This window comes from Carex rostrata, chromosome 3 (assembly GCF_964058835.1).
Source record: "Carex rostrata chromosome 3, lpCarRost1.2, whole genome shotgun sequence".
In the NCBI taxonomy this organism is placed as follows: Eukaryota; Viridiplantae; Streptophyta; class Magnoliopsida; order Poales; family Cyperaceae; genus Carex; species Carex rostrata.
In genome coordinates, this window is record NC_135920.1 from 10,091,173 (window position 1) to 10,150,849 (window position 59,677).

At 33.5% G+C, this 59,677-nt stretch overlaps 5 protein-coding genes across 6 annotated transcripts in view; 3 read left to right on the forward strand and 2 right to left on the reverse strand.

The window, feature by feature from the left end:
• LOC144551395 (uncharacterized) overlaps positions 1-267 on the forward strand; it is a 2,683-nt gene extending 2,416 nt beyond the window's left edge. Inside the window, exons 6-7 of the mRNA XM_078299338.1 lie at positions 1-41; positions 90-267. The exon at positions 1-41 is cut by the window's left edge and continues 106 nt beyond it. The gene's annotated coding sequence lies outside the window, so the exon portion shown is untranslated. The remainder of the gene's footprint in view (positions 42-89) is intronic.
• Positions 268-827: 560 nt separating this feature from the next.
• PSI-P (photosystem I P subunit) lies at positions 828-4,446 on the forward strand. The gene is made up of 6 exons (XM_078299337.1): positions 828-1,122; positions 1,899-2,002; positions 2,580-2,666; positions 3,786-3,848; positions 3,935-3,972; positions 4,139-4,446. Exons 1-6 carry the CDS (start codon positions 960-962, stop codon positions 4,188-4,190), a joined length of 507 nt encoding a protein of 168 aa, XP_078155463.1. The 5' UTR covers positions 828-959; the 3' UTR covers positions 4,191-4,446.
• A 17,116-nt stretch (positions 4,447-21,562) lies between these two features.
• Positions 21,563-35,943, forward strand: DCL1 (dicer-like 1). 2 transcript variants are annotated; one of them, XR_013510815.1, is made up of 21 exons: positions 21,563-22,924; positions 23,034-23,147; positions 23,322-23,532; positions 24,455-24,852; positions 25,256-25,478; positions 25,834-26,006; positions 26,242-26,364; positions 26,659-26,819; positions 27,116-27,349; positions 27,790-27,940; positions 28,430-28,612; positions 28,759-28,917; positions 30,121-30,216; positions 30,492-30,786; positions 31,361-31,688; positions 31,982-32,082; positions 32,261-32,460; positions 32,969-33,877; positions 34,339-34,503; positions 34,880-35,536; positions 35,664-35,943. XR_013510815.1 is itself a non-coding variant. In XM_078299335.1 (20 exons), exons 1-20 carry the CDS (start codon positions 22,043-22,045, stop codon positions 35,456-35,458), a joined length of 5,685 nt encoding a protein of 1,894 aa, XP_078155461.1. In that variant the 5' UTR covers positions 21,563-22,042; the 3' UTR covers positions 35,459-35,642. The 2 variants fall into 2 exon arrangements, 1 of the variants encoding a protein (XP_078155461.1); XM_078299335.1 differs by lacking the exon at positions 35,664-35,943 and having other exon boundaries at positions 34,880-35,642.
• Positions 35,944-36,800: 857 nt separating this feature from the next.
• On the reverse strand, positions 36,801-38,690 carry LOC144551389 (nascent polypeptide-associated complex subunit alpha-like protein 1). Its single transcript, XM_078299332.1, has 3 exons — positions 38,522-38,690; positions 37,814-37,947; positions 36,801-37,415 (listed from the first exon to the last, which is right to left on the reverse strand). The coding sequence occupies exons 1-3, from the start codon at positions 38,688-38,690 to the stop codon at positions 37,077-37,079; spliced, it is 642 nt and encodes a 213-aa protein (XP_078155458.1). The 3' UTR covers positions 36,801-37,076.
• Positions 38,691-48,745: 10,055 nt separating this feature from the next.
• Positions 48,746-50,437, reverse strand: LOC144551393 (peroxidase 5-like). The gene is made up of 4 exons (XM_078299336.1): positions 50,145-50,437; positions 49,721-49,912; positions 49,423-49,588; positions 48,746-49,251 (listed from the first exon to the last, which is right to left on the reverse strand). Exons 1-4 carry the CDS (start codon positions 50,352-50,354, stop codon positions 48,842-48,844), a joined length of 978 nt encoding a protein of 325 aa, XP_078155462.1. The 5' UTR covers positions 50,355-50,437; the 3' UTR covers positions 48,746-48,841.
• Between the last annotated feature and the right edge of the window lie 9,240 nt (positions 50,438-59,677).

Genomic DNA, 59,677 nt, shown 5'->3' on the forward strand with positions numbered 1-59,677 from the left:
TTCTGTGCTTTGCTAGTGCTTTTTATGAGGTTACAAACTTCATCTCATTTAGCAAGAGGAGGTGGTAGTCATTGGCAATTTGACATGGGATTGTACGCATATTTTTTTTTTTCCAGTTGTATGTGGTATAGTGCAACTCTCCTTTTTTTTTTTTCCTCTATTCTTCAAATTTTTTGTTTGCTTAGTTTTCAAGTCATATTTTGAGAATTTATAGATTATTTTCTGTCAAATTTGTTTGGCAAGGTTCTCCCTAAGACGATAATTGTTCTGCTTTGTTGTTATCTGAAGTCCCTTATAGCTAGCCGCTAAAATTTTCTGGTAGAATTTATTTGTGTGAAAGGTACTTTTAGATTGCAAATTTCGTTCTATGCATAAATTTTAACACAAACTATATTCGGTAAATTAAAGTATTGCTTTTGATGCTTAATAACAGCCTCAATAATCTGTTTTTAAAAGCTAGAAATATTTTTTTATGCTGTGGTCCGATTCCTCTAATTTTTGTTTAGGATGCTATATTTCCACGGGACTCAATTGTTGTACTTTGTATCGTACTTCTCTCAAATTATCATAGCCTCTATGTAGCAACAAGCAACAAACCTCAAGTTACTAGTGACTATATAGTACACTCAAGAGAGAATCAAACCACACACGGGACTCAATTGTTGTACTTTGTATCGTACTTCTCTCAAATTATCACAGCCTCTATGTAACAAGTAACAAACCTCAAGTTACTAGTGACTATATAGTACACACTCAAGAGAGAATCAAACCACACAGTGGGCACCCAGCTTATCCCAACCCAATCTTATCAAGCCCAATAACAAGTCGCCACACATCCAACGAGTGGTGGCCAGTGCCCTTCTCTCACGTCTATTAAACACCCAAAACGCATATATTATTGGTGTAAATATAGCAACGGTGCGTGCCACTAGTAAACGAGTATATAGTTAAGTAAAGCAATGGCTTCAACCACGACTAGCGCCACTAGCGGCCTCATCTCGCCGGTTGTGGCTGATACCAAGACAGCGCTGCGTGCTCATGCGACAAATTCCGTCGGGCTTCCGGCTCTGCCACACTCTTCTAATGTTGCTTCTATCGGTCAACTCCCCAATGCGTCCTACTGTAAGATTACATTGCGCATTAATGTATTTATTTGGAATAGATAACTGTGTTGAGATCGTCCATTTTATATCAAATTTCTGAAGTCCAACTGGCTTGTTGCATTGGTTAATATACCAAACTTAATTCAAAGTGTTAGGAATTTTAACTTGCGAGGGAGTTGAGTTCGGCATTTTCTCAAACATCTCTTATGCATTCTATACCATCCAAGATACCGCTTGATTATTCCATGATTCTTAGACCAACAACGACAAGAAACCCGCAATCAACAATCAACAACATGCAATGTATTGACCAAAAAATTAGAGAGAAAAACTTAAAAAATTGATTTTGATTGTGGGATAAATTGAACCAAGAGAAAAACACATGAGAGCAACTACACCAATTTCAAATGTTTCAGTCAAGGAGATGCAAGATTTTGTGTACGGTTGCTAAAACCTCCTGTGGCTGTATTTTTTGTGCCGAATTAGGCCTGTAAACCCAACAAAAGGTCAAGGACTTGGGGCTACCTGTGTCATCTGCACTACTCCAGTGTATGCAGACAACACTGATCTTATGTTTACAGAGACCATTGTGCATTGGTCAATGCTCAAATCATCTGCACAGCGTGGCACTGTTCAGTATAGGGTTTGCGCATTGGTCTTAGGCTCTTAGGATTACACTGTGTATCTGTCAAAGAGCATTAGGTCTCTCGAATGTTGGCCAATGGACAATTTCTTTTCATGCGTTGTTGTTTGTTTGATCAAATTTGATCTACATGACACCGTGTACAAATACAGGTCGTAGAATGGCGAGAAATGTGATTGCTATGGCCACCGGAGATGCAACGGCTGAGCTTACAGCAACTGAACTTCCTGAAATCGTGAAAAAAGTGCAAGAAGCAGTTAGTTTTCCACTCATTTTAATTTAATTGATAACAAAAAAAAGGGGCTTGCCTTGATTAGCAAAAGAAAAGAGAAATGATACACTGAAGATAAGATGATCAGTTCATTTTTTTTTGGGCGAAAGAACATGCTTTTGAATTGTGTACTTTAATTCTTTGATTTAGCATTAGCATGTTGGTCAGAAATTACTAGATCTAGTCGTACTAATAATCTAGATATGAATCTATCTAACTAGTGTGGTATCTGATTAGTGTTTATTGTTGGAACTTGAACATGATATCTAATGCCAGCCTCAGTTGAACTCCTTTCTTACCCTGAACAAACAAAAATAAATAGGAACAGAATCGGAAATCTATATCAGGTACCTTTTTACAATAACTTCCATCTTTTGTATAAATATTACCTTGTTTCATACTTGCCCTTTTCAAAAAGAATATCAGTATGTTACCTTTAGTATTGTTATTATCTAACAAAAGTCACCTCATTGACTTTCATAGTTGCAAAGAAAATAAAAAATCGTTTAATGATTACTGCATATGTTTTGAATTTTCATCCATCAAATGTTTTTTTCAACAGTGGGACAAAATTGACGACAAATATGCCGCCACTTCCTTAGGAGTTGCTGCTTTTATTGCATTGTGGAGCACTACGGGAATGATATCAGTACTATTTCTTATATTTAATTTAATATATATATATATATATAGAGTTAGGCTGGGGTGCTATGGATAGCATAGTGGCCTCTATGCTACGGCTCAATATTCGAGTTTTCAAAATCCAAACGGTCGATCCGAACCGTTCATCTTATTCTCCATATTAATATTTGCTTGGAGACCAAATTTTACATTTTTCTGATTTTTTTAACTATTTATTAAGTATTTTACAAAATTGTTGATCCAACGGTGACTGCACAAAACAGTAAAACCGTTGGATTAGCGATTTTCAAAGTGGCTTAATAAATAGTAAAAAAATTCAGAAAATTATAAAATTTGGTCTCCAAGCAGATATTAATATGGAGAATAAGATGAACGGTTCGGATCGACCGTTTGGATTTTGAAAACTCGAATATTGAGCCGTAGCATAGAGGCCACTATGCTATCCATAGCACCCCAGCCTAACTCTATATATATATATATATATAGAGTACGGCTAACGCGCTTCCTCTAGCATATGGGCCGAAATGCTTCCGGTGGAAATTTGAAATTTCAAAATCCAAAAAGTCGATCTGAACCGTTCATCTTCTTCTTCATATTAATATCTACTTGGAGACCAAATTTTACATTTTTCTGAAATTTTTTACTATTTATTAAGCCACTTTGAAAATCGCTGATCCAACGGTAGCTTAACAAAACAGTAAAACCATTGGATCAGCGATTTTCAAAGTGGCTTAATAAATAGTAAAAAATTTCAGAAAAATGTAAAATTTGGTCTCCAAGCAGATATTAATATGGAGAAGAAGATGAACGGTTCAGATCGACTTTTTGGATTTTCAAATTTCAAATTTCCACCGGAAGCATTTCGGCCCATATGCTAGAGGAAGCGCGTTAGCCGTACTCTATATATATATATATATATATAAATGAAGTTTTCATAATTTGTTAAGTTGACACTTAAATAAATGAGAACTTCAGCTATAATGGCCAAATTCTGAAATAAATTCCTAACCACCCCCCTTTCTCAGAATAGTCTGTTTTCAGTAATACTCACAGTATCAAAGTGACCTCCAAAACTAGAACTCTCATTTTGCAGGAAAAACTAAACATGCTTATTGTTGTTGTTTAGGCAATTGATAGACTCCCAGTTGTGCCTGGAGTTATGGAGATTGTCGGCATTGGTTACACTGGGGTAATATAAACTTTCATTTTTGTTTAAAAATATTTGTTTTTTAGTTCTGGCAAAATACTAACTCTTTATTTTCTTGTTTTAAATAGTGGTTTGCTTATAAGAACTTGATCTTCAAACCTGACAGGTAATTTTGTCAATTCCATATAGTATTGTTTAAATTTTCAACGAACTTTACACCGACTAAATTTTTTGTTCTGCTCAACTTAAGACTTCCCGTGCGGGGAATTATTTGACTTCAGTTATTTATTTGATTCATAATTATGTCCTCGTTGTAAATTTTTTTTTTGCAGACAAGCTTTCGTAGCAAAGCTCAAAGGCCTCTACAATGAGATACTCGGCTAACATGTTAGCATGCATCATCTATATATATGTAAATCTCACCAGGAAGAGCTTCATCACAGGAGAGAAATATATACGTAATCTTCAATGCTTTTTATTAAATTTTCTTATCCTAACCTTAGACAAGCATGACCAGTAATAAAGTTCAATCAGAATATAATATCACTGCCAATCTCATTTGTAATTTGGAACTCTTGTGCCATAATGTGCATGTACGATTTTTCTATCATAATATATTACATGTAAAAGTTACGTTGTACTTTAGCAAAGAAGAATTACTTTGCTTAATTACTCTCCAAAACCCTTGTTGCATAGGAATATTACAAATTTAAATTCGCGATTGTATATCAGTATATGTATGGTTAATTTTCAAAGAAAATAAATGATGTGCATTTTGTTATGTCCACGGAACATGTTACGCGAGTCATGAAATTCTGCATGTGGGCAGCAGGACTGGTACAATTTATGTACCAGGTAAATTAGAGAGATGCGCACATTCAAGTTCTTCCACAGTAAGGAATCATGTACTTTGGCAATCTAATCAAACGCATCATCCATTTTATTTACAATTTGTTTTGCTTAGCAAAACTGTTTGTGCCTCTACAGTCTACACAATAATATGTACACTTGCTATTGTAAAAAAAAATATTCAAGGATTTTATAAAATAATAATTTGTCAAATGAATAATGTGACTGTAATCCATTGCAATTTATTATTTATACTATTGCTTGAAAAATGTTGTTGTTGTTGTTATTATTATTATTATTATTATGATGATGATGATGTTATAAACTTTATTTATTTTGTTTGTTGGATTACTTTTATTTGCATTTTTTAAAATTATTAATATTAATTGGTTAATTGTTTTATATCTATTTATTTTCATGAAACAAGATGGGGTTGAATGATAGTTATTTGTAGATTAAAAACGTCGTGACCTACCTAATAGATATAGATGAGATTGAAAATGCAGATAAATCTTATCAACCTGACACTTGTATGCACTCCTTAAAAAAATTAATTATTCGGGTAATTTGTGATCCTAAACCCAAAAGTTTTATGTTGCTGATGAAATTTATTTTATATGTGAAGATATTTAATATTTATATTCACATTAAATTAGATAAACATTTTTTTTATGGCATAAAGAACAAAATTAAACAACAATATATAAACGGAACATAACTTAAAAAACAGAACTAAAAACATGTGAGGAACTAGAAAATTTGAATAGGAGAAGCTAAACTATAAAATACATAATATGTGGAAAGTCAAAAATAATGTGGTCACTAGAAATTGAACTAAAAAACTGAAAAACATCAAATGAAACTCTAACAACTAGCCTACAAGTACACATTTGTTATTTTATAAAGGAGACTAAATTATATACAAACTACAAAAAATAAAAAATAAATTAAATTTTAATATATATAATGAATATTTTAAAAATTATGAGGTAACTTAGCACCTCTATATGCACATAAATCTTCGTGAGGCTCCTGACGAAGGATAACTTAAATGGAAAAAATGGATGAGGTATGAATTTCATTCTGAATTATGGAGTCAGATTGGGAATTATATTATAAATTGTTAAATTGTGAAACGACTAACTGCATAATTCAAATCGTTCGATTTCACGTACAAATAAAATATTGAAAAAATATTAATACGAGATCCATGCATAACGAGCAGTATAAATGATACCCATTCTAATGTGCTATCCAAAATAATGTGATATCACTGATTCACTAATCAATGCCACAACACAACACAATCAATATTATTATTTACGAAACTTGTCAAATTTTCTTCATTCCTAATTTGAAATTCCCGATTTTTTTATTTATATCCAAAAAAAATATAAATTTAAAAAACTAACCAAACTTCTTGTCAATTTCGAAAATTACCCAAACCGGAAAAAAATTTTCCGGTTTCAACACCAATTTCCGGAAAAAAAATTTCCGGTAAATGGATATTAAACCCGGAATAATTTTTTCTGATTTTAGAAATTTTTTTTAAAACTGGAATAATTTTTTCCTGTTTTAGAATTTTTATTTTTAGGACAAATTTTTTTCCGAAATTTTTTTTTTTAGGGAATTTTTTTTTCGGATTCTTTATTTTTTTCATTTTTTATTTTTTATAATTTATTTATTTTTTGTATTGAAGTATTACAAATATTTAATATATTTTTTTTAAAATAGTTGGAATACTATATAATTTGATTTATTCGAAAGACTACTACAAAAAATCCGGCTCAATATTTTTCATGCCAGATTTGAAAATACCGATCGTTGAATGTTTACCGTTAAACGAAAACTTAAACTGAATTTTTGAGGCACTAAACAAAGTTTTTTTGAAATTCTGATGCCTCATTTTTTTCATACCTCATCATACCTCATATTTTATATTTTCGTTTTCAAAGTCCAAATTGTCGATCCGAACCATTCAACAAAATATTTATACTAAAATATGCATGGAGAAGAAATTTTATATTTTTTGGAATTTTTTTGCTATTTTTTAAGATGGGTACAAAATCACTGTTTTTGAACCGTTCAAAAAACAGTGATTTTCTACCCATCTTAAAAAATAGTAAAATTTTTTCAAAAATTATAAAATTTCATCCCTAACCATATTTTAGTATGGATATCATGTTGAACGGTTCAGATCGACAATTTAGACTTTGAATATGAAGAAAATGAAGATATAAAATATGAGGTATGATGAGATATAAAAAAAATGAGGCATTGGAATCCTCGTTTAGTGCCTCAAAATTCAGTTTAAGTTTTCGTTCAACGGTAGGCATTCAATGATCGGTATGTTCAAAGTTTTCAAAGTCCAAACAGTCGATCCAAACTGTTCAACATGATGGATATTTTAAAATGTGCTTGCAGATCAAATTTTACATTTTTCTAAATTTTTACTATTTATTAAGATGGGTACAAAAATTCAATGGTCTGAATATAGCGATTTTGTTAAATACTTAATAAATAGTAAAAAAATTCAAAAAAAATATAAAATTTGATATGCAAGCACATTTTAACATATATATTATATTATATATACATATATATACATATATTATATTATATATACATATATATACATATATTATATTATATATACATATATATACATATATTATATTATATTATATATACATATATATACATATATTATATTATATATACATATATATACATATATTATATTATATATACATATATTATATTATATATACATATACATATATTATATTATATTATAGTATATTACATATACATATATTATATTATATTAATTTTTTTTACGGCCGTAAAAAATCCGGCATAGAAAATGTTGATCCGGATTATTTGTAGCAGTCTTTCGAATAAATCAAATTATATAGTATTCCATCTATTTTAAAAAAAAAATATTAAATATTTGTAATACTTCAATACAAAAAATAAATAAATTATAAAAACTGAAAAATGAAAAAAAAGAATCCGAAAAAAAAAATTCCTAAAAAAAAAATTTCGGAAAAAATTTTTTCCTAAAAAAAAAAAATTCTAAAACCGGAAAAAATTATTCCGGTTGTAATATCCATTTACCGGAATTTTTTTTTCCGGAAATTGGTGTTGAAATCGAAATTTTTTTTTCCGGTTTGAGTAGTTTTCGAAATTGACGAGAGGTTTGATTAGTTTTTTAAATTTATATTTTTTTGGATATAAATAAAAAAAATCTGTTGAAATTCACTGTGCCTAAAAACATCTCTATCTAAAAGAATAGGGTTTGAAATATTTCATTATTTTTGTATCTCAATTATACATTCCATTCTTATTTCTATTTTTAAAATTCAACTAACCAATCCGAACTAATCAATATGGTCTCTTTGTTAAAATGGGTTTGGATATCAAATTTTATATTTTTTTTATAACTTTGTAAATATTTTTTAGATAGATACAAAATTATTGATTTTGGTTGGTCCAGAACCATATGAAATATAATGATTTGTCTCTATCTTAAAACGTAATATACATATATTTTTTAGAGTGAGTCTATGGTACTATGCATATCACGGGTTGGTCTGTAATACGGTTCAATATTTAATTTTTCAAAACCCTAATGGTCGATCCGAACCGTTCATCTTGTTCTCCATATTAATATGTGTTTGGAGACCAAATTTTACATTTTTTGAAATTTTTTTTACTATTTTTTTAGATATTTAGAAAATCACTTGATCTGAAAATTCTGGACCATCCAAAAATAGTGATTTTCAATAAATCTAAAAAAATAGTAAAAAAATTTCAAAAAATGTAAAATTTGGTCTCCAAACACATATTAATATGGAGAACAAGATGAACGGTTCGGATCGACCATTAGGATTTTGAAAAGTCGAATATTGAGCCGTATTACGGGCCAAATCGTAATATGCATAGTACCATAGACTCACTCTATTTTTTAAATGAAAATTTTGATCTCAAGCACATTTTAATATGAAGATCATATTGAGCAGTTCAAATTAACTATTTAGATTTTGAAAATGGAGATAAGAATGTGATTGATGATTAAAGCAAAAAAAAAACATTGTAACCCAACTCTTGTGTAAAATGTAGATGGATACTTTTCTATTAAGCGATATTTTTTTTTCAAAATAGAAATAATATTTACAGTTAAGCGGGAAATTTTTCAAATTGAATCGTCGTAATTATATATGTTCCAAAAATTTAACTACACAACATATAAATTATCATACGCCACCTGGGACTGACCTCCAAAACTTGTAAAACCCTAAATTGCACAAGGTTGCTTTATTATTTTGTAAGGTACAACGCCTGGTGGATTCGCGTATCCAACGCATATTGCGATATTTACACTGAAAAGTGAGAAAAAATTCCGTATGCCAGGAGAGTAAATGGGCACCAGAAAAATTAATTAAAGGGAGATGCCCTGCTGGCCGATTTTTTTTTAATATTCAGCATTAAATAAAAATATCAAATATACTAAGTTTAGTTGGATCTTTATAAAAATGTCCAGACCGACTAAAAAATAGCCGGTTCTATTTTTTATTCCAACCGGTCAAAAAATAAAACGTTTATATAATTCTGGAGTGGGATTCAAATTTTTTCAAAAATCCATTCCAACAAATTTCACACTCTCTCCTCAATGTATTTATTTCTCCCGTGTTTGTTGATTTTAGCGGTGATGCCGTTCCGATGATATATTTGCCACTGCTGGAGGACCTTTTCAGCCCGCCGAGGTACAACTGAGGTGGGGTTGTCCTAGTCCACCTGTACTAGAACATGTACCATGCTTCTAAGGTAAGTCTCTATCTCTTTTCTTATTTAATTATTTTCTCAATCAATTTAAAGACCTTGACGGCTAACATTTTTGAAAATGCAGAAGGGGGCGAAGCAAATGTATGGGCCGGCTCTTTTGTTGCAGCATTGGTCACGGCTATCAATGGGCCGACATATATTGAATGAGCCCAAACGAGATTGGGGATAGTCAGATATTCATAGATGCCCTGCATATGGCAAGAAATGGCACGATACTCACACCTATAGGGATCAGGGCCACGGTCGTCCCTTGGATATTAGGCCAGTCCGAGGACAGTTGCAGATTCTAGTTGCAGAGCAGGTTGTTTAGACTCTGTATGATGGGTTGTACAAGAGTCAGAGGTTGCCGGAAGTTACATTAGTTCAGTGAAACAGCTAGTGGTACAAGGATTCGCTAGTCTTCTTCCGGATAGTGGAGCACCACTATCCATATTAGGTACTCCATCAGTTCGGGGAGGTGCCATTGATTCTCGTAGATTCGGATTTGCCGAGGTCTAAGATCAAAAGGCTACACCAGTAAGTCATATATTCTATTATTCATTATCACTATATTACTTATTACATTTGTATTGCAACTAACATGTTTCTTACAAGACTAGTCACCACTCACCAGGCACGGGGCAGAGACTAGAGTGAACATTGGGCGGAGTATTATGAAAAAGGCAGATCATCTAGGAGTTGCCGAGATGTGGTAGATGCCAGCTGAGGTTACACAGATCCCAGGACATTCGAGATTGAGATATCAATCTTGGTTCTTGCGGGTTGGATGACATCAGTGTATTTACAGGGCGACTACAGTGCCTACCTCCACGATCAGATAGCGGATGACACATAGGGTTGCACCCTTAACGCTCGTCTTCGGACTCGCGCGATGATGTACTTAAAATCACACATTTTTTATCAACTGAGGTTCTCAGATGCCATCCCCCCAGAGAGGCACCACAAAGGGACTGATATTGTTGGGTATTGTCCAATGTTGACTGACATGTCTACTATGACGCGCAGGGACGTCCAGTGCAGCCTCTGATATGTCATATTTTAAGTTGCATAGCATTTTCATTTTAGTAATAAAATTTGTAAATGTTGATGTGTTATTTGTAGTTTAATTGGAATAATATGAAATCTTTGTTAATGTAGTAATATTATTAAATTGATAATTTATCAAATAGTATGAGTATATTTAATCATGTACTTTAAATATGACTAAGGTCATGTTTATTTGTGGAGTAAAAGGTGTAGTAAATTCCATACTTTATACTTAAGTAGCTAAATGAGAAGTAAAAGAAGATGAGCTAGTAAGGTGGAATAATAGTAAGTTAATTAGGAGTAAGTTTTTTTTTTTTTAAACTATGTAGAAACTTAATTGAGAATAAGTTTTCACCTCTTTAGATAATAACTTATTTTATATTTACTCTACTCATAGGATCCATTTTTATAGATAGAGGCTCATCTTTCAACACCTTACATTTCTAGACAGATTAATTTAAGCCATTAAGTCATGAGTTAAACTATCAAACGAAAGGTAAAATATATAGAATAAAATAAAGTAAATCATTTAATTCTCATTAACTTTACTCTACAATCAAACATGACCCTTATATTTTTATCATTTCAAACATGATTTGAGTGAACTTTAAATTGGTGTAACTACCTAAATGCACTTTGATTCTATCTTAATATGTAATTGTTCGGCACCGCTATTTAAATTTCATTTACTTCTTAGTCATGTTAATCCTTGGGAATAATCCTACTTAGTCAGGATCAAAACAACTTAAAATGTCATCTGCTATTTGCTTAATCTAGCCACTTCTTGTCTTAACAAATAAACCTCGTGAGATTATGACAAAATTGATGAACCTTTGGACTGTTGGAGAGTTTTATAAACTTAAATACTCAATATGAAGATCATATTTTTTTTAATAAAATTTAACTGAAGTATAAAATTAAACAAATAAAATATATTTGAAATTAGAAAAATGTTCGAACAGGCGTACTGTTGCCATACAACTCAAGACAACTCTGTTGAAGTTCACTAAAAAAATCATTTATAACTAAACAAATTAACCTAAAACAATTAACTAAATATACATATCTCAAAATAAATAAAGATTTCCCACAATTAATTCCATGATAGAAACGAACACTCATTTTCTCATATTTCCATAATTAATTCCATACATTCTGTACCCGTGGGTTCTCATATTTTCAAAAGTGGATTCCTATTCTCATTCCGTAATCCCGTGACATCCGAACACGCCCTAAATATATAAATTGTTGAAAAACAAAACTGAATAAAGACTTAAACAAGGTCATGTTCGGTAACATCTTGATCCATGAGGATTGACAGGAATTTCTTCCTGTTGGAAATTTTTAGTGGATTCTTTTTATATCGTAAAGGATTCGCTCCATGCACCTTTTTTTTCTGTAAAATTTGGGAAATTATTTCTGTTTATTCCCGCAATTGGACCATTTTTCACGAGTAAAGATATTATACTTCGTTTTTTTTCTTCACGAACAACGTAACACAACTTTGCTTCTTTCGTAAGAATTATTAGATCTTAACGTGAGATTAGAGCTAAAACTAATTGGCAGCTAATTTATTTCATATATTGTATTTAGATGCACTAAGTCATTGTACTATCGAAATTGAAATAGTTGTTTATGGCTATCATTTTACTTTGCCTAATTCATTTACAAAGTGTAACCTAATTTTTCAACGAAAACTACAATTTTTTTATTAAAAGATAATTTTGTAGAATACAACACCCATAGTAAATATAAAATAAAAATAAAACATAATACTTTATACTGAAATTAGTAATTAATGTTTTACCTTTGTAAGTTTCACCTTTTTATAATCTTCATTCTTATATTAAGCACGTAGATGTCTTGATCCGTCAGTGAATTAGATTAAAAGATGAAATTTCAAATTGAATATCAGCTCTCAAATCAACTTTTTTTTTTTTAATTTTGATTATATGCATCTTTTTTATGTTGTCTTAATTTATGTGTTGGCTTAACTTAATTTTTTATAACTAAAACTTAAATTTGAGGGATATTTTTGTTAGTTACTATTCTATTAGCTAAAAAAAATAAACATGATGTCTCATGAATGTGTAACAAAAATATAGTTTATTGAGAGGTCTTGAGCGAGGAATAAGATATGAACCATATTAAATTATCATTTCTAATTATGTTATATGTTTTTAATTGTAGCAATTATTCATTTGCTTCCTCTTTGACAGATAAAAGGTGTATAATATAGTTATTAATATGATATCTTCAATCTGTACTAAGTCGACGCTATTTCTCATTGGACTTTGTTATACTAATTGACTTTTTATTTATAATTTAGATTTAGAACAAATCTATTTTAATATTATTCATTGTTATTGTAATTATTTTTCATTAGTCTATTTTTGTATGAAAATATGTCATTTTCTATTTTTTTTTTGTTATATTATAATATGTTCTATGCAATGAACATGCACAATACTAGTTTAAAATTCAGAATTTTATATCTATTTAAACTATTTTTATGAACTTTATATATTTTTGTAATTGTGATTCTAGTAAAATCAACTTTAATATATATAAGGAAAATTAGAATAGATATACATATTTTGAAAACAAATGAGTATTTTTCACAATTATTCTCACGATACAACAAAATATTCATTTCATCACATTCTCATAACATTTTTCATAAATACATATAAGCATGAGTAATCACAAATTACTTTATAAATTTCTATACCCGTAAAATCTCATTTCACATAATTATGTGATAATCAAACAAAACTTGAAACTAACATAAATCCAACCTAAAATTTCATCGTTTGTTTATGATAAAACGTTCCAGATATATCATCCTACTCCTCTACTTTGTGGAATTGAAATCTTCTGAAATCCATCATTTGTGTACAGTGTTCCTGAAATTCCGATTCTAGTTGTTCAACTTTTTCTATGTTCGCATCTCGAAATAGCTGATTTTTCTGTGCACGCATCTCAAAACAGTTTGACGGTTGGATTTAAAAAAGCAAGAATTTCAGAAAAACACAGTTCATGAATGAGAATTTTAGTAGATTCATTTCCCTTCTTTGTAACTATTATATTTCTCTAATTGAATTTATTCCGATTTTTTTATAAATATCCAAAAAAAATAATTAAATTTCAAAAAATAATCATAATTGGGCAGGTTTTCGAAATCTATCCAAACCGAAATTTTTTTTTTCCGGTAATTCAGTCTAAAATAAAAAAAAATTCCGGATTTAGAATTCCAAAACCAGCTTCTAAAAAAAAAGAAATCAAATTTTTTTTTCTGGTTTCAATATTTTTTTCCTTTTTCCAGATTTTTTTTATTTAAATAGAAATATTTATAATTTATTTATTTTTTGTATTGAAATATTAGAAATATTTAATATATTTCTTTGAAAATAGATGGAATATTAAATAATTTGATCTATTAGAAAGACTGCTACAAATAACCCGGATCAAGATTTTTCATGCCGGATTTTTTGCGGCTGTAAAAAAAAATTAATGTATTTCTTTATGAGTTATTGAAAAAAAATAAAAATGCTTGGATTCTGAGTTATTGATTCCGGTTTAAAAGTCACTTCTAGGTAATACAAAAAATATTGTCATCCTTCCAGTACATTTAATTTAGAAAAAGTTGTATCTATTTTGAGAATTCTTTAAATAACTTAAAATTTTTGTTTTTTTTTCAAAAATAGATACCACTTTTTAGAAATTAAATGTACTAGAAAGATGACAATATTTTCTGTATTTACTTGGAAGTGACTTTTGAACCGAGATCAATAACTGAGAATCTAAACATTTTTTTTTCCAATAACACAGAAATAAATATATTAATGTTTCTTACAGCCGCAAAAAATTCGGCATAAAAAATGTTGATCCAGGTTATTTGTAGCAGTCTTTCTAATAAATCAAATTATATAGTATTCCATCTATTTTCAAAGGAATATATTAAATATTTATAATATTTCAATACAAAAAATAAATAAATTAAAATATTTCTATTTAAATAAACAAAAAATCTGAAGAAAGAAAAAAATATTGAAACCGGAAATTTGTTTACGATTTCTCTGTTTTTTTTTAGCTGTTGGTTTTGGAATTCTAAAATCAGGAATTTTTTTTCTAGTTTTAGACTGAATTATTGGAATTTTTTTTTTTGATTTGGGTAGATTTCGAAATCCTGCCTAACTTTGATTATTTTTTAAAATTTAATTATTTTTTTAGATATTTATAAAAAAATCAGGAATTTATATATCACCTATTCACTCCAAAATATCATATTAGATTGCGAGAAACAAACTCAAATTTACTTTAAATCATTAAAAAATAGGGAAATTTTTTTTTGGGATCGACTAACTATCTCCCAATCAATTTCCCCCATTCATTCCCCAGTCAATAACTACTTGTGGGGACCATTAACTAACTGAACTTCATTAATTATATGGGGGATCACCTAATATTTGATAGATTTTATAACTGACGCATGCATATATGGATATCTATGCGAGCAAGTATTAATATATAATATATTAAGTATTCATACCTAAGATACCAAGTATTTTAAAAAAAAACTGGACGCATCACACACATTTTTACAGTGGGTTTTTTTCTCCGTTCAATCTTTTCAATAATTCTGACGATCTGTGAGGAAATTTGCAAATCTAAAACCATGGACGTCTTCTACGTATTTTTCTCTTTCAAATGAGATCCATGATGATGTACATAGTGATCTGATCTGATAGCTACCTACCTTGAAACTGATCAAGATCAAGAAAAGATTAAGTTTGCAAGGATGACACACACCTACCTTGAAACTGATCTGATAGCTATGAGACGAAAGAATTGACACAAGTAAAATAGTTTACTGGATCGTGATATTGTACAGTACAGCATCATCTGTGTAATTGGATGGTCATAGTGCATTCTGCCAGGTGCCTCCTATGATTATAGAAGTTAAAACAGTTTTAATTCTATTTACCAACATAACACAGATCCTATTGGGTCACACCGGAGAATCTTGTTGATTAATTATAAATTGATTATGATTAATAATAAGATGATTATAATTAATTATACGTGTTATAATTAAATTATAAATGTCATATAAGATGACAAGCAAAAATAAATGTTAATTTATAAACGTACACGTTACGTTGTATAAAAGTTACAAAAACAACAAACCGCAAGAAATATAATTGTTCAGAATAATTATATGGATGTTAATTAAATTCGGGCCAAGGGCATTTTGGTCTTTTTATGCAAATAACCCCTCAGAATCATCCAGTGCGGATGGTTTCATCCGCAGTGCGGGTCCGGTCACCCGCACTCGGGATTTTGGAAAATGAAAATTAACACAAAAAAATCGCTCAGTGCGGACGCACTCATCCGCAGTGCGGGTCACTCACCCGCACTCGGGACTTAGACAAGAGTTCAGAAAAAAGTCCGAGCCTAATGCAGATGCCTTCCACCCGCAGTGCGGGTCCATCTATCCGCATTCAGTACTTGAAAGAATTTAACACAGAATTGCATGAGTGCGGACGCACCCACCCGTAGTGCGGGTCAATCCCATCCGCACTCAGCCTATAAAGTTTCAAAATCTCGAAATTTCAACGCGGTTTCAATTCACACTTAATTTACTTACTTAGATGAACCTTAATTAAGGTTTTAAACTCCTATTTTGTTAGCACGATTTTCGATTCTTGCTTTTAATTCATTTGAAATTAATTATAAAAATTTCGGAACGTAACAAAGATCTACCTTAAGTACTTGATCAAATTGCAAGAAATATCAAGGTCAAAATATTAGAAGAGATGTAAAAAACATTCAACAATAGACAACAAGATTCAATCAAACAATCTCAATCAAGCAATGGAAGAATAATACTCAATCAAATGAACACAAGAACAACTCAAATTCAAATTCAATGCATTACAAACAAAGTTTTAGATTACATCAACCCTAGAAACAAGATAGATCTACTCAAGCATCATACAGAAAGAGATAAGAGAAGAAATCATGATAAAACCGAATGAAGAAATTGATCTAGCAAGAATCTTCACTCCTCAGCTCCTTCTCTTTCTTGAACGATACTCCAAAGGTCTTGAGGTTTCAAATCTTGAATTTCTGAACTCCCTCTCCAGTGGCAGAGGGTGGTCTATTTATAGCTTTCCCCAAACGAGTACTTCAAATTTGGGCCTTTACTGGGCTTCATTGGGCCTCCGCTGTCTGCTCTGGGAACTCTTGACGCGAGTCGCGTCACCAGTGTTGCGACCCGCGTTGGAACTCGTCTGATGCGCCTTGCATGAGATGGCATTGCGACTTGGATGGGTTGACAGTGTGACTCAGAGGACTGGATGCGCCTCGCGTCAACCATGATGCGGGTCACATCAAAGTCTCTGAACTTAAGAAATTCCCTTGATTTCACCAATTTTCCTGCGAAGTAAGAATGAAAGCGCAGCAGTACCACATTCTATATATATTCATTATAGTAGACGTTATTTGATGGCTTAAAATACATGTTTTGGTACGAAAATTGGTCAAAATAATAGATTAGATATAGCAATATCAAATGCATATGTACGCAAGTATTAATATATAATATATCAAGTAATCATACCTAAGATATCAAATATTTCTAAAAAAAATATTAATATATAGAATTTTAAGTATTCATACTTACATATTAAAGTGTAAATTTTTATGTTGTAAAGCAACTTAAATTAATTAATATGTTTGGTACTTGTACGTATTGATAGGTAATGAAAAAAGTATTGATACTTATATATGAAGTATGAACTGTTACGTTGTAAAGTATGTTAGTTTAACATTTTTTTACAGATGATTCTGCATAAAAAAATCATAAAATAAAAAACAAATAAACCCATGCATCAACAACAGTATTTATTCCCAAAACCTTTATTTACAGCAGGACCTTTATTTAGAACATACAAAAAACTTCAAAAAAAGAGAGATACATAATCTCTCGTTTATTCATGGTAAACTAAAAAAAAAGACAGAAAAACAGGAGGAACCTACCACGGAATGACAAGATGGCCTTTGAATATACTTTGCTGCTTGATTATCTACAAAAGTAATAGAGCACAGAAGTTTGGATTCAATTCAACAAGATAAAATACTAAATACAAAATAGCAAGATAAAGCCAAGCCACTTGGGTATGAGCTCAGTTCGGTACAAGTCAATTAGTGTTTTTAGTTAGGCTAGAAGCTGATGCTCAATCAAAAGTATAACATAATTTTGACTGACCATCCCGTTACATAAATTGAATATTAGTCTTAGTGCAAACATAGTAAAATAATGGTGCTGGTAGATCGAAACAAGAGGTATGATATTACTGGTTTTAAGATTGTTCCAGTCTCTGACTTTAATCTGTCCTTCTTTGCCAGAATCAAACTGGAAAGTAAAAAAAATTAGTTAATTTAAGCTTAATAACAATAACACTCTTCTAACATGTAGAACAGTTTCTTCAAAATTATAGGATTCCATTGCATTCCCATTAAATAACTAATGTAATGCACAGATCGGACCTCCAAATCCTTGCCAATTCCATATTGACTTTATAAACCCTAAAATGATAAGATCGCCGTAAAACTTCTCCAAATCTAGATATTTTACTTCTCGCTTCTGTCTTAGAAGACGAAGAGAGTCCTATTGCTCAAACGGTGCGGGGCTTAGTTGTCCAAGCCGAGAAAGAAGCGAAATCTTGTCTTGGCTGGGGACTGTCCGGTCAATCGACGCTAGGCCTCACTCCTTTCTCCCTTCAGATCCGGCCAATAAAAGAGGGAAATCGTGAGGGAAAAGATCGAAGAAGGAACCATTTGGGCGAAGTGGCAAGTTAGGCGTAGTTGAGGTAATTTGGGCCTAGAAGAAGAGAACAAGAGAGAGAGAGAGAGGTGGGCTGTTGGAGAAAAAGAAAGAGGCGGTGGATTGGGAAAGAAGCCAATAATGACAGTTTAAGTCGTTAATGACTTTTAGCAGTTTGTTAGTGCACTAATCAGTTAACGGGGGAAGAATGGGAGATAACGACCGGGGGAAATAAATCTTTTCCCTTTTTTTATGTCACTTCAAAACATGAAAATTAGGAAATTGCCATCCCAAAATATGAAATTAGTTATTTGCCACTCTAAAATCATTAAATTTATCAAATTGCCACAATTATACATCTAATCTACATATTTGATTAAAATTATTCAGAAAATACAATAAATTTGCATACTGACTAAAATACCCTCACTCTCCCCTCCCCTTCTTTTCAGGTAAGCAAACAACAGTAATAAGCGCAATTGAGGCGATGAAGGTCGGACTTGAACTCAGCATGACATGTATTGCATGTCCAGCGCGACGTAGAGGGTTCCTTTCCTTTTGTCCCCATTTGATTAGAATCGCCTCTTCCTGTTTCTTCCGAGGCAATCAGGGTATCCTCGAAAATGGTAGGGAGAGAAGGAGATGGAATCAAAGGATATGTTGAGCAGCCATTACCATTGGAGAAGAGAAGACAACTGGAATCGAAGAAATCTGAAGAGAGGTCGAATGGCGAGAGGGGCTTCTTCTCCTGTGCCGTCATTGGAGACTCAGAAAAGGAAGTGGGAAGGGCAAGAAAAAAGAGTAATAAGTGTCGTAGCCCGTAGGAGAGGTGACAACTAGTCTACAACTTTATGCTCCTCTTCCTCTATGGCTCTATTTGGGGATCCGTATCCTCCTAGGTACCTAACTCAACACAATTGTTGTATTACTGTTGTTTGTTTACCTGAGAAGAAGGGGAGGGGAGAGTGAGGGGTATTTTAGTTAGTATGTAAATTTATTTTCAGAATAATTTTAATCAAATATGTAGATTAGATGTATAATTGTGGCAATTTGATAAATTTAATGACTTTAGAGTGGCAAATAACTAATTTCATATTTTGAGATGACAATTTCTTTTGGAGTAGCATAGATTTTTTTTTTCCCTAAAATATATATATTCGACTCATCTAATTATGATTCTATCATAACCCCTATATTACATGATAAGTTAATATCGGACTCGGATCAGAAATTAGAAATATAACAAGGTCCAAATCTCATCTCAAGTTCGAAGACAGGAACAACTCAAGAAACTGCCAAATTTAACTAAAAATCTGTCTCTCGTCTTCCTCACTAAATTCGCTTAAATAAGAATTATTTTAACTGTATCTTCTCCTTATTTTGCTTGTTAGTGTTGTTTGAACCTATGCATTGTAGAACAATTTTCAAACAATGAACTACGAATTTAATCCAATTATTTATCTTCTTATTTACCTTAATATTAATCTTTAATTTTTATTTTCTTTCTTATCCAAAAATTATAAAAAAAATCTGTTCTCCACCAACCTAATATCCAGCAGCAAAATCACCTCTTTTCCGTCTATTTCACCACAAAAAACAGTTCTAAATATATTTATTCCTCACACTGAACACTACAAAATTCCGACGAAAATGCCTTCCAAATATCCTCTTATTTTTCCTTGCTGGAAGTAAAGATGTTGCTTTATGTAATAAACTAATAACTAGTAGAATTGGAGCATCAAAGAAAGGTCCGGAACCGGAAGGGTTGGCAACTTGCCTACAATCTCTACAATCAAATTGAGGAAATTAAAATGGAAGTGTCTCTATTGGATAAAGTCTGAAAGAAACTGTAATGTAGCCACTGATGTTCCAGACTTCCAGCCTCCAGGTATTTGATGCTCTTTTGAAATTAACGTTTCCTTGGTACATTCTTAGAACAATGCCCGAAAAATAATTATATTTTTTTTCCTAAAATATATTATTAGTTTTGTGCTCCAATCATGCTTCATATCTTTATCTTTATTTTCGAAGTCTGAATAGTTAATTTAAACTGCCTGATCTTTGTATTAAATTATGCCTGGACATTAATTTTTTTTTTTAAGATAAGTACAAAATCATTGTTTAAAAGATTTTGGACTATCTAAAATAGTGATTTTGTATCTATCTAAAAAAATAGTAAAAAAGTTCCAAAAAAAGTAAAATTATCTCCAAACACATTTTAATATAAAGATAATGTTGAACAGTTTGAATTAGTTGTTTAAACTTTGAAAAAAAAATGTAAAATATGATTGGAGCACAACATAAATAATACATTTTAACCCTACTCTTTTCTAAAATATAATGTGCTGAAGGATAATAATATATTTTTACATATTTTACAAAATTAATCTGTAAAATTATTTATCAATTTACTTTCAAAAAAGAATTTATTAAATTAAGCAAAATGTAAATTATAACTAATTATGAAATTCTAACTCTAGTTGGTAAATCATATTACACCTAAAATTATATTTGGTATTTTTGGTGGATTTTTTTTTTTTTTTATAGTTGACAGCAATTACCGACAATAAATATATTGATTAAAAAAAATTATAAAGTGAACAAAATGAATACAATATCTTTCTAACTATCTATACATAGAAGTAGACCCTAAAATAATCCCCAAAGCGCACACCGCTATAATTTAAAACCCGCAATACCTCCCTAAATATTATTTATCCATCTCTCAATTTCTAGTGCGGTCTCATTTATGAGACGATGAATCACTCTCGGTTTATTAGAAAACATTAACCAAAAATTTGGTGGAGGTTTTAATCATCAAATAAGAGACCTTAATCAAACATTAACCAAACAGCATCCTGACGTTCAGCAGGAAGAAGAATAGGTATGATTTTGTTGTTGGGCACGCATACAAAAAGAAAACAATCCAAGGGCAAACGAGTAAAAAAAGAAATGAAATCTGCTGGAATCCTCAAGGATTTCAGGGTCCCTGAAATTCAAAATCCAACCATTTAAGTTTTTCTATACACGAATCTCAAAGAAGACATAATTTTATGCACAAATCACGAAATATATAGATGGTTGGATTGAGAATTTTAGGTCCCTGAAATCCCCATGAATTCCAGCAGATTTGAACTCGTAAAAAAATGGGCTCAAACCTAAAAGCAGAATATAATCTCTCTCCCCATCTCCGTCGCCCCTTTCTCCATTCTCTGCTTCTGCTTGGCACGGCTATCAAGTCAGGTCAGGTAGTAGAAGCAGAATCTCTCCCTTTTTCCCTCTCCGCAATAAACCATTCCACCAAACATTCAACTACTCTCGCGCCTCGTCTAATTTCTCAAGAGCCGCGAGCCCATAGAAAAAAATAAAAAGAGAGAAAGAGATAGAGACAGAGAGAGAGTAGCGTTGATAAACCGTCGAATCCCTACTTTTTTTTTCTTTTGTTCTAAGAGAATCAAATCGGAATTTTCTCTTTCACCTCCCCTCAATTCTTGCGTGATTCGTACGGAAATCATCGCCTCTCTCTCTCTCCCTCCCTCCCCTCTCTCTCTACGCAGGCAGCATATCAAATCAGACAAGAAAAGAAGGAAGCCTTTTTATTGTCTCTTTCCCACTGCTACTACCTTTTTGTACTTATTTTCTACTTCTGTTTGTTTCTTCTCACTGAAAAACCTTGCACCAGATGGGGGGCAATGGCGCTGACCCGACTTCCTACTGGTTCGATGCATGTGACGATGCATGTGACGACGTTAATGCTCTTTCCTGCATCGACTTTGCTTCGGGTACTGAATTGGACCCATCATCGCTCCCCAATTTTGATCGGGTAGCTGATGAAGGGTTTGTGGCTGAGATCGACCGTATTCTTGAGAGCATCAATTCTGAGCCAAACACTCTACACCATGAGAAGAAAGAAGAGCCCAAAGTACAACCCATGGAACAAACTTATGAACAGCCAAAGCCAATGGATGTAGATGTTAATAATGTTGCCAGAACCAGAGAGGTAAAACGGCAGAGGAGCTCATTTAATGGTGACTATAGAGATGGGAAAAGGCCACGTGATGGATGGGGCGGAGAGAGGGGGCGAGGCGGTTTTCGTCGGGGCCACTGTCACAGGGGATCACCACGGGGCACTTTTGACCGCAGATGGGGCAGGAGGAGGGAAAGAGATGGTATTGGTACCGATTCGCGAGATGGCCGGGGTTACTGGGAGAGGGACAAATCAGGTAAAATGATGTACCATAACGGATCATGGGAATCTGAGACGGAGCGGGAGGCGAAACGGGCGAAAAAGGACGGCCCTGGGGAAAATGTGTCTGGACCTGATAACAAAATGGAGGAAGTAGGGAGGAAGGAGAAGATTATAGTTGAAGAACATGCGAGGCAGTACCAGCTCGAAGTCTTAGAACATGCTAAGAAGAGGAATACAATTGCCTTTTTGGAAACTGGTGCTGGTAAGACTCTTATAGCAGTGCTTTTAATGAAGAGTGTTTGCACGGAGATGATGAAGAAGAATAAGAAGATGCTTGCTGTTTTCTTGGTTCCCAAGGTTCCACTTGTTTATCAGGTCTGAAATTGTTGATGTGTTGAAAATTGGAGTATTTTCTGTTAGTTTTTTCTTGAATATATATATACCTCTTTGATCTGATGCTTCTACTATTGTTTGCATGGTCTAGCAAGCTGAGGTGATTCGAGAGAGGACAGGATTTCGTGTTGGACATTATTGTGGTGAGATGGGCCAGGATTTTTGGGATTTAAAGAGGTGGCAGCGTGAATTTGAATCCAAGCAGGTATTTTCTCAAAAAACCTTTTCTCATTAATTTTTGGTTTTGATAATCTTTTGTGGTATTATTTGTTTCCTGCCATTGTGAACAATTGAACTTAACGTGATTGACAAGATAGTCTCTAATGGGCTGAGGTTGAGTTTGCATTTCATTGGTACTGAAATGATATGCTTTGTGCAGGTGCTAGTCATGACAGCTCAAATTTTGTTGAACATACTCCGGCACAGCATAATCAAAATGGATGCGATTAATTTGTTAATTTTGGACGAGTGCCATCATGCTGTGAAAAAACACCCATATTCACTGGTCATGTCTGAGTTTTACCACACTACGCCTAAGGAGAATAGGCCGACAGTTTTTGGCATGACTGCTTCTCCTGTCAACTTAAAAGGTATGTTGTTTTGTATATAAGGGTGAAGACAGACCAGATGTTGTGGCTAATAATGGTAAAGCCCCGTATCCGCATTTCATTGAGCAGATATTTGTACAGAAATTTTATGAATGTTAAAATTTAAAACCAATCTGCACGGATACGGACATAAATTGGATTATTGATGGTAAAAATTCGGATAATATATTGAGAATAACATTAACAACAAATATTGAAAATAAAAATGTAAGCATTTCAAAACAATAACATAACACTTTAAAATTACAAAACTGATGAAAAACTTGTATGTAATATATATATATTTTTTTTGATAAAAGTTGGGGTAATTCCCACTGGTTTCATTGAAGAAATCAATCAAAGACTTGTATGTAATATTTAATATTCTTAATGGATAACACGTGTGCAAAATATGAGAGTTTCAACAAAAAAAAAGGAAAAGAAACTAGGGTTTTGTATTTTCTTTTCAGAGACTATATTATCTGTATCCACATCAGATTTACCATAGCGAATAATTAACCGTAAAGGATATCAAGATGGATAGTTGCATATATGGACAGAGATATACAAATAATATATTCTCTGTTTTCAGCCCTATTGTACAATATCCCTCTCTATTACCCCCTTTCATTTTCTCCAACAAGTTTTAACTTTCTGCTGAAGTCCTTGCTTAAGCATACTTGGTATTAATGTTGCAGTCTTTCAGGTGTTTTGTAATTTAATCTTTATATATTGCAATCTGGCCCTTACAGATTAAAATAAATAAATAAATCAAACTATATCTTTTTAGTTGTACATGTTCAGAAAACAAAAGCAAAGATTATTAGATAAATTCTAACCATTCTAAAGCCTCTGCAAAAAATGCATTGATCCTGGTATTCTCCACATTGAGTTTCACGAGTACTGAGATTTTCTACCTCCACAGGGGTTTCTAGTCAGGAAGACTGTGCCATAAAAATAAGAAACCTCGAGACCAAGCTGGATTCAATAGTCTTCACTGTAAAGGACCGGAAGGAGCTTGAGAAGCATGTGCCAATGCCTCTTGAAACAGTGGTGCCCTATGACAAGGCGGCGAGATTTGACTCGTTGCATGATCAGATCGTAAATATGGAGGCTGAGATTGAGGCTGCAATGCACCCAAGCTCGAGGAGGAGCAAGTGGCAGTTCATGGGTGCTAGAGATGCTGGGTCAAATAGAGAGGAGCTGCGTCTGGTGTATGGTGTGTCGGAGAGGACTGAGAGTGATGGTGCTGCAAACTTGATACAGAAGTTACGTGCTATTAATTATGCTCTTGGTGAATTGGGCCAGTGGTGTGCTTTCAAGGTAACCTATTTTGGGACTTCTACAATAAAGTGCTGTAGGATATTTTCATTGGGAAGTTTTGTAGACATCGTATGCTTCAAAACACTTTGATTTTTTTCTTTATACTGATTTTACTGGCAAGAAAAACTTGTTTTGAGTTTTCTATTCTCAAGAGTTCGAACTGATTGTTTGGAACTTTTGGGAGCTTATTAAGAAAATTGTTCTTCAAATCTAATTACTTTTTAGGAAAAAAGAGGGGGTTCTGCAGGACTTCAGACTGTATTTCTATGGCAATATGTTGTGGGAACATCCCCTTCCCCTTGATCACAATTAATTTATTTTTTTGGGTGTAAAGTGGAAGTTTTGAACTAGGGCTGTCTTGATGCTGAACTGATCTTATATATCTATTCTTTCTTAAGGACAGGTTGCGCATTCATTCTTGACAGCATTGCAGAATGATGAAAGGGCAAATTACCAGCTTGATGTCAAGTTTCAAGAGTCATACTTGAAAAGAGTGTCTGCACTGTTACTGTGCCAGCTTTCGGAGGGAGCTGTCACCAATGGTGATTTGAGCCATGGTGAGGCACACAATGGTGACAGTCCAAGTACCAATGAGCTTGAGGAGGGAGAGCTTCCAGACAGTCATGGTTTTATTACCTTTACATTTCTTAAATCATATTTTTTACATATTATCATGAGTATTCCAAATATCACTCAGTGCATCAGAGCACAAAGGAGGGTGTGATGGAACTGTTGATGATTATTTTTTTTAGAGTGTGGCATTCCTTTATTCTGCCTTTTGACCATGAAATTCCGGTGTTATTGGGCCCAATCGGTGCTGTAACAAAAAAAATCAATTACACAAACAGGGTTTCTATGTTATTTTTATCTGCCTAATTATCCATTAGTATCCAAAATGCCCCATAAATAAGTACAAGAAATGTAAATTGGAGAGCCGTAACAGTTCTTTCTTTTGATTTGGGATTTATGTTTTCCTTTCAGATGTTTCGGGAGGAGAGCACATGGATGCTATTGCAGGAGCTGCTGTGGCAAATGGCAAGGTCACTCCAAAGGTGCAGTCGCTAATTAAAATCCTTCTCAAGTACCAACACACCGAGGACTTCCGTGCCATTATCTTCGTTGAAAGGGTTGTGACGGCATTAGTATTGCCCAAGGTTAGTGTTTTACCTCATGTTTCTATATACCAACCATGAATTTTCTACTGTGCCATTCCAATTAAAGCACTTAATCTTTTAGGCCTCAATTAATTCCCCTTTTATTTACTTAAACAAGCTAAGATCCAGCCAGATTACTCTGGGTTGGCAACTCTATTTTGCGGTAATTGACCATAGCTTACAGGGGCAGATGGTACTGGATTAGTTGAATGAATAAAGTATGTGTTTGAAACAGGTCTTTTCGGAGCTTCCTTCATTGGGTTTCGTTAAATGTGCAAGCCTCATAGGAAATAATAATAACCAGGAGATGCGTGCTTCTCAGACCCAGGATACTATTGCTAAATTTCGTGATGGAAGGGTACAATTTTTTAAGCATTTACAATAATTTTCTATACTGATGGTATGATTCTTGATTATGAAATTTGCCACAATTAGTAAATCCAGGAAGGTTTTTAAAAGCATCATTTGGGCAAAACAGAAATAACAACAAACTATAATTGTCACTATACCAATATATCATTGGAAGGCTTTGATATCAGGTACTGCTGATACTACTGATTAACCTAGCCGTGAATGGTTAGTACAAGATCCAAATACCTGAATCTCTAGTTTCATGAGTATCTTGTTTAGTGTTTTTTTGCTATGTTTGTAGATTACCTTATTAGTTGCCACAAGTGTTGCGGAGGAAGGGCTCGATATTAGGCAGTGCAATGTCGTAATCCGCTTTGACCTTGCAAAAACAGTCTTGGCTTACATCCAATCCAGAGGTCGTGCAAGGAAGCCTGGATCTGACTACATTTTGATGATTGAAAAGTACTTTGAGATAATATCAATAAAGCTTTCTTTTTATTACCTAGGTTATTATGAGGATTTTGGTACCTTACCAGTCTTGCTTCGTACCAATTTGGCTAACAGTTTGACCGCCTTTTTGTTTAGTACTGTGTTAAATTGAACAATTGAGGGTAGGCTGGGTCTAAATTGGGTAAAGATGAACTTCAGCTTTGTCACATAACTGAGGGTAATTGCAGTACACATGGATTAAATTGAGGTTTAATGTTTTAACTTTAGGTAATGTGACTATTGAACTGAATATTTTGATGAAATGTCAGGGATAACATCGCACATGAAACTTTTTTGAAGAATGCACGGAACAGTGAAGAAACACTGAGGAAAGAGGCTATTGAAAGAACAGATCTGAGTCATCTCAAAGGCAACCCGAAACTGGCTGCAGCTGACATGGATCCGAATGCACTATACCAGGTTGAATCGACAGGTGCTATTGTTAGCTTGAATTCTGCTGTTCAGCTCATCCATCTGTACTGTTCTCAGTTACCAAGTGACAGGTGCTTATTATCTTTTTTTTTTAGATTTTTTTGTTTGTTTATTTTAGTTTTCTTATTGCGTAGTAAAACATGAGGGAAGTTAAAAGAAAGGTACAGGGAAACAAGAAACATATTGGGATCCAAGCAATATGTCATTCCAGTGTTTTGCTAACAGAAACCATATTGTAGTATTAATTATGGTTAAGTTTCACTTTTATATGTTTTTCCTCTGAAGTATGAATAGTCAAGGCTTTGCACAAGAAGATTACTGCAAAACCAAACGTTAACTGCAGTCTGAAATCACATGGCACTAAACCTGTACTGACCTTGAACATTTAAATGTATTTTCAGTACTGATACCAGTTACAAGGTTGGGCAATTGTTGCAGATGATTTCTTATTTCTTCTATGCAAGAATTTTTGCTGTTTAGTGATTGTTTAATGGATTTTCATTTGACTTAGATATTCTCTTCTCCGACCTGAGTTCATAATGGAGAAGCACGAGAAACCAGGTGGTGCCACTGAATACTCGTGCAGTCTCCAGCTACCATGCAATGCTCCATTCGAGAAGCTTGAAGGTCCTGTTTGCAGTTCAATGCGCCTCGCTCAGCAAGTAACTTGGCTGCTTTTCTTGTTTATTTTTACTGGCTTGTAGTACTTAAAGATGTTTGTAGAAAACACTTTTTATTACGATCTAGCTGTTACTAAATGAAAAATATTACTGCTAAAGTGACGCTCAGTTAAACTATAACGGTTTCCAAACCCTGATTAATGAGGCGCTCAATGTTTTTAACTATATGAAGTTTGACAGGATCTTTTATGATCATCCTTGAGGGGAAGTTATTTCAAATAATTAGACATTTTTAATTTAATAATGATCGACTAATATTGACATTATCTTGTGTAAAAAAACTGATTTTATGAGATATGTTTAATTTCTCATCATGTAGCATGTTTTTTGACAATACTTGAGAACAACATGTTCCTTTTTTATAGAATTGCTACTTTTGTTTATATAATTGTCAGTTAATACTTGCTGTGCACAAATGTTTATTGGAACAAGTGAAGGGATTGGATGATTCAATTTGCATTATATGCACAGGCTGTTTGTTTAGCTGCGTGTAAGAAGCTGCATGAGATGGGTGCCTTCACTGATATGCTTTTGCCAGACAGAGGGGCCAGGGAAGAAGGGGAAAAAGTGGAACAGTCTGATGAAGGGGACCCGCTTCCAGGTACAGCGCGCCATAGGGAGTTCTATCCGGAAGGCGTGGCAGAAGTACTTCGTGTAAGTATCTACTGAGAACTTATTAGCATCAAATTGCTTATGTAGCCAACCCATTTTGCTCATTCCAATTTGGACCAAACAGCTTCTAATTTTTAACTATAATGTAGTTCTTTTAATTAATTAATTATTTATTTATTTAAATTCAGGGCGAGTGGATTTTGTCGGGGAGAGATTGTTCTCCCAGTTACCAGTTCAAGTTGCATATGTATTTTGTGAACAGTACTAACGTGGGGCCTTCCAAGGACCCTTTCCTTGATCAAGTTTCTGAGTTTTCTGTTCTCTTTGGTGCTGAGTTGGATGCAGAGGTAATTAACTGTTATAAGAGTGTTGGAAATACCTTTGTAAAATTTTAAACATCACAAAAATCTCATTTGTGCCCATGAAATGTTGAAAAATCTGCTTATTTTATAGGTGATCGAGTCACACTGAGTTAGTTCATCCAATTTTGAGAAAATTAATTAAAGGGGCACACACACACACATATATATATAGAGAGAGAGAGAGAGAGAAGAGAGAGAGATGGTATGGTGAGTTGCGAAGTAAGAATCTTTTTTACTTCACGCTCATATCTATGCTTTCAAAATTCAAACAACCGATTTGAACTGCTCAATGTGATCTTCACATCGAAATGTGCTAGGAGACCAAATTTCACATTTTTTTGGATTTCTTTTACTATTTTTTTAGATGGGTAGAAAATCGTTGTTTTTGGATGGATTATGGACCATAAAAAACAGTGATTTAAATTTTTTTTAAACAAATAGTAACAAATTTTCAAAAAATGTAAAATTTGGTCTCCTAGCACATCTCAATATGTAGATCATGTTGAACGGTTCGGTTTGGATGAACTTACTTTTTGAACTTCTAATAGTAGAAAATATGAACGCGAAGTAAAACAAGGCTCTTACTTCGCAACTCACCATAGCCCATCTCTCTCTCTCTCTCTCTATATATATATATATATATATATGTATGTATGTATGTATGTATATATATATATATATATACAGAGAGAGAGAGAGAGAGAGAGAGATCTTGTTTTACTTCACACTCATATCTCCGTTTAGTCTCCAAACACATTTAAATATGGATATCATGTTGAGCGGTTCGGATCGATTGTTTGGTCTTTGAAAACGGAGACATAAGCGTGAAGTAAAACAAGATCCTTACTTTGCAACTCACCGTATCCCATCTCTCTCTCTCTCTCTCTCTATATATATATATATATATATATATTTCTTGCATTGATAGGGGCACTTATGGCTCTTATAATATAAGAGAAATATCTGAAGTTCCAAACCATCCTTGCGTTTTTTCTAGTGATGATAAAGTCACACTGAGTTCATCCAAGAAAATTAATTGAAGGGGCACATATATATATTTCTTGCATTGATATGGGCACTTATGGCTTTTCTCATTTAGTGTTGGTGGGCATTTTTTTTTTTTTTAGAATTTACCTTCCGTAATCATCTCCATTCTCACTGCCAAGGAGCTTTTCTTCGTGTTTGTAGGTTTTATCGATGACGATGGATCTCTTTGTTGCTAGAAGCATGATAACAAAGGCATCTCTCGTTGACCGTGGACAAATTGAGATATCTGGTTCTCAGGTCAGTCTCTTGTTTTCTAAATCATGTTTTTTTTTGTTGTATTGGGCTACTAGGTTTGTTTTTTTAAAGTTTTTACTGAAAGTATTGTAGAGGAGAACCAATAGCCATCTTGTTTGTATTAGTAGTGGTTCATATTGGTTCCAGTCTAGCTCCCATGCTGTTACAATTTTCCTTGTTTCTTAATTTAATGACCAATTCTGCATTGCTTGTTTATGTTAGTGGTTGGTGCATGCTAAATTTGCTAATTTCTCACTGTGTATTTTGTGTCTTTGCAGCTGGTTATGCTGAAGAGCTTTCATGTCAGACTGATGAGCATAGTGCTTGATGTGGATGTTGATCCTTCCTCAACCCCATGGGACCCTGCAAAAGCGTATCTCTTCATCCCTGTCATATCCAACAATTCATTCAACCCAATTAAGGATATTGACTGGGACTTGGTTGAGGCCATAGTCAAAACTGATGCATGGAAGAACCCTCTCCATCGTGCCCGCCCTGACATGTTCCTTGGGACTAATGAAAGAACTCTTGGTGGGGATAAAAGGGAATATGGCTTTGGGAAGCTTCGCCATGGTACTGTTAAACAATGAGTTGCTCTAAAGCTTGTCTGATATAGAATTGAGGTTTCATTATTGGCTAAATTGCAAAAAGCCCCCATTGAAAATTTTCTTGTCATACTCCAATCCTTTAGGCTCCTAAAATATGCATAAATTATCCTCCAGATATGTTCAGTATGTCACATAATCCTTCCATCATGAGATTGTCAAAGGGATATTACTTTTGCGTGGTTTTTTTTAATCTTACTTTTTTTTTCCTCATTTTGTTATCTTCTTACAGTATCTTGGTCCAACATTTTAACATTCTCAAAGCAACTCAACAAAACTGTTGTGTATATTTAAAAAGTTGGACCAAAAATGCCTAAAGCTGAAAGTTGAGGGCTCTTTCTCTAATTTAGTCAGTACTGTTTCATACTCATAGGCCCATCACAGGTGGTATTCTCTACACAGACTATGCAACAATATTGAGGAGCTGAATAATTTGACATCCTGAAGTCAAAACTTAAATCTGAATTTGTTGCTCTGAATCATGCTAATCATCCAACACATGCAAGTTAAAACTGGGGGTTTATCTTTTGATACTATTGCAGGTTCCACCACGGCCTTCGGCCAGAAAGTGCACCCCACTTATGGCATCAGAGGGGCAGTTGCTGAATTTGATGTGGTGAAAGCGTCGGGCTTGTTTCCAAACCGTGGCGTGAGATCAAAAGAGTGCCCTCAAGATAAGCTTTTTTTGGCTGATTCTTGCATGGATGTGGAGTTGCTAGTCGGGAGAATAGTGACCGCTGCTCATTCAGGCAAAAGGTTTTATGTTGACTCGGTTTGCCACAACATGAATGCTGAGAATTCTTTTCCCAGGAAGGAGGGGTATCTGGGTCCTCTGGAGTACAGCTCCTATGCTGATTATTATAGACAGAAGTAAGTGGAACTTTTAACTTCGTATCTAGGAATACTACTTTTTTTTTTTTTCGTCTTTGGTAGTTTTATACATGAAACAGCAGATTACAATACTGGCTATACTGAGATATATTGATCAGCATTAGCAGATTCTCAATTGTTTGTGGGGGTGGGGGATAATAGAATCTGAAAGATAGGGAAGAATGGTCGAAAGGGTGGACTGGCTATAATATTTTTGTGGGATTGGCGTAAGACTCGAAACCTATTGCCTTAATTCTTTCTTATTGTTCTATTTAAATTTTGTGCAATTTGAGGTATGGCGTGGAATTAATATATAAGAAGCAACCTCTCATACGTGGACGTGGTGTGTCGTATTGCAAGAACCTCCTTTCTCCAAGATTCGAGAATTCTGAAGGTACTTCTTTGATGTTCTTTATGTTTGTGTCAAACACTACGACTTTACAATCTAGCAGATTAATTAATTGCTATCTGATTTTCTAAAACATAGAATTCTTGTATTTTAGATTCAGCACTATCTTGTTTTCCTTTTTGTTTAGGCTTTCCTAATTAATATTTTTTCCAAACTTTTATAGAACGAGAAGGTGAATCCGAGGAGAATCTTGACAAGACATATTATGTGTATTTACCTCCTGAGCTGTGCCTTGTTCATCCTCTCCCTGGGACACTTGTGCGTGGTGCTCAGAGGTTACCATCTATAATGAGGCGTGTTGAGAGCATGCTTCTTGCGGTTCAGCTAAAGAACATGATCAATTTCCCTGTTCCTGCTTTCAATGTACTTTCACTTCCTCCATTGTTTACCATTTCTGGGATTCTCAGAAAACTAAGCACATGTTCTACCAAATTGTCAAATGTTATCAATTATCATAATTTTATGCAACTCCGTACTGTAAGATTGGTGTCAAAGGAAAATTAACTCAATTGATATTTTATATGACTAAATTGAACAAAGTTAGAACCAAGAAGTTTTTATTTTACCGTTTTCAGATTTGTATGAACATGTTGGGAGGTCTCTTAAATATTTTATTGGAGTTCTGTATAGAAAGTTAATATATTTTGTTGTTGAAGTGTGGACTGGCTGCAACAACCCGCACAATATTTAGTTATTTGATATGAAAGGTGAATACTGCAGATAATTGGCAAGTGATCTTATTTATTGTGCTCAAGAAACGGCAAGGGTGCATCCAATATTTGTAGAATAGAAATTGACTCAAATTTACATCTTTATTTTCCTTTTGGTCGAATTTTTTATATGTTTTTGGTTATTTCTATTACTGTGGCAGATAATGGAGGCGCTGACTGCTGCATCATGTCAGGAAGCCTTCTGCTATGAACGAGCAGAACTACTGGGTGATGCCTACCTCAAGTGGGTTGTCAGTAAATTTCTCTTTCTAAAACACCCACAGAAGCATGAGGGGCAACTGACCCGCATGAGACAACAAATGGTGAGCAACATGGCACTTTACCGATACGCCTTAAAGAAGGGCCTCCAATCCTACATCCAGGCCGACCGTTTTGCCCCTTCGCGGTGGGCTGCCCCAGGGGTGCTGCCAGTCTTTGACGAGGATTCAAAGGAATTGGACGAGGAATCCACTACCCCTTTGACTGGGCCTGAGGTCAAAGAACCTAGTTTTTTTGATGACTGTGCAGAAAATATCAGAGAAGAGGGTGAGTTAGAGGGTGATTTGGGTTCCTATCGGGTGTTGTCAAGCAAAACTCTAGCTGATGTAGTAGAAGCATTAATTGGAGTGTACTATGTAGCGGGTGGGAAGGTGGCCGCAAACCATTTCATGAACTGGGTTGGAGTTCATGTTGATCTCGAGCCAAATGACATCCCACCCATCAAGTCATATAACATACCTGAGGTTGTCTTGAGGAGCATAGATTTTGATACATTAGAAGGTTCTTTAAACAAAAAATTTAACAATAAAGGTCTTTTGGTTGAGGCTATTACGCATGCCTCAAGGCCGTCATCAGGGGTGTCGTGTTATCAGAGACTTGAGTTCATGGGAGATGCAGTTCTGGATCACCTTATCACACGCTTTCTGTTTTTCACATACACAAATTTGCCTCCTGGACGGCTAACAGATTTAAGAGCTGCTGCTGTAAATAATGAGAATTTTGCCAGGGTCGCAGTAAAACACAAGTTGCATGTCCACCTCCGACATGGATCTAGTGCACTGGATTCACAGGTTTGCTTTTCTTTCATTTTTGGAATTGCCTTGTGTGTGCCTGAGAAGTATGAGATATCGAGTCTTCTTGTGCAAGGAGATAATATCATGTCTCTCTAAAACAGTCTAAACATCATCCGTACCCTACCTATCGCAATGTTTTGAGAGTACCAAAATTATCCTTCTTTAGTTGTTTGTTTATGAAGAGATGAACACTGAGTGAGGGAAAAGTTGTTTGGGCATCTTTCAAAGAAAATGAGAACACGAAGAGATTTGAAGGATAATATTTGTGTCATGGAAAACTTAATACTTCTGATGCTTTGTATGGGTTATTCTTTTGTACGGTATAGGTGAAATTTATCCCTGTTCTTTCATTTTTTTGAAAGTTTTGCCAACTTTCAGAACCTTAAATATATTAAGCCAAAGCATGAGTACAGTAACATACTTATATTTAACTTCTTATCTTTGGTTGTTACGTTTAGATACGGGAATTTGTAAAGAATGTGGAAGAGGAGCTATCAAAGCCGGGTTTTAACTCTTTTGGTCTTAGTGATTGCAAGGCTCCCAAGGTGCTTGGAGACATTGTAGAATCTATTGCAGGTGCCATCTTCTTGGATAGTAGTCTTGAAACTTCAGATGTGTGGAGGGTAACTTTCTTCCTTTACATTTAGAATTCTTTTTGCTTCTGTTACATCAAGCAAAAGTTATTTTGAGAAAGAAAGGATACGTTTATTCTTCTTGAATCTTTTTGTACCCTGCAACTTTTGAGCTGTGTATAGGCTTTTTGTATTTTTCAAGGTCAGTGCCCGTCTCTAGAACTTATCAAAAGATTATAAATGCCTTACACGCCTGAATAGGTACTGCCCTTTAGCCTTACTGATAGTTAGTTATGAGGTTAATTTTTTTTGTTTTTTAATAGAGAGGGTATTATACTATAACTGCAGTCACTATTGAACAATGGTTGTTGAATCAACTTTGGTTTCAACAAAAATATTATGAAGATGATTATTCCATCTCTTTCAGGTTTTTCAACCTTTGTTAGATCCGATGGTGACCCCAGAGACTCTTCCTATGCATCCGGTGCGTGAACTCCAGGAGCGCTGTCAACAGCAAGCTGACGGACTAGAGTACAAGGCAACTCGCTCTGGCAATGTTGCCATTGTTGAGGTCTATGTAGACGGCATACAAATAGGTGTTGCTCAGAATCCTCAGAAGAAAATGGCCCAAAAGCTCGCAGCTAGAAATGCACTGGTGGTCTTAAGGGAAAAGGACAAGAGCAAGGAGGAGGCCATGAAAGAGGCTGAGAAAAATGGAGAGAAGAATAATGGCTTGCAAGTGTTCACGAGACAGACACTGAATGATATTTGCCTCAGAAGGCAGTGGCCGATGCCCCAGTACAGATGTGTCAACGAAGGTGGCCCAGCACATGCAAAGAGGTTCGTGTATGCTGTCCGTGTCAACACATCTGATCGTGGGTGGACAGACGAATGCATTGGGGAGCCAATGCCAAGTGTGAAGAAGGCTAAGGACTCTGCAGCGATACTTTTGCTTGATCTCCTTAATAAGTCATACCCAGATCTTTGTAGTAATAAGAAAGGCTAACGAGAAAGGTTCTTCTAAGTGCATCTAATTCTTGCCAGCATGTTGTTGGATTTGTTGTGGGACCACTCTTTGTTTGAGGTAATTTGATAGTATATGCTGGATTAGATTTTCCAAAGTAAAATGATAAACCTGCTGCTTCAGCTCTAAGAGTGCAAGTTATTTATAATTCATGTTCTGATCAAAAGGCATTCTTTTTTTTGTCTAGGGACTAGTAGCTTCTACATGGGCACTTTTACAATCGACGAAGACATAACTATTAAGCTAGAGGTTTGAATCTAGTGCCTTTATCGTGATGATGGTACTTTATTCTTATTTGATATGGGATTTTTGTTTATTTGATTTAAGCTAACCTGGTTAGTTTATAGTATTGCGGGGAATTGTTCAAGGTGTACTCAAGAAATTTGACTGGGTGGGGGGCAGTGGCCCAACCCCAGTAAAACATTCATAATTTTAAAATAATATATGTGACTGGGTGCCTCTCTTCACTTTTTATCAAAACTGTTTATACTTCGAAAGTTATAACTCTAGCTATTTATATTGATTGTGAAACCAATTTACACTTACCATTATAAATAAACGAAGTATATACCACAATGGATTTTTCTCCAAACATGGATGGAAACTTGGGAAAGCAGGGAATGAACAGAAACTCAGGTATTACTAAATTAGTACGAAAATACAAACTTCGTGGCTATATATAAACTGTAAATAAAAAATAAGTTGGTGTTATATGCATAGTAACAATAATGATCATTTGTGTCAAGTACATTATTTTGAGTGCGTTTACCGATCACCACACTCATTTGAAAGTGCCACGGCGCGCTTGATATGTAATGTGTGCGCTTGATATGTAATGTGTCCGCGTGATGTGCTAGCTCCTCGTGAATACTTTTTATTGGAGGCATTTGAACCCTCTTATATCAAACATGTCTATTTATATTAAGAACATTTAATATTATATAGAATGTGGCGACATTTTTTTTTTTAAGATGTTTATATGAATCTTATTTTGTTTATCGTGGATAAACAATTGCTTGACCCCACCATTAGCTTGTTTATATGAATTTATTTTGTTTAGCGGTAACAGAAATGATTAATCGTGTTCCAGTAATTTATGTTAATTCTGAACTACGTAAAAGAAAGAAAAAAATTAAATAACAAATCACTGTTAATGCCAATAGTTGGTTTACATTTGTTAAATACATCATGTTCAAAAGCAAAATAGCTATTTGTTTACAATGCCAGCGGTTGATGCTAATTAAACGATTCAGAAATATACTATTGGTGGGAGTGCAGCACGAAAGTGCTCTTGGCAATTTTTAAAGGCCTCTAATAAAAATATCAAGCAATAATACGCAGAAAATTGATTTTACCTTTTCACTTAGACGAAGAGAACTTTAAGTTTTTATTAACGAAGTTCAACACAGTGCACAACTAAAACTCAATACTTTAAAATAATGTCAAAACTGCAGAAATGCACTACTTTAAACCCTGAAGCAAACAACTAGGAATTGAAGTAGGAAGTAACAATTCCTACTGAGATTTCAAAAAAAAAAAAAAAATGACATAGCCAATAAAGACTCGAAAAGGACAACACATTCTCAATTATATGCTCATATTAAGTTGTCAGCTCCATGATTGCACTAACAATATCTCCATCATGAGCCTTGAGAGCCTTGACGGCCTTTGCTCGGGACACACCTGCCTGTGTCATGACAAGATCAATGTCACGGGGCTCCACATCCGACTCATCGATCTCCTCCTCCTCTTCACCTGTCAGTGCAGCAGAAGTTTCCGGTTTAGCCATGACCTTGCTCAAATCCTGCATGCGGAATTGCTGCGCTGCCTGGGCTTGCAGCTGCGAGCTCAAGTCCTCTATCTTGGCCTCCCCAAATATAACGTATGTTTCGGAGTTCGGGCTCTTGAATACATCAGGCTTTGATATGACAAAAAGGATCTGCAATAGGCAACAATGTGTATAATTAATTAAACTGCCCTAACCAGATCTAATGAATGAATTGCATAGTAAATCTGATTATGTTGTCCGATTGTGTCAATCATTTGAGGAAATTGTTACCTGATTATCCTGCTTGACCAAAATTATAATTTAGTATTATGGTTTTACCATTTGTCTTCCTTTCTTCGCTTTTGTGAATTTAAGCTGATAAAGGTAAGGCTGAATTATTGGACTTTATACTTGCTGGTCAGGTACTAGTCATGGGTTCTATGATCTTTCACAATCCTCACAGCTACATACTAAACAGATTTGAGGATTTTGAGCCGCAAATTTGGTTGATCAATTCTCAGTGAAATCTTTAATACTAACAAAATTTATATGAGATCTTATGGATTTACATTTTTTGCACGCTTGATGGTAATCCTGCTAACTCCGGTAACAGGCTTCATACCAAGCTTCAACATTGCCTTGCGGCTTTTCTTCTCACTCCTACTTTGCTTAGTGGCCTCATTGCCACCACTACCTGGTTCCCCTGGTATTAAATTCGCATATGAGCAATTTAAAATCATACATATACAGATAACAATTCAATATGTGAATCTACTGGATCCTCTTGGAATCAAAATGTGATTTCATCCTAATTTGCAAAAGTAACAGTTCTTAATCTTTTTGTTGTCTAAAGGTTGCTAGGCAAAATCCTTCCCGACATAAGCTTCACAAAGAATGTAAAAAGCAAATTTCGAAGTTGTATTAAACACAACAGCGGAGTTACTTTCCAAATATTAAAATGTACAAAGTTTAATTTATGGTTCGGCCACTTAACCTCATATAAATTGGGTTTTAACTTTAAGTGATACAATTGATAGAATGGGAAAACAATATCCAGAAGATTTTAGCAATTTCTGTGCACGAGTATTGAGTACTCCTCTCCTTAGTATAAATTTTAGCAGTTGGTTATTTGCAGACAGCCCAGTGAAAATTTCTGATGCTATTTGCATATAAGAAATCCCAAGAATTATTTTCAACACCAAGACACAAAACATTTGTAAATAAAAAAAGAAGTAGATTGAAATCCCTTCTCATTAACTATTGAGCTTATTAATTACCTTGGGCATCAGCATCGTCATCATCGTCATCATCATCTTCATAATCATCATCCTCGTCATCCTTAACATCTTCAACCACAGGGGCATCATTAATGTCAGCCTTTGGTTTCTCCATTTCACGTTCTGGTTTCTCTAGTAGCTCCTCTTCTCTTACCTCAGGCTCTGGCATTTTCTCTTCAATTTCACTCTTTTTCAAAGTTTCTCCTAGCAGTAGTAGTAGCGGAGGGAGTTGCTTTTGTTGGTTGGCTTCTGCTTTTATTGCTACCACACAACAAAGGGAAGCGCTCTATCTCTTTATCAGTTATCTCGAGAAACCAGATAAACTGAAAGTATAACCATTATGGGTCATAGCACAGGCTTGGGATAGATAGGATATGGGCCGAGCTAAACAAACGTTTAATGAATATAGGCTTACTTGCTTTAGTCTGTATTGGGTTCTTGCATTCCAAGAGGATATTAGTTAATCCGAAATTGAGCAATTATCCGCCGGTCATGCTAGCCTTGATTTTATGAAGTATTAAACTTAATTTATTTCGGTTAAATAATGAAGTGCGTTTAAATTGATGTACTTGTGTTTTTGATGGGTCAATGGTACTATGAATATCACGGGTTGTTACTGTGCTACGGCTCTATATTCGAGTTTTCAAATTCTAACTATCGATCCGAACCGTTCATCTTGTTCTCCATATTAATGTGTTTGGAGACCAAATTTTATATTTTTTGAAATTTTTTTACTATTTTTTAGATATTTAGAAAATCACTTGATCTGAAAATTCCGGACCATCCAAAAACAGTGATTTTCAATAAATCTAAAAAAATAGTAAACAAATTTCAAAAAATGTAAAATTTGGTCTCCAAACACATATTAATATGGAGAACAAGATGAATGGTTCGGATCGACCGTTAGGATTTGAAAACTCGAATATAGAGCCGTAGCACGGTGCCAAATCGTAATATGCATAGTACCATAGACTCACTCTATTTATAGTTCTAATTGTTTACTCTATAATCGATTCACAAGCGCATGAACCTATCTTATAGTATAGATCGGGGTGTCGATCCACATGGATAGTGTATTAAGTGATCTAATCACTAATTAAGTCTAGGTTTTTAGTTCTTTTAGGTTGTTTGGTTGGGTTTGATTGAGTTTTTTGGTTGTAATGTTAAGTTACAACAATGCAATAGATGTTTTGTGTTTAGAAAATAGACTTTTAGGGATAAGGCAATCTATCATTCTTACTCGTTTAATCTAGTTTCTGGTAAATCATGAATTCTCCACGCGGTGTGATTTGCTAACTGCCCTTCAATATTCTAACAAGTAAAAGAAAGTTTATTATGGATCGTGACTTGTTTTGTATTACAGTTTTGATATCAGTGGTTTTTACAGAAACTCAGTTGCATGTTTTTGGGTATGTGGATATTCTGGTTTTAATGGTTTTAGTTGGTGTATATATTTGTAACTCTTAGTGAGGCATATTGAGGGGTTCTAATTCTATGTGTCAATCGAACGTGTCAATTTATATAATTCAGATTCAATTCTAGAGTAATTTGTATAGTGTAAAATCATTGTTCCATGAAACAAGTAAATGTTTAAAGTGAATGGACCAGTTCGTTTCAAGGGTAAATTTAATTAGTTGTATCAAGCTCTTTTTCTACTTTAACATTATTATTGTTCTTTGTTGTTGTTATATACATTGACAATCTAAATAGATTGAAAAGTGTTAATAAAAAAAAATAAAATAAAGAAATTGAAAAGATAATCACAGTTAAATAACTAAATAAATGGGCCAGTATGTAACAATATGTACTCCTAAAAGATTAAATAATGTACCAGTATGTAACTTTTTAGATTGGAACAAACATACTAATACATGCAGAAGGAATTAAAAGCTAAAATATTAAGCACACCTTTTTTTTATTGCCAAATTAGATGTCTTTGTTAGAAATGTACTAAAAAGCCAGAATATTTTAGGCCTTAATTAATAGTTAATTCAGTATGAATTAAGTCTTTTTGGGCTGCATCAAAATATGGACCCGAAATATCTGTTTTTTCTGATATGATATGATCTAATTAGATAAACATATCTGAATATCTGTTTTTTCTGATATGATATGATCTAATTAGATAAACATATCTGAATAGGTGCGAATTGAATGGATGCAATCTGAATGGGTGCAATGTATTATATATACATGAACTGTTCAGTTTTGGATTAGTGACAAAAAACTGAAAATAGGAGATATTTTTGGATAAGAAAAGAAAGAGAAATAAATACATAAAAATAGAAGAACAATATTTTCGGTTTTATTGGATGAAACTAAAAATCTGATCTGTCTTAATTCGTACTAAATCAAAAATCGAGAGAGAAAAGTAAAAAGACAAGAAGGGGACTGTGAGTTGGCGCTAGCACTTCTACTTGCAGTTGTTTGTCAACCTATTCGTGTGGATACCGATAGAGACGTGGCTGTGGTTGCTGTTATGTGGATCCGACACGAGGTGTACGAAGTGAAGAAAGTTACTACTAGGGTTTGAAGTTTCTGCTGTGCGTTTAGTGATAAATTCTATTTGAATCTTGGAATTAGTTTTATACATGAATTCTGATTTTCGGGTAGTGAACAAATCTTTAATTGATTCGAATTGTTTCACTTTAACCTACCCAAAATCTCACAGTGGTATCAGAGCCAGGTTGTGTAGAATTAATTATGGATTAATGATTGTTAATTAGATTAATGTCTGATTTAATCATTTGGATTGGTTAAATTATACAAATTAATATGACAATTTTTATATGGGTTATGTAATATGTATCAATTGGATTGTTCTGACATAATTGAATCAATTGGATTGGTTCGAATTTTAGGTTAATTGGATTAATCTGAAAATACTGTTTTAAGGAAATCCATTTGTATCGTTTTATACATGAGCCCATATTTAGAATTGGATTCTATGTCTAACTTTGTTTTGCAGTTATCGAATATGAGAATAGTATGATCCCGTTGCCTTATGTATATGTTGTAATGAATGAATGATTGATATGTGTAAATACGGCTTAAGGTGCCCCGTGAAGTAATTTATTATATAATTAAAGATGACTTGCATGTCACTTATTATGTATCATTTATGTGGTCTGCGAGCCGTTATCCTTAGGACATGTATGTATTTTCTTTATTGCCATTAGAATAGTTATATGATTAGTATAAAGAAGATTACATGAAGGATGGATGGTGGCTATTGTCAAGTGGAGTCTTACAATGGAGAGTATCATGCCATGGATCATACTATTTCACTCATGCATTGGGCTCATGTTATTAATTTAATTGTTTATTACTTAGTGTGTTTTCTAATAAACAACAAAGTCTCTTAAAGAAAAATTAAGTTTCATGTCTTTCCAAAATCTCTAACCTATCAAGATTTCGATCACTAATTGATGGGCTTACCAAGCAATATATCGTTAGTTATCTTAATGAGGTAAGATATAAGTGTTGGATACTTATATATGGAGAATTGGTTTAACTTAACTAGGCTATCAAAATATTTTTGAGCCTTGAGGCATAGGTTTTAGCAGTGTTGTAAAATGCAGTCTATGCGGCCGCATATGCGGCTGTATATGCGTATGCGGTCCTCGACCTTATAGAATCCGAACTATGCGGATTAATATGCGGACTTTAGTCCACTTAAAATATTTTAGGTATTAACAAATAAAGATCCGGATTCGGATCCTAAAAATTTTAATCAAAGAAGGATATCCAGTATAAAACCGAAACCCATTCTTATTCCTCATCCGGATTAGTCCAGTCGAGTTATTTGTTTTGAGGTTCGCTGCTTCTTTTATAGGCTCATAAGAGATGCACTTTCTTTGGTTTGGAGGTGTGGGACTAAAAAGATTAAATGTACCGGAGTTCTTTGCCTCACGCGCTTTCACTTGCTGAGCGCCACGTGCTTACACACGGTTTCACCTTTATATATTATTTAAAGATTTAAAGAACGGAATGATTGCTGTTGCCAAGTTTGCAAGCATCTTTCACGGGCCTCCTTGAATATGGATTTGGGCTGAATTATATTGGGCTAAACCTTTGAATACCCTTTTAACTCATAAAATATATATTATTATGCATAATTTTTGGGCCTAATAACACATAATATTATTAATATACAATATTATTTCATTTGATTAACTTTTAATCCGCATAAAAATCCGCATATGCGGCCGCATACCGTATATGCGGTATGCAGTAGCCTTCCGCATACCGCATAGAAACCGCATTTTACAACACTGGGTTTTAGGAACTGGGACATAGAATGTCACCTCAAATAACCAATAGTTATATTAGATGTAATTAGCATAGGTGTGCTTATCTAAATAACTAAATTCAAGCAATGATGCCAAAGCTCACTTGGATTTGGTGAAATGTGGATCTTGGTCCGTTATGCGATTTTATATGAGACATCGGTTTTAAAACACATAGTAGGAGTAAACTTTTTGATTTTTCTAAAAACAAAAAAACTTTAGAGTCTAAATTTCTGCATATTTTATTTTGTTGTTGAAAATGGCAAATTTTATGATGATGCAATCTCTCCTTGGAAATATTAAATTAGAATCAGATGGATCTAATTTTGTGGATTAGAATTCAAATATTGATTATGGTTCTTGAAAAGGATAATAAGGATTATATTGTCAAAACTCTCCCTAAAGTTCATGATGGAACAAATGATGATAAGGTCTCAAAGTATTTTGATTACGTACAAGATGAGCTCAATATGAGTTTATTCATACTTACAACAATCAGTACCGAATTGCAAAATCAATTAAAATGTGGGTTTGCCTATGGTATTGTGAATAAGCTCAAGAAAAGATTTCAAGAGCAAGTTCGTGTTGGAAAGTATTTTGTGACCAATACTCTTATGAACTGCAAATTGAGCGAGAATGGCTCTTTAAGCGAGCATGTACTCAAGATGTAGCATGGTGTTCTGTTGTTGACTAAGAGTTGGCAAGGAGCATGGTGTTCTGTTATCTTCCTCCTTGCTATGATCAATATGTAGCACATCTCGGGAAGAAGAAGATAAGTTTAGCAGATCTTTATGAGATGCTCAAAAGTGCAGAGGTTGACATGAAGTCATTGCCAACTAGGAAGAGAAAGAGAATGACAAGAAAGGCAAAAAAGAGAAAGACAAGAAAAGAAAGAAAGAAAAGGGCAAAGAAATTTGTAATGAGCTGAATGTATTTCACTTTATATATTTTATAAACATATCTCTGTAACTATTTTAAAGTTTGATTTATTATAAAACAATGTTTGTTTGTTAGTCAGAGATATTATGTTCTATCGATCATCCAATAAGTTGAATGATCTTTATTTGATATTATTAGAAAGTGCCCATGTATAAATTATATCAATACTAATCATTAGAATTAGACTCTGATATGGCATAATAGCATTGTTTTTAAATTAATAAGAAATGCATTAAAATTGCTTAAGCAATAATATTTTCATCAATTTGATTTAGAATCAATTGATACATGAAAATCTTATTGGCAAAGTATAACTAAAACATCTTTTATCCGGAAGAATGAAAAGGGTAAATGACTTATTATATATTATACAAAGTAATGTATATATATTTTAATAAGCAATAAATGCCATAAAATGATTTTAATACTTCATAATTTACTAATAATTATGATTATGTGTATTTAATGTAGCATGAGTATAAATTCTTTGAAAGGTTCAAAGAATTTGAGAATGAAGTTAAGAATCAATGATTTGGAATATTAAGATCTTGAGATCTAACTGAAGTAATAAATACTTGAAAGAGTGTGAAATTATGATACAACACAACTCATTTTTTCAAGAAGTGGAATTGAACTTTGTTAGACATAGTTCAATCAAGTATAAGCTAAGTTGACTTTTATATATCCTTCTAGGATATACTTTCAACTATAGTTTTTCTCTAAAATAATTCCATCAAAGGAAATAGTATTGATACATATGGGATATGGAATGAGAAATATTATAATATAATTATCTAACGATTTATGGATGTAAAGCTTATAGATTAAGTAATTAATATATGATAAGTTTACACCTAAATTAGATATATATTTCTTTGTTGGATATCATAAATAAACTAAGGGTCTTTACTATTAGAATAGGGCTGAGAACAAAGTATTTGTTACTCAAAATAATATGTTTTCGAAGAGAAAGTTGTTATACTAAATGCACCGCTAATCGCTTAAAACAGAAAAATAATTGACACACGGGGGTGAGGTACGCCTTTCTATACCCAACGAGAAATGTTTACAACTTGTGAACCGGTGAGCCCTTACAAACCAACAGGAAGTCACACAGCCAACTAGAGTAGAGAACGAAGTCTCAAAATTTAGATCCTCAAGAGAAACACTCTAAATCTCACTCTAACTTAATCTAACTCAAGATTACTGAAGTGAGTTCGAGGTTGTTTGAGAGATATTGAAGTTTTAAGCTCAATCAACAATGGAGGAACCAAGTTCACAGAAAAAATAGTGTTTTGAAAGTTAGGGTCTGCTGAGATGATTTGAGAAAGAAGCCCCAAGCCATATTTATAGAGACAGCTCCAAAAGGAGCCTTTTACTTAAAATGTTACAGACGTTTTATAAAACGTTACAACGTTTTAGTTTAATTTGAATTCTAGGTTTTCTATTTCTGTGAGATTGATCAAAACGTTACTAACGATATAACTCTGTAAAAAACTTGATCAAAAATAGAATTTTTGAAGCTTGGAATTTAATTAAGCCAAAATCCAAAAAGTCGATTTGAACCGTTAGATGTGATATCTATATTGAAATGTGTTTGGAGACCAAATTTTACATTTTTTTGAATTTTTTTACTATTTATTAAGCCACTTTTAAAATCACTGATCCAATAGTGGCTTCTGATTTTACTGTTTTGTTAAGCCACCATTGGATCAGCGATTTTCAAAGTGGCTTAATAAATAGTAAAAAAATTCAGAAAAATGTAAAATTTGGTCTCCAAGCACATTTCAATATAGATATCACATTTAACAGTTCAGATTGAATTTTTGGATTTTGAAAATGAAAAAATAAATTATAAGCATATACCCTCATATGCTTATGTAAGTAGAGTAGCCAACCTCTCTCTTTCTCTCTATATATTGCCTAAATAAGAGAACTGTTAATTGTAATAGTTCAAATATAGATACAGTTATTCTTTTTACAATAGAGTATATTGTTACTTTAGAAGCTATATTGCATGGATACAGGTGCAGGTATCGTATTGGATACGATACGATATGGATACGGCGATACATCAATTTTCAAAAATCTAGGATACGATATATTTATTATATATATTATATTTAAATAATCATAAAAAGTCTAATTTATTGAATGAAGTTATAAAAAATTAAATGCTTAACATTAAGAATAGATTAAATATTATAGTTACTGGAATATAACACAAATGAAATCTTGGTGGAGTGGTTAAAGGTTTTGCGTTGGCGCTCGGAGAATCCAAGTTCGAATTCCGCCTCACGTAGAAAAAATTCACATTTGCACTGGTGTATGCGCGGTTTACAGGTGCAGCGTGGCTCACGGTTGCGGCTCACAGATGCGGGCACGATTCACAGGCGCTGATGGCCGTATCCACATGTATCTAGAGACTAGAGGTATCCAGTCGTATCTAGACATTTCAACAGAGTATCAGAGACTGTATCAACTGAGTAAGGATACGCCAACTGGCGTATCAAATACATATCGGTGTCGTATCGGGTGCTTATCGGTATCATATACATATCCGATACGGGTATAGAGCCTATAATGGAGTATCTGAGTAACATAGTTTAGAAGTAACAAAAGGTAGTTGTTTGGATGAAAGTTCAATTTTGAACTTTGCGTGATTAATTGAATTGCAAATTAAGTGGATCTCCATTATGATAATAATAGGACTTATTGCACAGGCTAGAGAGCCAAAGTCACACCAACAATCCAAAAACATACTTTGATATTTTCATCTTATTCTAGTGATTGTGAATAGGGGCGATATGAAAAATATGTGAGATAGATGCAGATACAAATATATTAGAAACAAATGTATTAGATCTGTTATCTAAACTTCTTTGCAATTCAAACATGAAATGCATACTAGAGCTATATGTTTTAGATACATGAGTGATTAGCTTTAATGATAATAATAATGCTTTAGAGGTTGATAATTTAGATATATGTTTGTATGTTTATATATATTATGTTCCTTGAATAATTATCGCTTGTTATAAATCATCAATTCCATGAATTGGATCGTGAAACTTTATAGTGGAATGCGATATTATTCTAAATTGTCACTAGTCTTTATTGTTAGTCGGAACACTAATAATTTATGGACTAGTATGTGGATTGATTGTTGATGATCATATTTTCGGATCATTGATATGAGATATCCAATGCAATCACATGGATACATGTTTGATAAACATAGTATTAGACTGATCCGCTATAAAATACTGTATGGATGATTATGTGTCATCAGTTTATTTTATACAATATTTTTGTTGAATCCTTTGACTTGAGGTTATCATTGATTTCTTCAATGAGGATTGTATACTTTGATGCTATAAAATATTAGCCATAACCAGGTAATTATAAAGGTAGTAATTGGGTATTATGAATCATGTGGAGAAATGTGAGTGATCAAGATGAATTTATCCCTCTCGTGTATTAAGAGTACGATGTCTATGGGCCCCTCTAGAAAGGTAGATTGATAAATGCATGACTGTGCTATATGGTTGATAGTCAACCATATAAAAAGTCAATCTAACTTTGATATGAGAAATCAAAGATTGTACTACACAAAGTTGACACATATCTTGCTTTGAGTATAGTCAAGATATCAAGTGATAAAGGAATTAACATAAATTAATTGTCAGGTTATTGTCGGATATTGACATTCATACAATTTGGGTAGTCATAATGTCCTACTAGGGGCCACTTATGATTTGTGTGCCGGAAAAGATTTTCAGCTCACTGCCAACATTGCATGAACATATTGGATCACCACAAGAACAAGGTTGAAAATAAAATTAAATCCATATATATTAATTTCTGGCAAATGTATTAGATACATAAAATATTTGGTTTTAGTACAAGTGGGAGACTGTTAGAAATATACTAAAATGCCATAATTAATAGTTAATTGAGTATGGATTAAGTCTTTTGGGCTGCATCAAAATATGGGCCCAAAATATCTGTTTTTCTGATATGATCTGATCTAATTAGATAGACATATCTGAATAGGTGCGAATTGAATGGATGTAATCTGAATGGGTGCAATGTATTATATATACATGAATTGTTATTAGTGGCAGAAAATTGAAAATAAGAGATATTTTCGGATAAGAAAAGAAAGAGAAATAGATACAGAAAAATAGAAGAACAATATTTTCAGTTTTATTGGATGAAACCGAAAATCTAATCTATTTGAATTCACACTAAATCAAAAATCGAGAGAGAAAAGCAGAAAGACAAGAAGGGGACTGTAAGTTGGCACTAGCACTTCGACTTGCAATTGTTTGTCAACCTGTTCGTGTGGATACTGATAGAGACGTGGTTGCGGTTGTTGTTACGTGGATCCGACACGAGATGTACGAAGTGAAGAAAGTTACTATTAGGGCTTGAAGTTTCTGCTACGCATCTAGTGATAAATTCTGTTTGAATCTTGATTTATACATGAATTTTGATTTTTGAATAGTGAAAAAATCTTGAACTAATTTGAATTATTGTACTTTAACATACCAAAAGTCTCAACAGTCTTGAACTATTGTCATTAATATTTTCTTGATAGTAAAAAAATTACAATAATATAATATTATTAATTCCCACCGCATCGCGTGGTCACCTTAGTCTTCATTTAAAATAATAAACGAATTTGGTTAACCGGCTCAAAAGCAAATTAATTAAAGCTGCATTTTTCCTGGATCAGAAGGCCGAAAATCCTAATATCCTCTTGGCTAATAATGAAAAGATAACACGTGCACAACATAAGATCCCGTTGAAAGCAGCACAATTTCAACAGAATATATATTCCGTTGACTGAACCGAGACGACCTTTTTTTGTTATGTGACCCATCTAAACAAAATATCCATTTTGGGATTAAGTCTGGACTACAAATTAATTTCTTTCATTATCACAGGATAATACAGTCACCACTTTATTGTACTAAATAAATTATTAGCTAGGAAACAACACTTTTTTTTTCAAGCACATGGATAAAATATACTAAAACAAAACTAGCCCTGCATGAAGACTCAAGTCATGTAGGTATTCTTCGTATCAGTTCACTACACTACAATTCAAACGGATCTCGCCACTGCTCCCTGTGAGAACACCAATCTGACCCATTTTCACCATTGCTGCCGCAAACTTAATTTTCCATAACAATCCATTGAAGGCATTCTGCCTAACGAGCTGTGCGGTTGAAGCGTTTGACATGAGGGTCTGATCAGATGTGAAGAGCCCACGGTTCGCAAGAATGTCTGCGTAATAATTTGCATCAAATAAGTTTGGTGTGCTTGGGTCCATTGGAACGACAAGGGTCGTGTCATTACTGCTGTTGGGACACATCTGCTCAAGCTGAGTGGCATAAGCTGAGTTCAATGTTGGGTCTAGATCCAATGTTGTGTTGAAGCTGTAGAGCCTGCTGCTGAAGGAGGTGCAGTGTGACCGACCAATGGTATGAGCACCTATACCAAAAATGTCAAAAAAAAAAAAGGAAGAAAAATATATACATCAGATAAAAACCAGATGTGTGTATATATGATAATAACTTCTGAAACGCTATATTTTTCGGGCAACTGCTTATCATGTGTGCATTGACATAAGCCTTTCTGTAGAAAGAAAGGAACTATACATACCCGATAAAGTGACCATTTCCTCTTGAGAAAGTCCCTTGCTGGCAAAGCTTTGTGTAAGCTGGTCAAGATCAAATGCTGGACCCGGGAGGTTGGAAAATGTATCTGAAGCCAATGAAATTGTTCCGTCTCTCCGCCCAGCCTCAACCCGATACCACAAGCCTCCTGTCTGCTTACCCCGACCGAAGAACAAATTTTAGTTATACTTACACACACACACACACACACACACACAATGTAAGTAAATTTTGTATATATAAGAACATAACATTTTATAATAAAGATGTAAGATAGTATTTACCAGGGCCACACTATCTCTGGCAGCATACGCAACTATATCAGCACAAGAGACCACACCTGGGCATGTAGATTCCAGCCGTGTTTTTGCACTGTCAATGACCTCAAAGCCACGAAGGCTTGGGTTATTTAGCGGTGAATCCTTCTCTGCAGTGTTCCCTAGTGTCGAGTCAAGTAAAACTGACCCCTCGCACCCCTAATATATTCGAAAGGGATGCAAAAAGTGAACAAACTACAGGAATATAATTTTTAAAATAAAACAATGTAGGAATGTAGATATAAGCTGGTGTACATATATGTGTTACTTGTAAATGGTAGTATATATACATGCATGTTGTACACTTCCATTATTAGGCGTACAAATTTAGTTAGTCTTACTCTTATGTAACGGTCTAATGGAAAATGATATAATAAAAATAATACATTACCCTAACAAAGCAATCATGGAAGTGTAGTCTAACCAGCCCAGCAGCCAGAGCGAGGTTTGTAAAGACTGCTTTGCTGACCTCTTCTCTCACAATTTTCTCAGCTTGAGGGCATGTGCTTGAATAAAAGCCGACTTGGAGCTGTGCCTCAAGCCTACCCATAGTTATCATCAAGCCCAGCACAAAAGCAATTGCAACTCTTACAAATTCCATTGCTCTATTTTCTTAATATATTTCGGTGGATGGGACTTGTTTGTCAATTTAATTAAATTTTGAAAGTTGATATCCGATGCAATAAAAAGGGACATAGGACTATGTATATATAGGCTAACTTAGATGGTTGGTTAGGTTTTGAACAACTATTGGTAGTGGGATGAAGCTAGGAAGTACACTGGAAATTATTGTTGGGATGAATAGTTAGTGGGCAACGATAGAGCCATGCATTTAGCTAGGCAGGCACAATACGGATAGTGTTAGTATACTAAGGGGCTGCACCAAAACATATGAATTACTTATTTATTTCCTTTTGTTAAGTGTGCACTAGCTAGTTCTCCAACTATAACAAAAAAGAAGGAGAAAGCGATCGCGAACTAGCCCACGAATTGAAGAGAACAAACAAGGCACGACACACCATGCATAAAATTGACTAGAGGATGTTATGAGTTATAACTGGGAGAAATTAAGGTAGAGTGTAACGGAATGAAGTAGGAAACACCATGAAGATGTGATTACATATTCGCATTCTATATACCAGCTGATCATCCAGTGCACAAACATTAATTATGGTTCAATGTGAGCATGGGTTTAGGTGCAAAAAATAATAGAAATTGCGGAAGTGCATGAGATTTGAGAGAGGGTAACAATATTGAAGCAAATAAATTTAGAAAATTATTTTTTTCTACACATTCTCTGTACTCACTTTGAAGTTTAATTGACGATTGGAACGGTTGGAGTTATGGTATATATGGAGATCGTGTTTTATTTGAAGATATAGTTGGAATACGTACAGCGCAGAAGAAACACTTCAGGATATATAGTAATGATTGAGAAACCATTATAACGAATCGAATCTCTTACAAGTTACAACCATAGTTTCGAGAAGCTTTTTCTTTTTAATTTTCATGATTAAAGGTCTGTGGACCGATCGACGAAGCTATAATTAAGGGTTGAAATATAGTAGATAACGGTTCAAGATAGTATTGTGAAGCATAGTAGGAATTATCGGTATCGGTATCGGGATCGGGGTATTGGACCGAGATCGGCTCAGGATTGGGGTTTTTTTTTTTTTTTTCTTTATAATTTGCTACGTGAGGATCGACTCAGGATCGGATTGGAGTCGGCCAATACCGATCCGTATCGGCCGATTTGGATCGGTATCGACCGATTATTCCTACTATGCTGTGAAGTACGATATTTCAGATTCCGCATACATACTGTGCATATGTAATTTTTTTTTTCAACCGTTATAACGGTAATGTGTATTTTATCATATTTTTTTTTCCTCTTTTGTCTAGGTAAATTAAACATAGATCTAGTAGACAATTAAATTCAAGGACATGTCCGAACAGATCGAGAATAGAAAGAGAAACACTAGTCGTGTCCTATTATACTCAATTTGGATTGAAAATTAGCAGTTTCTGCAATGGCCTTTAAGTTGTGTAAATTATAGGACACATCGAAAGCACTATTAATATTGTCTTCAATAAATCATTTCTTCAATGTTTTAGTGATATAATTTATCGCTCTTTTCATTTTATCTTGAATAGATATATGGTTCATGCAAAACCTTATATTTTTCGTTTAAATTAATGTGTTTGATTTATTTAAGATACAATGTAATTATATATAGTGTTCAAATGATAATGCATGATGCTTAGTTTTCAAAAATCTACATCCTTTGCATTAACGTACCGTTTAAGTTAATTTCTAGACTATACAATTAGAACTCGGGCGAATTTGGCCAGCACCTATTACGCACAAGATCCTTTAATATTGGTGCAGATTTAAATGGGATGGTCTAGATCTTAACTCAAAATTTAAGTTAATCCATAGGATACGAATTCATCAAAAGAAGGGTGGAGACGGTTGACAAAAAAATAACTTGACAATTTTGACAATAAATTAAATTATTTTCAAAATACAATCGTTTAAAATGTGATTGATGCTATATATTTATATGAGTAAAGCTAGCGTGTGACATGCTTACCAAGAGAGTTTGGTGAGCATAACTCCAAAAGTATATTGGATCGACGTCAAATGTCAAATCCAAACCGTTGAAATTCATGTACTTCATGAGTGATGCATATACATGCAAAATTTTGAAAGTTTCGAGTTTATTTGCTACACGGTCAAGTGGTCAAATAAATAATAAAAATTGAATATATAAAATAACTTATAATAAAATGTTCATTTCTTTGACCACTTGACCGTGTAGCAAATAAACTCGAAACTTTCAAAATTTTGCATATATATGCATCACTCATGAAGTACATGGATTTCAACGGTTTGGATTTGGCATTTGACGTTGATCCGATATACTTTTGGAGTTATGCTCACCAAACTTTCTTGGTGAGCATGTCACACGCTAGCTTTACTCATATTTATATAATGCTCATGAAAAATAACAAAATTCGATGTAAGCTTTACTATTAAACCACCAAAAAAAACTTAAAACAATTTATATTTAACGTGCGTTATTTGATGAAATTTAAAATGACAATTAAATTATATGAAGCTTAATACACAAAACCAATCCATAAATCAAACAACATGTCTATAAATTATTTTATATTTTAAAATTAATTTAAAACTATTTTGTCAAGTTTGTCAAAATATTGATTGTCAAGGATTGCCACGCAACTATTAATCGTATTGTGTCGCTTTCATATGGGCGGAACTTACACTAATATATATGCATATATATCTCTAGCTGTCTAGCATATAGAAAATAATAATTAATTTGGGTCCAAATTTTGTTATCGAACACGAATTTATAGAATTATCTCAATTTATTTTTTTATTTTTTTAAAATTTTTCAATAGATAATTATTTTTCAAATGAAGTAAAGTATCACAAAGTCTCGGACGGAAATTTTCATAGCAACTATATTTGCATAAAATATAGAATTCAGCATGAGACTTTATGACATACACTACTTGCACGGAACAATTTTTGTACAATTTTTTTTTTTGTATCCTATTTTATCATAGAACATTTTTTTTTTATTTATGAAAATAGAGTTTCCAATGTAAGTCGCACGGTTGTTCCGTACCGAATTGGACGATTTTGATTGCAGGACAATTTGTCAATTTGATTTCGATTTCGACTTTCAGATATATACAAAACATTTCTCATAAGTTTGCAAAATAAATTCCTCTACAAAACATTTCTTACAACGCACAGACATAGCTTCACAATACCTGAATTAATATATTTCTCTTTGCTTTTGCTTGAGATCGAGGTCGATGTGTTTGACCAAGGGGAGGAATATTTTTGAAATTAAGATGGCTCGTTTCTTAGGATTAATTAACAGATATGTTAGCTGCCCGAAATGTAAAAAATACCAGTTAGAAAAAAGAAAAAAAAAAAAAAATACTATTTTTGAAAAATTCAAATTTTGAAACAACAGCATCCCTAAAAGGCGGCCACTTTTTTTTTTTCAAACAAGTTTGAGAGTCTCAAAGATACGGATTCATTATTATTATTATTATTATTATTATTATTATTATTATTATTATTATTATTATTATTATTATTATTATTATTTTATTTTATTTTATTTTATTTTCTTCAGAGAATACGAATCACAAGATTCCACCTATAAATTTATTTGCCGATAACCTTAAATTAATTTTTATTAAAAGAAATCCAATTAGATATATATATTATTATTTTTATGACTATTTTCACTCTAAAAATTTATTCACCCATATCACTGAATTTATTTTTATTTTAAAGAAGTCCAATAACATATATATTATTGTATTTTATCTTTTTGATCATTTTTCTATGAAGATCCTAACATTTTAATTGCCGATAGCCTAAATTAATTTGTATTACAAAGAAGTCCAATTACATATATATTGTTTTATTTTATGGTTATTTTTCACCGAAGATCCTAGAGGTTTATTCGCCGATATCCCAAAATTTATTTTTATTCTAAAGAAGTCCAATAACATATATATTATTGTATTTTATTTTTTTATCATTTTTCTCCTAAGACCCTTAAACTTTTAGGGATATCGGCGAATAAATTTCTAGGGTCTTCGGTGAAAAATAATTATAAAATAAAATAATATATATATATATATATCTAATTGGACTTCTTTGTAATAAAAATAATTTAGAGTTATCGGCAAATAAAATTTTAGAGTCTTCGGTGAATAATAACCATAAAATAAAATAATTAATTTAATTTATATCTTCGTATCCTCTGAGAAAAAAAGAAAAGAAAAAATGAATCTCAAACTTGTTTGAAAAAAAAAATGGGGCCGCATCTAGGGAATTCGGACTCCATTAATGATCCGCATTTTAGAGATGCGGCCATATTAAAATTTGAATTTTTCAGAAATAGTGGTTTCTTCGTTTATCTTTTTTTTGGGAAATAAAATGGTATTTTTAAAAATTTCCAGTTAGCTGCCGAAGGCGCTAATTTCATTGGATTAATTAACCTATATCATATATGCATGCACGAGTGGTTAACGAAGAGATAGATATGAGTGCACTCACAATTGTCCCCCACGCGTAGGGCTGCTAAGGCCAGATCGATGGTAACAATCAAATCCGTCGCACTAAGCATGCATGATTCTGTATCTATTAATGTCCGAAATTTTTATAAATAACATGCAAATAAATAAATTAAATTAAATAATATGATTTTCAACCAATTCTAAGAAATAACACTTTCGCTGGATAATCCAGCGGAATTGGAATTATAATTGCGAATTGGAGTCAACTTCTGCAATTTTATTCAATTCATTCATAATTTTGTAATTTCGTTGGAGTTGCAATTCTACCGGATTATTCAGCAGAATTGCAATTCCGCTAGATAATCCAATAAAATTGATGGATTATCTAGTAGAAGTGTTATTTCTGAAAATTTCAGAAAAGAGATGTCATTTTTTTTTAATTTGGTGATTTTAGTGTTATTGACAAAAATTTCGGTATTAATGTTCACTTTATCATCGGTATACGCATGTTTAAATCCAACTTGGCAGATTCATCAAATACGGTGTTCGTTTTATATTGTTTTCACTTATTAATTATAATTCAACACTGATCAAATAACATGGCAAAGTATAGTTCAACACCAATCAAAATCTGTGTGAGAGATCGCATATTTAAAATTCGAATTAAAAATTTCTTTGTAGATATTAATAGTCGAATGTCTTGACCTTCAATCTTTATTTAAAAAATATGGTTCAACATGAATAAACTACATTAAATCAAATTAAATATAGCTTACATGATCTTGCTTTCAAAATTCAAATCGATCGAGGCATTTTATTGCTTAAATAAAACATAAGATATTAATTGTAACTTATTAGTTTATAAATCAATCTTTTGATATAGTGATTAAAGGTATGTCCTTTGCATAAGAGGTCGCTGGAGTTTGAATCGAATGAGAATATTATATGAATAATTAAAGGTAAAAAAACTTGCATCCCATTTTATATTAAAAATTAATTGGATGACTATTCACAAATGTTTATCTCAAATACAAAGACTCAAAACTCCAAAACTTTTCTCACAAACAGGATCTTATTATTTCATAACACTTCTATATAATAGATTCAATAAAACAAATAAAAACATACTTAAAAACAAACCAACACAAGATATCAAATCCATGACATTATAGAGAGCTAAATAGTACATATAAACTAAAATGATAGTGTAGTGCTTCACCAGTAGAAACAATGCGATCATATACGGTATATCGTGAAAATTGTCCACATAATAGTGTGTACTGACAGGAGGTGCTCGTGCGAAAAAAAACTCCAACATACACATACGGTTTGAAAGTTTCGAATCGTGTTCGTAAGTCATATTTATTTGTACACAGTTCGCTAATAGTGAACCATATACAATTGTGCCACTTCATATACGGTCTTATATTTAGAGACTGTGCATTATTTATCTCAGTTCTCAAACACTGTTTTTTTAGTTCAAGCCGTGTACAATTCAATCGTGTCTCTCAACAATAACCGTTATAAGTATTTAATATTTTATACGTCTCAACTGTCTCTTCACACACTTACACCATTTAAGTCCCAATCCCCTCCCTTAAATTGTTTGGTGATATTCCTTTTCATTGCCTTTTTCTTCCCTCTGGTAGGTCAATGTTTCTCTCATCTTCATTTCCCCTCGTGTGGATGTGGAACTATGATGAGAGCTATAAATATCGACTACCACCATCAGATAGAGAAGAGGGGAAATCAATATTATTTAATAACTAGCAATAGTGTTTTCAACCATCAAAATGTTGAAGGTTATGCAACTTTTCTTAACAAAGGAACCTCTGCGTGAATGTGTGGACAACCCAACATCTATGCAGGGGTTCCTTGATTGAGAAGAAGTGTGAATAACTTGCACAATCTTGATAAAATTAATTTGAAGTAGTAAGGTCCTTTGATAAGTTGCATTTACACTTTTGATTTATTAATAACCCATCAATTTAATTTAATTTGTACGAAATTTATTTTATTAATTTTAATGGCAAGCACATATGACATTTAATAAAATAAATAATTATCATACACGATTCTATGTAATTAACTATGTATAAACCTCTGGGAATTAGGATTTTTGTCTTTTGTGCCTATATTTTCAAAGTCTACACATGTTTTGTTTTCAATCTGTGTATGGTTAGTACTTAGGGTTTTTGTTTTTTAGTGTTGCTTCAAACTTTGTCCCGTCTTTAATTCTCAGCACCCCACGTCTAATCAAATAAATATAACTTCTCGCCTACTCCGGTCTCTTCTATCTTTAAAACCTTCTCAGAGTCCTGTGTGAACACCACTAATTTACTTTTTTTTTTCTTTATATACTCGGCTATCTAGGTTTTCTTTGGAGTAAGAAGGATTCGAAGTACAAAATGTGGACTTAAAACGAAGGATTTACCAACAGCAGATTGTGATCTCTCTCTTTCTCACTCGCTGCAAAAATCAAGACTTCTTTCAAGTTTAATAGTATAAATTTGTAAAATTGTGAAAATAATGATAAGATTAGTAGCATTGTCTTTCTTAATTAAACAAGCTTTTGAATAAATTTGCAAAAATAGACAAGTTAAAGGTCTAATGTAAAAATGACACAAATAATCAGGATTTAGTCTTAGAACCTGATTTGAACTGAGTAGCCATTATACAAGCCAACATTTATATAATCTTTAGTTTAGTAATGTTATTTTTTGTCTGTATAGGCAAAATGAGTAGCCAAAAAAGTCATTACTCATCAAATATTTCTTATGGCAAGAGAAGAGAGGTGTCTGCGGATGGTAAGAGAAAATGGTGGTTACAACTCCAACACAACACTCCAATTGAAGGTGTTTGCAGCAATCTAGTAATGTTTCGATATGACAAGAGAAGAGGGTAGTAGCAACCCTCATATAACACTCAAATTGAAGGTCTTTGCATCACTCCAGTAGTGTCTCCAAATGTTAAGGGAAGAGGGTAGTTGTAATCCTAATACAGCACTCTAAGTGAAGGTCTTTGCAACACTCAAGTAGTGTCTCCAAATGACAAGAGAAGTGGGTAGTTGCAACCTTAATACAACACTCCAATTGAAAGTCATTGCAGCACACTAGTAGTGTCTCCATATGGCAAGAAAAGAGGGTGGTTTAACCCTATTACAAAACTCCAATTAAAGGAGTTTTTAGCATTCTAGTTTTCTCCAGATGGGAAAAGAAGCGGGTAGTTGTAACCCTAATACAACACTCCAATTGAAAGTCCTTGTAGCACACTATTAGTGTCTTCATATGGCAAGAGACGAGAGTAATTGCAACTCTAATACAACACTCCAAAAGAATGTCTTTGTAGCACTTTAGTAGTGTCTTTATATGGCAAGAGAAGAGAGTAATTGCAACTCTAATACAACATTCCAATTGAAGGTCTTTGTAGCCCTCCAGAAATGTCTCCAAATGGCAAAGAAAGAGGGTAGTTGCTGTTGGCTTTTGGAGCCCTCGCCCTGTATGGTGTTTTGAGCACTCTAGCAGTGTCTCTATAGGGCACGATAATATGGCATTTCAACCCAAATACAACACTCCAATTGAAAGTGTTTCAAACACTCTAGTAGTGTCTTGAAATGGCAAGATAATAGGACATTTACAACCCTAATACAACACTCCAATTGAAGGATTTTGGAGCACTGTAGTAGTGTCTCTATATAGCAAGATAATGGTGCATTTACAACCCGAATACAACACTCCAATTGAAGGTGTTTGAAGCACTCTAGTAGTGTTTCTATATAGCAAGATAATGGAGCATTTAGAACCCTAATTAAACACTCCAATTTAAGGGATTTGGAGCACTCTAGTAGTGTGTCCTAATGGCAAGATAATAGGGCATTTATAACCCAAATACAACACTCCAATTGAATGTGTTTTGAGCACTCTAGTAATGTCCCTTTATGTCAATATAATAGGACATTTATAACTCTAATACAACACTCCAATTGAAGGTATTTGGAGCACTCTAGTAGTGTATTCAAATGACAAGATAATAAAGTATTTACAACCCTAACACAACACTCCAATTGTAGGTGCTTGGGGTCTCTAGTAGTGTCCCTTAATGACAAGATAATAGGGCAATCACAACCCAAATACAACACTCCAATTGATGGTGCTTGGAGCACTCTAGTAGTGTCTCTATATGGCAAGACAATATGACATTTACAACCCAAATACAACACTCCATTTGAAGGTGTTTGGAGCACTTTAGTTGTGTCTCCAAATGGCAAAATGATAGGGCATTTAGGACCCTAATACAACACTTCAATTGAAGGTTTTTGGAGCACTGTAGTAGTGTCCCTATATGGCAAGATAATAGTGTATTTACAACCCGAATACAACACTCCAATTGAAGGTGTTTCGAGCACTCAAGTAGTGTCCCCAGATTGCCCAATAATAGGGCAATTACAACCCTAACACAACACTCCTATTGAAGGTGTTTGGAGTACTATTGTAGTGTCTCTATTTGGCAAGATAATAATATATAACCCTAATACAACACTCCAATTGAAGGTTATTGGATTACTCTATTAATGTCTCTATATGGAAAGATAATATATGCATTTGCAACCCTAGTACAACACTCCATTTGAAGGTATTTGGAGCACTCTAGTAGTGTCTCCAGATGGCAAGATAATAGGGCATTTACATCCATAATACAACACTCCAATTGAAAGTGTTCAGGGCACCCTAGTAGTGTCTCTTTATGGCAAGATAATAGGGCATTTACAACCCTAATACGATACTCCAATTGAAGGTGTTTGGAGCACTCTAGTAGTGTCTCCAAATGGTAAGATAATAGTGCATTTAT

Coding starts and splice junctions, on each gene's coding strand:
- PSI-P (XM_078299337.1), top strand. CDS start 960: ATGGCTTCAACCACGACTAGCGCCACTAGCGGCCTCATCTCGCCGGTT. Junction 3,849..3,934: donor TCGGCATTGGTTACACTGGG/GTAATATAAACT, acceptor TGTTTTAAATAG/TGGTTTGCTTATAAGAACTT. Junction 3,973..4,138: donor TTGATCTTCAAACCTGACAG/GTAATTTTGTCA, acceptor TTTTTTTTGCAG/ACAAGCTTTCGTAGCAAAGC.
- DCL1 (XM_078299335.1), top strand. CDS start 22,043: ATGGGGGGCAATGGCGCTGACCCGACTTCCTACTGGTTCGATGCATGT. Junction 28,613..28,758: donor GCGTGGCAGAAGTACTTCGT/GTAAGTATCTAC, acceptor ATTTAAATTCAG/GGCGAGTGGATTTTGTCGGG. Junction 34,504..34,879: donor AAACTTCAGATGTGTGGAGG/GTAACTTTCTTC, acceptor CATCTCTTTCAG/GTTTTTCAACCTTTGTTAGA.
- LOC144551389 (XM_078299332.1), bottom strand. CDS start 38,690: ATGCCAGAGCCTGAGGTAAGAGAAGAGGAGCTACTAGAGAAACCAGAA. Junction 37,948..38,521: donor TGACGATGCTGATGCCCAAG/GTAATTAATAAG, acceptor ATTTAATACCAG/GGGAACCAGGTAGTGGTGGC. Junction 37,416..37,813: donor CCATCAAGCGTGCAAAAAAT/GTAAATCCATAA, acceptor TGCCTATTGCAG/ATCCTTTTTGTCATATCAAA.
- LOC144551393 (XM_078299336.1), bottom strand. CDS start 50,354: ATGGAATTTGTAAGAGTTGCAATTGCTTTTGTGCTGGGCTTGATGATA. Junction 49,913..50,144: donor TCCATGATTGCTTTGTTAGG/GTAATGTATTAT, acceptor CGAATATATTAG/GGGTGCGAGGGGTCAGTTTT. Junction 49,252..49,422: donor GGAAATGGTCACTTTATCGG/GTATGTATAGTT, acceptor TTTTTGGTATAG/GTGCTCATACCATTGGTCGG.